The sequence below is a fragment of the Pinus tabuliformis genome, chromosome 3_1, assembly GCF_031772625.1.
Source record: "Pinus tabuliformis cultivar Carrire ecotype Pingquan chromosome 3_1, CPIR1, whole genome shotgun sequence".
NCBI classification, from domain to species: Eukaryota; Viridiplantae; Streptophyta; class Pinopsida; order Pinales; family Pinaceae; genus Pinus; species Pinus tabuliformis.
The window spans coordinates 752,831,036-752,903,124 of NC_142301.1; positions in this window are offsets into that span (position 1 = coordinate 752,831,036).

Consider the following 72,089-nt stretch of genomic DNA (forward strand, 5'->3'; position numbering starts at 1 on the left):
TAATTTTTCCAAAAAAACGTCGTTTAGGGCCTCAAAACAGCTACGGAAGTTCACGACCTGAAAAACTGCCAAAAATAGTAAATTGTGCTACAATTAAGGAAATAGATAAAACTGAATGGGGGGTATAGGTGAAATAGGCGGGTTGAGAGCGATATCCACCTGGATCATTCCTCCCCCCTTAGGAAGCAATGGTTCGCATTGCGTGCAGAGCCTCCATGAGGTGAGGAAATTTCTATTGAACTTGGTCCTTGGTGAACCACTTGCCCTACTGAAGGAGTTGGCTTGCTTTGACAACTTGATATACTTGTATCCTCTATTGTCAAGTATTCTTGATCTATGTATCCATGATCTGATCAACTATGGTTTGTTCCATGCATTTTGGGTTGAACTCTGTTCGTGTGAGTTGTTCTACAATGTCAGATTTGTCCAACAATGGTGGAAAGTATGATCGAAGGCGATCTACATTGAACACTGGGTGCAGTCTAGGGAATGGTGGGATTGAGCTCGAAGGAAATATCACTAATGGCCTTGTTGATGGTCCATGGCCCATATAGGAGTGGGCGAAGCTTGAGGTGCAATCCAACAAGGCGCTTCTTCTACAAATGAAGCCAAACTTTGTCGCCCACCTGGAACTTGTGCGGCATTTGATGTTGATCATGGCGTTTCTTGTAATTAGCGTTGGCTATTTCCAATATAGCATGGACATGTTGGTGGATGTGTTGAATGCGTTCATTGAAGTTGTTAGCCCTTTCAGATTCAAACTGCACGTGAGTTGAATCTACCTGATTGGCTACAAATGGTACGACCACATCAATGGGGCATAATGGCTAAAATCCTAGCCCTACCTGAAAGGGGTTGTGGTCTGTTGAGCTATGGAGAGCTCTATTGTAGATGTGTTGGACATAGGGGAGACTTGCATCCCATGTGTGTGGGTGCTTCGATTTGTACATGTGTAGAATGTGTACGATCATCCTGTTGACAACCTCTGTTTGGCCATCAGTTTTGGGATGGAAAGTTGTGGAATTAGTAAGTTTTGTATCTACAATCGACCAGAGAATTGACCAAAATTCACTCAGGAATCTCTTGTCTCGATCTGAGATAATGGACTGTGGTATCCCAAAGTATACCCACACTCGCTAAGAGAAGAACTTAGTAGTGGCCTTTGTTGTGACACTCTTCTTGTAGACCGCCATGGTGGCCATCTTAGAGAATCTATCGACGACCACGAAAACACAATCATTGTCGTGCTTAGTAGAAGGAAGGCCTGACATACAATCCATTGAGACAGATTCCCAAGGCCGACTAAGAGTAGGTAGATGAGTATACAGGCCTTTCTTCTTGATGGTTCGTTTGGAAATGGCACAGGCAGTGCAGGATCTAATGTACTTCCTAATATCCTGACGAAGTTTTGGCCAATAAAAATACTTCTACAATACCAAGACTATTTTCTCTACTCCTAAATGTCCAACGACCTGACTGGAGTGCGTCTCCCAAATCATCTTGGCATGCTCACTTGAATGAACACATATGTGTTCCAAGTGGCATAACAGTGCATCCTGAAGGTGAAAATTTGGAACTTTCTTCCCTTCTAGGAGTGTCTAGTATATGCTGCTGAATTCTAGATCACTCTTGTAAATATGTGGCCACCCCAATGTCTCTTCCCACAAGAGTCAAGCACAGTGATTAGCACCATGACTGGTGTTCGGCTATGGCAATCAACAACATTATTGTTGTTGCCCTTCTTATACTTAATGTTCAAATGGAATTGTTGCAGATAAGTGGAACATTTCTGATGGAGATCGTTCTACAACTTCCCTTGTGTCTATATGAACTGTAGAGGCCAATGGTTTATGTGGATGTCTATTTCCTTCCACATAATATAATGTTTCCAATGACGACATGCCTGCACAATGGAATACATTTATTTTTCGTAAGTGGGGTACTTTCGTACTATGTCTGAAATTGTCTCACTATGGTAAGCCATTGGATTCCCCTGTTGAGTAAGAACCACATCAATAGCATAGTCGTATGCATCTGTCTCAATCTAAAATGGTTGTTGCAGGTCTGGTAATGTGAGCACTAGTGCAAAACATAGGAATTCTTCAACTCGGAGAATGCTCGCTGTTGGGTTTTTTACCGAAAGAACTTTGTTTTCACTCTGCCCTTGGTGAGTTGACTTAAAGGCCAAGTGATATGAGATAACCCCAACACGAACCTACAGTAGAAATTGGAAAGACCCAAAAAGCTACGGAGCTCTGTTAGAGTGGTTGGGGCTGGCCAATCCTGAATGACTTGAATATTGGATGAGTCCACATGTACACCCTGCTCATCAATGATGTACCCTAGATATTGAACCTGAGTCAGGCCAAAGGTGACTTTCTCCAAGTTAGCACACAACATGTGTTGTCGAAGGGTTTGAAGGACCTGTCGAATATGGTGGAGGTGCTCTTCCCAACTCTCGCTAAAGATCAAGATGTCATCTAAATATACCACCATGAATGCATTGGTGAAGGGCTGCAAGATGTCGTCCATCAGTGTCATGAAGGTTGCAGGCACATTCATCAATTCAAACGGCATAACCAACCATTCGAAAAGGCTCTCCTTGGATTTGAAGGAATTTTTCCACACATCAGAGGGTTCGATATGCAACTGGTGATAACTTGACTTCAATTCAATCTTGCTAAAATATTTGGCCCCCTTGAGCTAGTCCAGAAGATCATCAATCCACAGGATTAGGTGCCTATTCCAGATAGTGATCTTGTTCAATGCCCGATAGTCAATACAAAGCCTCCAAGTCCCATCCTTCTTTTGTACCAATACAATCGAGCTCCCATAAGGTGATGCAATTGGGCTGATGTTCCATTTCTACAGTAGTTCTTGAATCTTCCTTTTGATCTCATCGTTCTCCAAAATAGAGCGTTGATAGATCAATCCATTGGGCAGCGGTGAGACGAGAGTCAGATCAATGGAGTGCTTCACCTGACAGTGCAGAGGTACCCCCATGGGTGAGGCAAAAATATCACTGTACTCCTCCATGACCTTGTCCATCTGTTGTTGTTGTGCCGAGGAGCCCTGCCCGGAAGCCGTGGCCACAACCTTATTCTTTCTAGGGGTGAATTGTTGGTAGGCTAAATTGCTTCATTTTTAACCCTTTTTCCCTTCAAAACCACAACCTTAGAGCTCTGTTTTTACCTTGCAAACCTCCCTATTCCTACACTAGTCCAAGAATCGTGTCTTTTCCTACAATAGCTTTATGTTTCATGTTTAAGGGTTATGGATGTGCTTAATTAATCATTCTCATAGATTTTATACCTTTAAATCTTTGTAAAAATTCTCTTCCTAAAATTATTTGATAGGAAATGAATTGATCATCTCGTTAGTATGGTTGAGTGCAGGTAGAATTCCTCCATCACTGGTGAATCTTCAACTATCGTGAAAACTCACCACTCCATGTGGACACCATGTTCTAGAATGATCAACTTGATTTGGGCCCAAAGCAGAAAGGAAAGTCAGGGATATGGTGGAGATTGGGTCGTTGGCTAAATATCTAGAATAGCGTTTTTTTATAACCGAAAGGCTTAGTACAAAATGTTTTTGTTATTTTGTTATAATCGAAAGGCTCAGATTGGAACACTTGATGTATTTTGTTACGGTCGCAGGCCTGAATGAATGTATAAAATATAGGATTCAAAGAGAAAATGGTAGCGAGCAATAGCTATAGCAAGGATATTTTAATTTGGTTCTTCTGTAATTTTGTTGGTATTGCCCTCATTTTGGGTTGGATTCGAACTCATGATGTATATTTGTTGATTATTAATAGAATGGAAATATGCCATGATTTCTCAATCTTGCATTGTAATTCTTTGTTGATGTGTTGATTAAAGAGTTGAATCTTTACGTTTCCTAAACAGGGAAACAAGCTGGTTGGATAGGATCCAGCCAACCCAGCTCGTTTTCCATCGTGTTCTTCTTTTTCGATTAAGGTGTGTCAATTTCTTTTAATGAAAAGTGTGAAGTAAATAGATGTTTCTTTTATTATTCTGAAAATATTAAATCTGATTTCATTACATTGTGACGAATCCATGGAATGCATGCTCGTTTGAGTTAATCTTATGATTTCCTTCTTTGAATTTAATCTCGTTTTCTGCGTGGATCGTGCAAGCACACATTCCTGCACTAGTGCATTTACTGTCCCGCAAATTGATTCCTCTGGTTCATTACAACAATAATATTTTATTTTTTTATATGATTGATGAGTCTTAATGCGATTCTAAAGAGCGTGATTTTCATTCTGAAGTGTTCTTGATATTTTGAATTAAACATACTTTTTATAATCAGAAACCGAACGTTGTTGTGACACACTGGTCTGTGCCTGCACTTCATGCTGTTTAGGAAAGATCAGACTTTATGCATAATTATTCTTGAAGGGAATCTTTCTGAGTTAAGAAGGCTATGAATGCATATCAGTTCGTGTGAATAACTATTACAGGATTGAAGCTTGTTGTCACAATTAAATGATATTTTAGATTGCATGTAGATTTTCCTTGATTAAATAAGAGTGCACTTTGACTTTGGAAATCAATTCTTGTTCTAGATATTAAGATTGGTTAAAGCATCTTTTGGTTTGAGGAATTTATTTTGAAGTTTTGTTCACCTTTGCAAGTTTTTTTCCTAGTTAACACATTCTTCATTTTCTTGAAAGAAGGATTGGAAAACTTGGTGCAGGAACCTCTGTCCCAATACAGGAATTGATCTCTTGCTACAAGAGCAGAGTGCTCTAGCCTTGAGGCTTAAAGCTCCTACATGAAGACATAAATCTTCAGTACATGTGTAAAATATACTTCCAACACCGAAGCTTTGTTCTAGTACTAGTGGTGGGCTCCAGTATTGTAGCAATGATGTTGCAACTCCTGAGACTCCCTTCTTTACTTTTATCAACCCAGTAGTTCGTAACAAACTTGGAAGCGAAGGTGTTATATGCACAAGTACTAGCTCTTACTGCAAGCTGTCACTTGATCAGCTGGCACAAGTTCGCTAGGAGCTTAAGCCAACTTCTATGAGTTCTTAGAAGAAGCTTTTAACTGTGATGGATGAAAGCTAACTCAAAAGAGGCTAGTCTACTTGCAAAAAGAAGCAGAAAGCTAAAAGGAAATGCAAACCCTAGTTTTACTGACTAACCCTACTGGTGCAATAAAAGGGATGAAAGTTGATGAAATGGATGCCATTGACTCTTGGAAAGGTAAAATGCATGTTTCTAAGCTACTTCTGAAGGAAAATATGGAAAAAGCATATTTTTGTATTTTTGAGTAATTTTGCAGAATTATTATGCATGTGCTTTAACTATTTTTTATTGCACAGGGGTTTATTGGCGAAAGGAAATGGAGTGGGCACTTGCAGGAGGTTGGGAAGGTGAGAAGAGGGCCTAAGGGGTCCCTAGCACCCTTCCAAAGAGTTTCACAGTGATCGGATCTCGAAAAACTGCTCACATGAACTTCTACAAGAAGTTTGTAGGGGTTTTATAGGATGTTCTACAGGAAGAGCCGAGAGAGGTTTTTAGAGCATTGATGGAGGAAAAATGGTGGGAAAGTGAAAATGGAGGATGGATGAGGATGTGAAGAGGTCTAGGACCTGGTAAAGGAAGCTAAGGAGTGATGAAGATGGTTGGATTTTTTCAAGGATGGAGGGAGCAATGTTGCACAAAAATGTGGAAATTAGGGCAAGCTGGAAAAGTGTGGTAGATGAAGGGAAGAAATCTGAGTTAGGGGGTTGGAGCAGGTTTTATGATGCAGTAAGGATAGTCATGGAGGTATTATAGATGCTCCACACACTATTTCTTATAACTGATCAAAGAATGACTAGATAAACAAGAAATCTATCTACTTTGACCTAATCTGACCTAAAAACCAGAAACATGATGAGCAGAAGTTTATAGACAGGAAATCATGCAAGATAACTATGGAAACTAAGCAAGAATAGATCTAAACATGCAATTACAACTGGTAAAAAAATTTCCCACTAAAAATCTAACACTAGCAATTGCATTAAGAGGCAAAAAGAGTGTTTTTGTGGCAGCAAGGATGCCTTGGTCTCAGCTCATGGTCCCAAGGAGGGAGAGGTGAGATCAGGGATTGCTTGATGGCCTTTTTGAAGATCCTTTCTGTTACCAAAATTTCAAATCAACCTGAAGCATGGAAAGCTATTTTAATCATCAAAAGCAACCTAAGTAACAAAGCAAGATCTTAACCTAAATAGCAGAAATTATTCTATGAATGCAAAGAAAACACATAAAAGTACACAAAGGAGGTACTGGCACTTGGGTTGGGCCCAACCCCAAGAGCTACAGCCTCCTAAGAAAAGCTCAGAGCTGGTGCAAAGTGAAATTCATCTCCATTACTCAAAAAATAACCATGTCACAAAAATGTTTACAACAAAAGCTCGAAAATGAGCTAAAAGGTAGAGCAGCACTAAAGTGCGAAATACAATTTTTCAAGAGATAAACTAGGCTTGAATCCTTCCTACTTATGCACCATGAGGACCTCCAAAAACCCTCCTTAACTTGAGGGGCTTGGCTGCTCAAAACTGCAAGTAATCAACCACTTCACAAAATCTGCTCGACTGCTCTTGGAAATCATCTTTGGTGGGTTGTTGAACTCCAAGCTGATGGTGGAGAACTCGAGGAAGGGGCCATTTAGTGCAGGAGACACCCTTCCTATTAATACTCAACCTTGTTCCCTCGTATTTGGCTGTCAACTAGCTCATAAATGCCTGACCTTGGTCCAAAAGATGTCCAAAAATCTGCAATAAGCACGTATTAGACTTTGTGGTCAAGTGACTATTCTCATTCATTCAATTAACATAAATATATTCAAAAGCATGCATAAAACTATGAAGAATGGTGGATTAATCAAGAATAATAGGCAAAATGAGCCTAATAAGTTACCCATTTTTGGGGCTCATCATCACCCCCCTGCTAAATGTGTTGCTCATCCTCTGAGCAACTAATCCAGCTCATCATCTTTGATTGCTTTGACTGCCTCTCTAACATCCCAGGCTTCCGAGATGATGTCCTCCTCTCAGTCATGAAACCCTGCTTTTTCCTCTACTTCCTCCCACTACCCGTGCTCCTCTTTTTCTTTGACTCCTTCCAACAGTCCTAAAAGCAAGGGAGGACTGAACTTTAGGCCGATCCAGTTGGCCTGCAGATTTTGCATTGACCGCTTATAGAGTGGTACTCTTGCTAAGACCTCCCTCATCCTTGTTGGGGAGTGGTATTCTCTTATTTTTAGACTGTGGGACAGTGTGTTCCATCTCCTTGTGCAAGCATGAATGCAGTTATCCCCTAACAGTATTTCCATGTCCTCAAAGTGAGCAATGGCTTGAGCTTGTCTTTCAATGTAATCTGGGAGAACCTGAGGGTTGTTGGCTAGTTGATGATGGACATATATTACAGCTGAGGGATCTTCTGGTTCTGCCCTGATCATGAGTGGCTCGCTTAGTTCCCTGTTCATAACATTCTGAACCTCTGCTGCCCTCTTTTCCTCATGGTTTAACCAAGAGGCCATGGCCATGAGTTTCACATCTCCTAATGCAGCATTGGGGTCCCACAGATTCATGTTTGGAAGGGCCAAGTTGTGTAAATAGAATTCTGATAACTTGGCCTTATCTTCTGTTGAGCTACTGTCACACAAATCCATGAACTGATGGTAATTCTGAAATGGAATGGTGCCCCTTTGGGCCAAGGTGTTAATTTGAAATTGCAACCATTGATCTTTAAGATATAAGGCATATGACTTAGCAGGTTGCCTACATTGGAGGGCTTCTACTACCCAGCTAGCCATGCAGGCCAGTTGGGCTTCTTTCTCTTGCACCTGTTGTTTTAAAAACTGTATTTCTTTTGCTGCCTATGACTCTTTTTCCTATAGCAGTTTTGTTAGCGTCTCAACCTCAGCCTGTAGCTTGTCCTCTCTTTGTTGTTCCTCGGATGTTTCCTTATCTGCTGGAGGCCCCTCTTGCTGCTGCTACCTCCTAAAATGGATGGCCTATCTTCCTTATGACCTCCCTGTAGCTGTAACTGTTGTTTCAACAACTCATTCTCCTCCTGTAATTTGACCCTTTGACTGCTTTCCACGTGCCTCACCATGGCCAACTCTTTTCTTGATTCTTTGAGTTGTTCTTCCAGGTGGCCTATGTCTGCCACACCCTTGGATTTGGCAATCCTCATCCAAGTGTGAGTCCTAACCCGTTCTTGTTCCAATGCGAAGAAGAGTGGTACCACAAACTTCTGTGGGATAATCTTCCCACTTTCTAATAGGTTGTAATATGAGCCCAAGCTAGGCTGAGGGCTTGGTTCTAGTATCTCCTCGGTCTTTTCCTCCCCCTGTGATTGTTTGGCTGCCTTCTCCTCCAATTTCTCAGTCTCTTTTAACTTAGCTAGAGTTTCCTATAGAGATGTCTCAGCTTCCTATAGAGCTACCTTTGAGTCCATCATCCTGATTCTCTCTCTCCGGGTGGAGGTTTTTGGGCTTCCTCTTTCATAAGTGATAGATATCTTTGAAGGAGACTCTTCTTTTGGTTTAATTGTTGTGTTCTCAATGATAATTGGTTCCTTTGATTGAGGCTGGGGTTTTCCCACTTTGATCCTTGTGCTTCTCCTTGCTTTAAAGTACATGGAGGTTTGCCTCTTTCTCTTTCCTTTTTGTTTTGTAGGTGTGCTTAAGGCAGCAAGCACAACTGCTGCCTCCCTTGCCAACATCTCATGTGATTTCTCCTCTTGTTGTTCTTTTTCTTTGCTTCCTGTAGAAAGCTCTGTGTCCACTGTTCCTGTATGTGTTGCTAATATCTCAGGGTCTGTCTTTCCCTTTTCTTTCTAGGTGCCTGCTTTGGTTGTGGCAATCTTCATTTGGGCTTTCTCGGCCCTTTCCTTTCTACTCTGAATCCTCTTTTCCCTTGATACTTTTGTTGTTGTTTCTTCCTCTGTTTTGGGCTCAACAGTCTTGTCAATTTCCCCTTTTTCTTTCTGTTCTTCCTATGCTTCCTTTGTTTTTCCCTTTTCTTGAATGCCCTGTGTTCCCTCATCATTGTTTTTCTTAATTTCTTTAGTGTGCTCCCCCTCCTCACTGCTGGATGGGGTGATGTTTTTGGCCAAAGTTCTAATGTTGTCATCCCTGGACATGTTTCTGAAGATTTCCCACGATATGGAGACAATGTAGCTGTGCAAAGCATCTTCCACCAATAGTTTGATGAGCCCATGATGGGCCAACTGATCTAGGATCTCTTCATTTAACTTTGTACCACATTCAATTAGTGACTGAAGAAGGAAATAGGGGATGCTTAGTTTCTTGGCTGGAGGCAAGTCAATCCCATGCCTTAGTTCACACAACCTTAGTTCACACAACAACCTGAAATGATATCCATAGATGATGTTAAACCTCCCTTCACATGTGATGTACTTCATAATTTGAAAACTAACTTCACTCTAGAGAGGAGGCAAGCTAGTTCTTCTAACCCTGTTTTTGTCTTCTACAGGATGCTCCTCAGGTAGAAACAATGATTTCTTAGCAATTTGGCCCAATGACCTCTCTTCTTTGATCCAAGGGAGCCTCAATGGTAGACCAGTAACTCCACTGATGAGCTCAGGGGTGAGTTCTAGGGTCAAACCCCTAAATCTAACTATGGCATGTGTCTTTGAATGTGGCTTCAGGGACATTAAAAACTCTTCAGTTATTTCCTCATCATGATCCTGAATTTGGTCAAAGAAGGATATCCAATTTTCTCGGGTGAAAAGGTCCACTACCTCAGGATGCTCCTGTAGTTTGCTAGAGTCCGAGGGTTCTTTCCTTATGAATCCTCCTGGCATGGTGAGAGTGCTCTTTTATGTTTTTAAAACCAGAAAAAGAAATGCGTAGGAAAACAACAGTCAATCACTAAAACAGGGGATAGTTGAACTCGGTTTCTTCTGAACCCAAGAAGGAATTTCTTGTGTGTTCAATATCAATTAGCAGTAATTCCCTTGTTTTAAGACTATTTCCACCCAGAATTCGACTATCTGTTTATGAAAAGAAGAATTTTGTTTTTCTAGTACAGAGCACAAGGACACAGATTCTCTTCTCAGCACATAGATAGGTATGTAAATTCAATTTATTTTTTCACAGTCACATAGGCTGGCCTCTACTGTTGCATATATCTTCCTTACAAGAGAATTTAAAAAAAAACATGGAGGAGATTTTCGATGCAGAGGCAAAATACACAGGCAAACTTTCACGTTTTTCTCAATGCACAGGTAGACTTTTACTCTCGTCTCTCAAACTGATGTCGTCCAATTCACCAACTTGTACAAAAAAATCATGCATAGAGGAATTTTTTCGAGCCTACCTCATTTGGAGCTCCAAATTCAATGAAAATCCGAGGTTTTCCTTCTCCGCAGAGCTGTTCTTCCTTTCTTGTAGAACCCTTCCTGTAGAAGGCCCCCAGTTCCCGTAGAATAGAATTGCTTATCCAGTAGAACTCGATAGCCGGAATATTTTCGAAAACAGGCAGAAAAATGGGTGGAGGATCACTGGTTAACTGTTTTTGGAAGTGGAGGATGTGTACTCCAGTCGAGGACGTCGTGAGTGCAGAATGAACAGAAGGTGGTGCATGTTCCAGTTGGGCATCTTTTAACTGCGACGTGATTCATGGTGAGAGGATGAGGTGGCCGGAACGGACCGTTGATTCGACATCACAGCCATAATGTTTCTATGTGTTTCTGACCGCCATCACCTCCCCTCTGCTGTTATCCACCGCCACCACTACCAGTTCCGACGATTTCTCCCTGAAAGGACACTCCACACGTGCTGGATACACATCTCATCGGCAATTTTGAATGTAACAAGGCTCGTTTGGATCCCACGAGGCTATGTAACTGGCCAAGGGTGGCCAATTGACTGGCCACTAATTCCACTCAATCTGAACCATTCTCATAGGCATGCAGCTTTTAAAATATGATTTATGCAATTGACGAATGAGTTTAGGCACTTACCTGTGTGGTCACGACCGTGTTATGCAGATTTTGGGTTTTGGAACCCATTCCTTCATTTGTTGTTGCTGCATGCACAGGTTTTGGAACCCATTCCTTCGGTTTTTGTTGTTGCATGCCCACCCCATGCTTGGCTTCGGCTGCTCCTGATATTCTTATGTTCAAGAAGAGCTCTTTGCACGTCTCTTTTGCCATCCTTTGCTGTCCCTGTAGGATGTCCTATAGCTGCTTCTTCTCCTGGAATGCAAGCTAGAATGAGCAGGGCTATACCATTGACGAGGGTTTCAGCTGATGAGGAGTCTAGATGGAGGGTGAAAGTTATGGTGAGTGAGAAACTACTGCTTGATTTGTCATTAAAAGTTTTTCTTTTTTACTAGCAGTACGAAGAAAACAGGGTTTTTTGTGTGTGACTGTGCAGGAACAAATAAAAGGATGAGTGCAATGGAGGTGTACAGAGATGGAAGAGGTGGACATATGGGCGATGGATGGAAACAGGGATGTTTATAGGCCTCATAGGCAGATCCCAACCTTCGGATTCTCTTTTGAGATCAATTTTGGCTTGTCTGTAGGTTCTACAGGATCTTCCTATAGAAGACATAAAACTTCCTGTAGAAGACACAGAACTTCCTGTTGGCATTATGATACATATGTTGTACTTGATGGCAACCCACTCATCTAAGATGATAAATTATAGTGCAGCAAAGTTCACGCACTTTCATGAAGATAAAAGTTTCTTTCATGTAGAGAAATGTTCACGCACTTTTATGCAGAGAAAAGTTTATTTCATGTAGAGAAAAGTTCACGCACTTTTATGCAGAGAAAAGTTTATTTCATGTAGAGAAAGGTTCACGCACTTTTATGCAGAGAAAATTTTATTTCATGTAGAGAAAATTTCACGCACTTTTATGCAGAGAAAAGTTTATTTCATGTAGAGAAAAGTTCATGAACTTTTATGCAGAGAAAAGTTTATTTCATGGAGAGAAAAGTTCACGCACTTTTATGCAGAGAAAAGTTTATTTCATGTAAAAAAAAGGTTTGATCTCACAAACTTTCATGGTTGGTTCATGGTATTAGTTAGACAGTTTTTGATTCTATGGTTTTGGCCCGTGGTATTGCATCCAAAAGTGTTGATCTCGCGCACTTTCATGGTTGGTTCATGGTATTAGTTCGACAATTTTTTATCCTATGGTTTTGGCCCGTGGTATTGCATCCAAAAGTGTTGATCTCACGCACTTTCATGGTTGGTTCATGGTATTAGTCCAACAGTTTTTTGATCCTATGGTTTTGGACCGTGGTATTGTGGAAGGCCTAAGACTATAAAAGAGGAAGGAGATCATTTGGCAAAGTATCATCGAATGAATTGAATATCTGATAAGTGCTAGATCTGAAATATTTGTGATTGGGTTATGGTGCAGATCTAGATCTGAATGAAGGAGGAACCTTAGCGCATAAAGAAGGATAAGTTCTTTTGATGGGTCATAATCTTTATGCTTGAATAATAGTATCTTTGCATGATTTTGATATGTTATATGAGGCGCATGCTTGATCTATAAATCTGACAATCTGGGTTAATTAGTGTCTGAATATTTGAAAGAAGGAATTATCCTTTATAGATATACACGCAGGTTTCAGGTTGTTGAAGTAGCGTATATCTTTAAATTATGATCTAGCTACCTCTGTCTATTGCTGCAGTATTCTAGGTTTAGAATTTGGTGTGTGGTTACTGTTACTGTGTTCTGGGTACAGCCGTCAGAGAAGTGTTTACTTGATTCAGTGCTAATTGGGAAAAGGAGATTGTTTGATGCAGATATACTTGATGATTGATTGATGTTCATGGATCCAGTCTGAAAATTTATGAAACGTGGTCCCTGGAAGAAAGAGAAGGTTGTAGCTTTCAGTAGGCCAGCACCTACGTACTAGTATCTTGGATAGTACAAGAGCTAAGAGGGTTGTAGCTCTCTGCAGGTTGTAGCCTGCGTACTGGTAAAGGACTGCACCAGTACAAAATCATTGTAAAAGGAGTTTCTTATTAAAAGAAGATAGAGACATATTGCAGCAGGTGGTTTTCACCCACATTGGGTTTCCACCTTATATCTGGTGTTCTTTTGTGTGACTATTTGCTTTTCTTGTTCCTTTTCATTATTTTATGATACTGACATACAAAGTAATGAGAATAAAGGAACCACAAACAGAAAGATGTGGGATAGCATTTTATGCAGAAGGACAAGAAAATCTATGGTACATTGACAGTGGATGTTCGAAACATATGACAGGTGATAAAGAAAAACTTGAATCATATTCTGCTTTAGAAAAGGGAAAGAAAGGTTCTTTTGGAAATGATACTCCTACAGCTATAAAAGGAAAAGGCACTACTCAATTAAAAGAAAAGGTCAAAGCTGGAAATGTTTTGTATGTTGATGGATTGAAGCATAATCTTCTAAGTGTCAGCCAGATGTGTGATCAAGGAACCGAGGTGATATTTAGATCAAACGGATGTCGTGTTTGTGATCTTGATACAGGTGAAACAGTGATCAAAGGTAGAAGAACTCCAAATAATCTATACATATTTGAAGAAGGACAACAACAATGCTATTTGAGCAAGGATGATGAACACTGGTTATGGCACCGGAGGTTGGGGCATCTAAGCTTTTCACAAATAAGGAAAGCATGCAAATATTAGGTTGTTCATGGTCTTCCAGATATCAAAATTCCAGACAACACCATATGCAAATCATGTTAGTTTGGAAAGCAAACCAGAACTAACTTTGCAGAGAAGGACGGATCAGCTAGCATGCCTCTTGAGCTAGTCCATACAGATGTATGTGGTCCATTTAGGAAAAGGACACCTCGAGGAGAAGAATACTTGATATTATTCATTGACGATTTCTCCAGGTTTGTTTGGTTAGGACTTATGAAGCACAAAGACGAAGCATTCGAGAAATTCAAATCCTTCAAAGCCTTGATTGAAAATGAATCAGGTTACAAAATTAAGTGCCTCAGGTCTAACAGAGGTGGGGAGTTTACCTCAAATGAATTTTTTGATTTCTATGAAGAACATGGGATAAGAAGGGAATTCTCTACAGCTAGAACTCCTCAGCAAAATGGAGTGGTGGAAAGGATGAACAGAACAGTCCAACAAATGGCCCGTGCTATGCTTGATGAGTCTGGAACTCCCGCAACTTTCTGGGGTGAAGCTGCATATGATGCGGTTGTTATTCTCAACAAAACAAATGTCCGAGTGAACAGCACTCAAACTCCTCATGAGCTCTGGTATGGTGAGACTCCTTCGGTAAAGCACTTCAAAATCTTTGGGAGCAAATGCTATATTAAGAATACTGATGAGCAACTTGGCAAACTTGAACCTAGAGCAGATGAAGGCATTCTTCTTGGTTATTCTCCACACAGCAAAGCATATAAGTGCTACAATTAAAGACTTGGAAGAATTGTTGACAGCATTGATGTAGTGGTTGATGAAAAGGGATACATTCCTAGGCAAGTAAATCATGAAAATATCGAAGAATATGAAGACTACCCTCAAAGACAGAATGATGAAGAAGAAGAACCTCAAGAAGCACCAGAGGAACAGATAAGGATAGAAGAGAAGACTCCATCCCGGTACGTTCAGAAGAATCATCCAGAATCTCAAATTTTGGGGCAGAAAGAAGCAGGTGTACAAACAAGAAGAACAATTGCAGAAGCTTCAAGCTATTTGGTATTACTCTCCTCCACTGAACCACAAAATGTAAAAGAGGCATGCAAAGATGAATGTTGGGTCAAAGCAATGGATGAAGAACTTGAGCAGATCGAAAAGAACAACACTTGGTAGTTGGTTCCTAGACCAAAGGATAAGAATGTTATAGGGACAAAATGGGTCTTCAAAAATAAGTTGAATGAAAATGGGGAAGTAATTAGAAACAAGGCAAGACTTGTTTGTAAAGGGTATGCGCAGCAAGAAGGAATAGATTTTGAGGAAACTTTTGCTCCTGTTGCAAGACTTGAGGCCATCCGAATGTTCCTTGCTCTCTCAAGCTTTCAAAAGTTCAAAGTATTTCAAATGGACGTGAAATCAGCCTTTCTGAATGGAGACTTAGAAGAAGAAGTATACATTGAGCAGCCAGATGGTTTCATTCTTGGAAATGATTCAAATCTTGTATGCAGACTGAAAAAGGCTCTCTATGGCCTTAAACAAGCTCCAAGGGCTTGGTACTATTGTTTGGACAAATATCTTCATCAACAAGGTTTTTCAAAAGGATCAGCAGATAGCAATCTTTATATAAAAATTGAAAATGACAAATTGCTAATACTTGTTGTGTATGTAGATGACATTATCTTTGGCAGCAATGAAGAATCTATGAGTCAAAGCTTTGCCTTGGTGATGCAGAAAGAATTCGAAATGTCCTTGCTTGGAGAATTGACATATTTTCTTGGCCTACAAATCCAACAAAAGGAAGGAGGGATCTTCTTGTCTCAAACCAAGTATCTCAAGCAGATTTTGAAGAAATATGGCATGGAAGATGCAAAACCAGTATGTACACCCATGGTCACAGGATGTAGCCTCAGTGAAAATGATGAATCAGCAGCAGTACATCAACCAACCTACAGATCTATGATTGGAAGTCTACTTTATTTGACAGGTACCCGACCAGACATCATGCATGGAGTGGGAATAGTTGGAAGATTTCAGGAAAATCCAAAGGAAACTCATCTTCAGGCAGTAAAGAGAATCTTCAAATATCTTCAAGGGACTCAAAATTATGGCTTATGGTATCCTAGAGATACAGATCTCACACTTCATGCTTATACTGATGCAGATTGGGCCAGAAGCGTGGATGACAGGAAGAGCACAAGTGGTGGTGCATTCTTTATGGGTTCCAGATTAGTATCTTGGTTCAGCAAGAAATAGAGTTCGATTTCCTTGTCTACAGCTGAAGCAAAATATGTTGCTACTGCATCTTGCTGCACTCAACTCCTTTGGATGATGCAGACCTTGCAGGATTTTCAAATCACTTGTACACCACCCATCTCCATCTTATGTGATAATACAAGTGCAATCAGCATTTCAAAGAATCCAGTCATGCATTCAAAAACCAAGCACATACCAATCAAGTATCACTTTCTCCGAGAACAAGTGCTTGAACAAAAGGTCAAGTTGGAGTATGTTCCTTCTAAGGAATAGGTTGCTGATATACTCACCAAACCATTGCCTAGGGAGACCTTTGAATACCTCAGGAAAAAGTTGGGGGTTGTTGATGCATCATCTTGTTGTTGAATCTCTTCTGATTGTTGGTTGTACGCAAGGTTCATCTGAAGTATATGCGTACATGTGCTGGGTTGCGGATTGGTCAAAGATCGAATGGCACAGGTTCAGGGGGAGCATATCATGCATGGTTGGCATTATGGAGGAAGTACAGAAGGAGATCATGGATGCTGGTCAGAATATTGCTGCAATACGTCTCTATCTCTCTTTCATGGTTATTTATGGTGTTTGATGGATTATGGTTCTTCTTTGCAGATCTGGTTTATAGTCAGGGGGAGCATGTTCTTAGGGGGAGCATAACCCTTTGCCCTTGATGTCAAAGGGGGAGAGTGATTGGTTGTTGTTGCCATCAAGTCCAAAGGGGGAGATTGTTGGCATTATGATACATATGTTGTACTTGATGGCAACCCACTCATCTAAGATGATAAATTATAGTGCAGCAAAGTTCACGCACTTTCATGAAGATAAAAGTTTCTTTCATGTAGAGAAACGTTCACGCACTTTTATGCAGAGAAAAGTTTATTTCATGTAGAGAAAAGTTCACGCACTTTTATGCAGAGAAAAGTTTATTTCATGTAGAGAAAGGTTCACGCACTTTTATGCAAAGAAAAGTTTATTTCATGTAGAGAAAAGTTCACGCACTTTTATGAAGAGAAAAGTTTATTTCATGGAGAGAAAAGTTCACGCACTTTTATGCAGAAAGGTTTATTTCATGTAGAAAAAAGGTTTGATCTCACGGACTTTCATGGTTGGTTCATGGTATTAGTTCGACAGTTTTTGATCCTATGGTTTTGGCCCGTGGTATTGCATCCAAAAGTGTTGATCTCACGCACTTTCATGGTTAGTTCATGGTATTAGTTCGACAGTTTTTGATCCTATGGTTTTGGCCCGTGGTATTGCATCGAAAAGTGTTGATCTCACGCACTTTCATGGTTGGTTCATGGTATTAGTCCAACAGTTTTTTGATCCTATGGTTTTGGACCGTGGTATTGTGGAAGGCCTAAGACTATAAAAGAGGAAGGAGATCATTTGGCAAAGTATCATCGAATGAATTGAATATCTAATAAGTGCTAGATCTGAAGTATTTGTGATTGCGTTATGGTGCAGATCTGGATCTGAATGAAGGAGGAACCTGAACGCATAAAGAAGGATAAGTTCTTTTGATGGGTCATAATCTTTATGCTTGAATAATAGTATCTTTGCATGATTTTGATCTGTTATATGAGGCGCATGCTTGATCTATAAATATGACAATCTGGGTTAATTAGTGTCTGAATATTTGAAAGAAGGAATTATCCTTTATAGATCTGCACGCAGGTTTCAAGTTGTTGAAGTAGCGTATATCTTTAAATTATGATCTAGCTCCATCTGTCTATTGCTGCAGTATTCTGGGTTCAGAATTTGGTGTGTGGTTACTGTTACTGTGTTCTGGGTACAGCCGTTAGAGAAGTGTTTACTTGATTCAGTGCTAATTGGGAAAAGGAGATTGTTTGATGCAGATATACTTGATGATTGATTGATGTTCATGGATCCAGTCTGAAAATTTATGAAACGTAGTCCCTGGAAGAAAGAGAAGGTTGTAGCCTTCAGTAGGCCAGCACCTACGTACTAGTATCTTGGCTAGTACAAGAGCTAAGAGGGTTGTAGCTCTCTGCAGGTTGTAGCCTGCGTACTGGTAAAGGACTACACCAGTACAAAATCATTGTAAAAGGAGTTTCTTATTAAAAGAAGATAGAGACATATTGCAGCAGGTGGTTTTCACCCACATTGGGTTTCCACCTTATATCTGGTGTTCTTTTGTGTAACTATTTGCTTTTCTTGTTCCTGCTCATTATTTTATGATACTGACATACAAAGTAATGATCAATATTTGAAGAATTATTCAAAAGTATAAATAAGGAAGATATATTGAAAAGAATTTGATAATACTGATTCACCCCCCCTCTCAGTATTATTTCCAACACTTCCTTTAGAAGGTGAAATCTTAACCCGAATGATATCAAATCTTAGGAAAGGGTAGTGGTCATGGAGGAATTAATTGTGAGGGATGCTTGCAGCCTGGTGCTAACCTCTGTCTTTGTTTTGTGCGATCTTCCTAACCTGCAATATCTTTCCTGCAACCTGCAATTATTCAACAGAGATTAGGTTTATTTTCTGTTTTTTCTTCTTCTTCTTTTTGAGACAACCGGGGCAGCTCCAGGAGGTTTTCACCCTCACTATTTACCCTGGGCGCCTCCAAGAGGTTTTCACCCAAGGATATTTTTATTCTTTCCTGTCTTTTCATTTTTTTTATTTTTTTATTTTTTTTATGCTCAAGGTGTGGGTGGAGTGGAGACAGGGGCCTGCTCCACTACTAGCACTGATTTATCCAGAGTTTCTATGAACTCCTGCTTAGAAAGGGGCTTCCTGTAGATTTTCAATCGATGCCCATTGACGAGCATGGGGATGGCATCTTCATCAATGGTCCTGATAAGGACTGAACCATTGTCGTTGCATTTCTCCACTGTATATGGTCCCAGCCATCTTGTCCTCAGCTTCCCTTTGAAATCCTTGTATCTCGAGTCATATAACAGCGCCTAATCTCCTGGCTAAAATTGCTTTTCGTTAAGGTGTCGGTCACGCCATATCTTCCTTTGGAGTTGGACCACCTCTGAGTGAAGGAGGGCTTGCATTCTCTATTCATCTAGTCCATTTAGCTGAAGTAATCTTTCCTGTTGTACATGGTTGAGATTTAGGTACAGCTGAGCTACCAACCTCAATGTGTTGTATTCAAATTCGATGGACAACAAAGCCTTCTTCCTGTAGACCATCTCATAAGGTGTGAAACCTGTTGTGGTTTTCCAAGTAGTGTTGTAGGCCCAGGTGGCCTCAACCAAGTGATCTGCCCAATCTTTTCTGCTACTGCTCACCACTTTAGTCAAAATCTCTTCCAAAGCTCTGTTAGTGACTTCCACCTGCCCATTTGCTTGCGGATGATAAGGGGTGGAAGTTCTGTGCTTAATCTTGTGATGAGCGAGCAGGTCTTTAATCAGGTTAGAGGTAAATTGACTTCCTTGATCTATGACTAATTCTCTTGGGTAGCCAAACTTGTAGAAGATATTTTCCCTCAAAAACTCAGCCACTTTTTCTTCTGTTGTTGCCTCAATTGCCTTTGTTTCTACCCACTTTTTCAGGTAGTCTGTGCACACAATGATGTAAGACTTTTGTTTTGAAGGAGGGTTGATAGGACCCACAAATTCCATGCCCCACTTCTCAAATGGCTCGAAAGTCACTTGAGGTTGGAGGGGCATTTCATCCCTTGCAGTTGATTTCCCCATCCTTTGACATTGGTCACATTGACTAATGTATCTTCTGACATCTTGATGAAGAGTGGGCCAATAGTAGCCTGCCTGTAGAATTTTGAAGGCGGTCCTTTTTGCTGCAAAGTGGCCTCCACAGGATCCATCATGACAGGTTAGGAGGATGTCAAAAACTTCCTCCTCCCTGACACAACGCCTCAAAATCTTATCGAGGCCAAGTTTAGACAGGTTGCCCCCAATCCAAGTGAATGGGACACTTTTCCTCACGATCTTGCTCTTCTCTTTTGAGGTTAGGTGTGGCGGGAACTGTGTTGAAACCAAGTAATTTGCTATATCAGCAAACCATGGAGAGAGTACTGAAATAGAAAATAGGTGTTCATCTGGCATTTGATCATCCACCATTTCTTTTTCACCTGCAGACAAATCTAGTCTAAACAGAAAATCAACAACAACATTTTCCTTACCTGGCTTGTCAACAATGGTCAAGTCAAATTGCTGTAATAAAAGTAACCATCTAATGATACGAGCATTTACATCAGGTTTATTCATAAAATACCTAATCACAGCATGATCAATGTGTATGAATGTTTGATAACCAGTGATGTAGTGTCTGAACTTGTTTAGGGAATGGACCACAGCTAGGAGCTCTTTCTCGGTTACAGTATAGTTTAACTCTACCTTAGACAGGTTTTTGCTGCAACATATATGGCATATGGTAGCTTCTCTTCAACTTTTCCTAAGGCTGCTCCTATGGCTTTGTTTGAGGCATCTATGTGAATGTGGAAAGGTAGGGCCCAGTTTGGACCTCTCAAGATTGGGGTAGTTACCAACTTATCTTTCAACACATCCAGAGCCTCTTGACAGTTGTCAGTCCATATAAACTCAACATCTTTCCTCAGAAGACCAAATAATGGAGAGGCTAGCTTACTGAAATCTTTAATGAATCTTCTATAATATACTACTAAGCCTAGAAAACTCCGAATGTATCTTACCTTTTGAGGAGGTGGAACCCTTTGGATGATGGCAATCTTGTTGGGATCCACCTGTAATCCTTGCTGAGAAATTGTATGACCTAGCACAATCCCTTCAGTCATCAGGAATTCACATTTTTTAGGACTGAGGGACATGTTCATTTCAATACACTTGGTTAAAACTCTTCCCAGGTTAGTCAATGCTTCTTGGAAGTTGGACCCATAAGGAGTAAAGTCATCCATATAGATTTCCATCGAATCATGAACCAGCTCAATAAATATGCTCAGTACTGCTCGTTGGAAAGTGGCAGGAGCATTGCATAACCCAAAGGGAAGGACCCGATAGGCGAAGGTACCCCATGGACAAGTGAAAGTGGTCTTATCTTGGTCTTTCGGGCTGATTTGGATCTGATTATACCCGCTAAACCCATCTAGGAAAGAAAATAACTTCTTCCCTGCCAGTCCATCTAACACTTGATCTATGAAAGGCAAAGGGAAATGGTCCTTCTTGGTGGCTTTGTTAAGTTCTCTATAATCTACACAGATTCTCCACTTCCCGTTTTTCTTGGGCACAAGCACCAGAGGAGAAATCCACTCACTGTTAGAGATGGGGTAGATGAATCCTGCATCCAACAACTTTTGCAATTCCTCTTTGACGATGTCCTTAAGGGTTGGATTCATTCTCCTCTGAGGCTGCCTGACTAGTTTACAATCCTCTTTAATGTAAATGTGATGGGTACAGATTGAAGGGTGGAATCCTTTCATCTCCTTATAGCTCCAAGCGAAACCATCCAAATGGTGGTTCAATAAGCTACACAGCTCCTTCTCCTGAGAGGGGGATAGGGATGAGTTTATCTTTAAGGTTCTTTCAGGGCCAAATTCTACGTTCTTAACTCGAGGAGAGGTCGGATCAGCCACATAGAGATCCACTAAAGCACTGGCTTAGGTGTCTTCTACCAACTTTTCTAATGGCAACACACTGGGAGGTGGATTCTGAATCAAATTCTCAATAAGGTCATCCTTGGCTTGAGGACCTCCCCTGGTAACTTCCATTGTGCACACTGGTGCAGACTAGACTTCATCCTCATCTTCCTCCTCCAGCGAGAGAGGTAAGTCATGTTCTAGCAGAGGTTGGGCAGGAGGATATAGGACTATCTGTTTGGACATTGGCCCATTCTTAATGGTCATGCTCCTAGCTCGATAACTAATGTAAGCATCTGTAATAACTAACCAAGGCCTTCCCAAAATGAGGGGGTATATAGTGAGTTCTTCCTTTGGCTAAAGGACCAAGAAGTCTGCAGGATACTCCCAAGAATCAACAGAGACCATGACATCTTCCACAATCCCTTCGGGAGTCACGGTGGAGCGGTCTGCTAACTGCAGGACTGTCAAGGTTTTTCTTAGGGAACTCTGAAGGTTGAGTTTAAGCATAGTGTCCCTGGTCATCACATTAATGGCAGCCCCTAGATCAATCAGGGTGTGGGGGATTATGGTGCCATTGATGTGTACATCAACTACAGGACTCCCAAGGTCCAAATATTTTGGACAGATTACTTGTCCCAACATGAGATCGAACAGTTGTCCTATGACATTGATAGTTGGGGCATCTCTCTTGTGCCTGCCTGGGTGCCTGAAACACTTCTCTTTGATCAATTTGTTGTAGATTGGTACATCTTTTATGGACTGGAGAAGTGGTATTTTTACACACAACTGTTTAAGTTCTCCCAGAAGTTCAGTCTCCTCTGGGTTTGGTTGCGTGGTTACAGTTAGTCTCTCAGGAAAGTGTGGACTGGTTTTGGGTTCACTTTCCTGTTTCTCTTCTTCATCCTCCTGAGGAGGAGGTTGGCGATCTGGGAGGACCTTCCTAGATCGTAGGTTGATCTCCTAAATCTCCACAGCATAGGTAGGGCATGTTATCTCTACAGTATATACCTGCTGGGCCTGTCTATTGTTGGGGTTCAGGTTCAGTTGAGCAGGCATCTGGGGTTGTCTTGGAGGAGCAGGAGGTAATGGTTGTGGTTGAGTAGGTGGTGGAGGCAAAATAGAGAGAGGAGAGTTGTATTGGGGCCTCCACCCCCGTTGAGGTGCATTCCACTGAGGTTGTGGCTAAACATGAGAATGAAACGAATGAGTGGCAAGTTGAGTATGGTATTGAGATGGATATGACCAAGGAGGGGGTGCAGACCAGGAAGGATGAGCAGGGGGACCCCAAGAAGGTATGTGAGTGGATTGGTTGGGGTTGTAATAAGTTTGGCATGTCCCTTGCATCCCCTGCTGGTAAGGTATGGATCCATGCGGCCTCCTTTGGTTGAGGAAGTAGAGTGGTTCAGTGGCTCCTTCAACCCCTTGGTACATAGCTTTAAGTCCGGGTAGGGTTGGGCACTGGTGAGTAGGGTGGTCTTCCTCACAAACGAAACATACCTCTACTGAGTGCAATGGACACTCGTTCTTAGGATGTTTTCTTGTACATCTAGGACAAAACATGGCCAAAGCCCTCTCAGCTTCCTCTTTCTTCTATTGGATTCGGAAAGTATCCAGCTGCATGGCAATGATCTGTCTCATCTCACTGTTAAGGTCTTCCATTTGATTTGTAAACTCATGTTTGGAGAAGGTGGCACTAGCTGAAATTTGATTCCCCCTACCCCTTTTCCGGGCTTCCCTAGAATGGTTTCTAAACACAGTATTTATGTCATCATAAGGTAGTTGGTAGATGTCTCCTCCAACCAGCAAATGGAGTGTATCTAGAAGATCTTCAGGGACTCCTCGGAGCAGAACCCGCTTCAAAGATTCGGGGTCAAGTGTGCACCTGGCCCTTTTATAACTGAGTTGGAACCTTTCTTCATAGTCCTCTAAAGATTCATCACTTCCCATGGTCATCCGAAAGATCTCTCCGTTCGTTTCCTTTGACCTACAGTAGTCCCGGTATTTGTTGTTAAAGGCTTGCTGCATTTGAGCCCAAGTTGTGATACTGTTTCTAGGTAACCCCATGAACCAGCGTAGTGCTACATCCTTGAGGGTAGAGGGAAAGAGTTTCAACTTTTGCTCGTCTTCTGCATAGTCATAAGTTCGACAAAGGACAGCAAACTCAAACAAGAAGGTATCAGGGTCTTCAGTGGTCAATCCATGGAAGTGAGGTAAGGCTGAGGGACTTATGTTTTTCATTTTTGTGTACCCATTGGTCTCGTGGATGGGAAAGGCACCTTATGTTCTCTCCTCGTCTCCTATACTGTTTCTGTGTTTGGCCATGGTCTCGGGAGGAATGTTTTCTTGCTCTTCTTATGTTATAGGATCTTCGTATATCTCTGGAGGTTCACCTATAGGTTCTTATAGATCACTGCCACCGAAGAAGAGAGAAGGGTGACTCAGTGATGTGGTGGGGGTTTTGGGTAAGAATTTTCCTGTATTGTCTCTGTTCCTACGAGGCATGAAATGAAATATTTTTGGTTGATTTTTGGTTTTTTTCTCTGCTTGTACCTGCAAAACTGAAATTGATTTAACAACAAATTGCAACTAACTAAAATAAACCTTGCTGAAAAGAAAATGAAAAATTGAAATGAAAGCGGGAAATGACTAATCTATGTTGCTGAAATGAAATTGAAAAATTGAAATGCTAAGCTATGCTTGCATAATTGAAATGCTAATCTACGCTTGCGGAATTGAAATTGTAGAATGGAAATGCTAATCTACGCTTGCAAAATTGAAATGCTAGTCTAGGAAAGCAGGAAATGTCTAATATACTCTTGCAGAATTGAAATGCTAGTCTAGAAAAGCAGGAAATGTCTAATCTACTCTTGCGGAAATGAAATTGCAGAATTGAAATGAAACAACTACTCTACTCTTGCTAAAATAAACTACTTAGCAGAAGGTTGTAGTAGAAGATAGAAGAAAAGTAGCAATCACAAATACTCTGACGCTTCCCCGGTAATGACACCAAAAAGATGGTGGGCTCCAGTATTGCAGCAATGATGCTACAACTCCTGGGACTCCCTTCTTTACTTTTATCAACCCAGTAATTCGTAACAAACTTGGAAGCGACGATGCTATATGCACAAGTACTAGCTCTTACTGCAGGCTATCACTTGATCAGTTGGCACAAGTTTGCTAGGAGATTAAGCCAACTTCTATGAGTTCTTAGAAGAAGCTTTTAATTGTGATGGATGAAATCTAACTCAAAAGGGGCTAGTCTACTTGCAGAAAGAAGCAGAAAGCTAAAAGGAAATGCAAACCCTAACAAACCCTAGTTTTACTGACTAACCCTACTGGTGCAAGAAAAGGGATGAAAGTTACTGAAATGGATGCCATTTACTCTTGGAAAAGTAAATTGCATGTTTCTAAGCTAATTCTGAAGGAAAATATGGAAAAAAAATCTTTTTGTATTTTTGAGTAATTTTGCAGAATTATTATGCATGTGCTTTAACTATTTTTGACTGTGTAGGGGTTTATTGGCGAAAGGAAATGGAGTGGGCACTTGCAGGAGGTTGGGAAGGTGATAAGAGGGCCTAAGGGGTCCCTAGCACCCTTCCAGAGAATTTCACAGTGATAAGATCTCGAAAAACTGCTCACATGAACTTCTACAGGAAGTTTGCAGGGGTTTTGCAGGATGTTCTACAGGAAGAGCCGAGAGAGGGTTTTAGAGGGTTGATGGAGGAAAAACGGTGGAAAGTGAAAATGGAGGACAGATGAGGATGTGAAGAGGTTTAGGACCTGGTAAAGGAAGCTAAGAAGTGATGAAGATGGTTGGATTTGTTCAAGGATGGAGGGAGCAATGTTGCACAAAAATGTGGAAATTAGGGCAAGCTGCAAAAGTGTGGCAGATGAAGGGAAGAAATCTGAGTTAGGGGGTTGGAGCAGGTGGTATGATGGAGGAAGGATAGTCAGGGAGGTATTATAGATGCTTTGCACACTATTTCTCAGAACTTATCGAAGAAAGACTAGAAAAACCAGAAATCTATCTAATTTGACCTAATCTGACCTAAAAACCAGAAACATGATGAGAAGAAGTTTATAGATAGGAAATCATGCAAGATAACTATGGAAACTAAGCAAGAATAGATCTAAACATGCAAGTACAACTGGTATCAATTTTTCCCACTAAAAATCTAACACTAGCAATTGCATTGAGAGGCAAAAATAGTGTTTTTGTGGCGGCAAAGATGCCTTGGTCTCAACTCATGGTCTCAAGGAGGGAGAGGTGAGATCAGGGATTGCTTGATGGCATTTTTGAAGATCCTTTCTGTTACCAAACTGTCAAATCAACCTGAAGCATGGAAAGCTATTTTAATCATCAAAAGCAACCTAAGTAACAAAGCAAGATCTTAACCTAAATAGCAGAAATTATTCTATGAATGCAAAGAAAACACATAAAAGCACACAAAGGAGGTATTGTCACTTGGGTTGGGCCCAACCCCAAGATCTACAACCTCCTAAGAAAAGCTCAGAGCTGGTGCAAAGTGAAATTCATCTCCATTACTCAAAAAATAACCATGTCACAAAAACATTTATAGCAAAAGCTCGAAAATAAGTTGAAAGGCAGAGCAGCACTAAAGTGTGAAATAAAACTGTTCAAGTGCTAAACTACCAAGGCTTGAAGCCTTCCTACTTATGCACCACGAGGACCTCCAACAGCCCTCCTTAACTTGAGGGGCTTGGTTGCTCAAAACTGCAATTAATCAACCACTTCACAAAATCTGCTCGGCTGCTCTTGGAAATCATCTTTGGTGGGTTGTTGAACTCCGAGCTGATGGTGGACAACTCGAGGAAGGGGCCATTTAGTGCAGGAGACACCCTTCCTATTAATCCTCAGCCTTGTTCCCTCGTATTTGGCTGTCAACTGGCTCATAAATGCTTGACCTTGGTCCAAAAGATGTCCAAAAATCTGCAATAAGCACGTATTAGACTTTGTGGTCAAGTGACTATTCTCATTCATTCTTTTAACATAAATATATTCAAAAGCATGCATAAAACTATGAAGAATGGTGGATTAATCGAGAATAATAGGCAAAATGAGCCTAATAAGTTACCCATTTTTGGGGCTCATCAACTAGTGCAAGCACATTGCAGAATTACAAGAATAATAGCTTAGTGCAGGGAGAAAGATCTATAAGGAGTCAGATATATTCAAGGGTCCAATTATTGACCTGGCACACAACTATATTGAAGATAAACATAGATTTACATTTTCATTAGTCAAATATTGTTTGCCAGAAGTTTGAGAGTTCCTTTCATTTATTTTCCTGCAAAAGTACTTTCTTTCATATTCCAGCACTAGAATATCTTTGGTGTAAATTGTTGGAAGATATTTTTTTTTATTATACAAGATTACAATTATGTAAGTAGGAATAGAGTTTGGAAAAGTTCATATCATTTATGGCATTTCTTGTGCTTCGTATCTAAGTTTACGAAACCCCCGAATTGACAATTAAGTGTTGAAAGAATCTTCCTGATCGCAATTCCTACACCCAACATTTTGGCACCTTTGTCGGGGAGGTGTTTTGAAATTGGTAAGAAATTTTCATTTTCTGCAATAGGGGTAAGTCTGCTATTATTTTTTCTGTAGAATGCTTTTGTTGTTTTGAGGATTTTATGAGTGCTGATTTTTTTTCATTGCAACAATTAATAGATTCTTTTTCTTTATAAGGATTTGAATTTTGTTTTTTGGATTTGATTTTTTTTAAATGACATCCTAAGAAAGGTAGATGTCCAAAGCCCAATAAGGGCCGACAAAATACTGAAATATTTGAAAACTCTTCTCATATTGGACCTTCTTTTGCAGGTAGAAAGTCCAAGCAAACTTAGACTCATCACGTCGGAACAATCCACTTGGATTCTGGACACAGTGATTTAGGTGTGACACAACCTGAAAAGGGGAAAAGGAGGCTAAAGGTGATCAGAGATTTCAATTCAACATTACTCAACCTTCACCTTCTAGGAGTGGTCCGATTGGAGGCACAACAATGGTTGATCATGAAGACCATGCAGAGGGGACTAACGAGAACCCGGTAAATGAATAGCAGTCCACTTTTGGATTCCCAACAGTGAACTCAAAAGAGAATTTACAAATGAAGAATATTTCACATTCATCTCTTCCACACTTTCATGGTAAGTTGCATGAAGACCCAGATTCATTTCTTTTCAAATTTGATATATTGTGTTGGAGTTATGATTATTCTTCTGATGCCTAGAAATTAAATTTGTTTCCTGCAACTCTCAAGGATTCAGCCTTGTGCTAGTTCATGGGACTAGGAGGAAACATTGTAAGTTCTTGGGACTAAATGAAGAGAGTATTTTTAAATAAATATCAATAATATTGTAAAACTAGAGAAATGCAGGACGAGATCTTCACTATTGTACAAGGTGATGATGGGACTTTGGAGGATTACTTAGAGAGACTTTTGTATATAATCCAAAGGTCCAAACACAAATTTAATTTAAGTACTATTTGAACCTTGTTCCTACGAGGACTTACTGAGGATTCTAGACTTACTCTGAATTTGTTAGGACAAGGAGGCATTGCTCATAAGAATTTTGAACAAATTTGTGACTTGTGCAGGAAGTTCTCCAGAAATCAAGCTAGATCCACTAGAGGAGGTCGAAGCAAAACTACCAAACTGGGATCTATATATGCTATGATCATTGGCTTAGAGAATAAAATGGACAACATGAAAATTGAAATAATGAATATTGTTAGCAAAGAAATAGACTCTTTGAAATTTCAGCAAAAATTAGAAAAAAAAAAAAAAACAAGAGTCATTGTCTATTTTTTGTCCAAAGTGTAAGAAAAAACATCCTTTAAGAGAATGTCCTATTGATATGAAAGGTGATAATAAATGTGTGATTTGTGTAGAGAACCATGCCACCGAGGAGTGCCCCTCCATACCTGGATTAAAAGTTGTACTTGAAGGAGAGCATTCCAAACCTGAGCCATTACATGCCATGGGAGTACGAAGAAATTGGCCACAAGTAAGTGCAAGTATGGCTCTTGAACCACATTTTTATGGCTATGATACACCTCCATATTCCTATTATAATAATAATAACCACTCTCAACATTGGCAACATGGGAATCATTTTCATCATGGGCAGTCCTCTCAACCTTGGAAATAAGGATGGAGAGGGCCAAACCATTCATATAATTCCTATCCTGCTCAAATCCCATCATATCCTCGTTCCTATGAACTAAACCATATGTCACAAGCATCTTTCCCCTCTCTACCTCAGCAAAGTCAACTGTTGCCACCATTGCCTTTGCCACCACCATTCAAACCACCTCAACTACTTGCTCAACTGGTACCGAATCCTAATAATAGGGCAGTACAACTAATTCATTTGGTTGGATCGTCCCCTCTTCTTACCTATCGAGCCCTGCCATTCGGGATAAATGAGCTTCAATTGAGATCAGGAAGGGTGGTTAAACCAAAAAAAAAAACATTCCACAGTGATTATTGAGGAGAAAAATGAGGAGGTAACTCCTGATCATTTGAAAAACAATATCATCCTTCAGCCCATTGTTGTACCTTCAGATTCACCATCTTCTTCAAACCAGTCCCCCTATCTAGAGTGGTTGGTCATGGAGAAGAGCGACCCCGAGCCCACTATGGCTTCTAATTAAGGAATCTTTGTATAAAGGCCCCTTTACTTCAAGCTATCTGAGAAATTCCCATCTGTACAAAGATCATTTAGGAATTATGTCTTAAAAAGCCAAGGAGGAAGAGAGTAGAACCTCAGACTATTCAGTTTGTTGGTAGAGCAGCTGAGGTGACGACAAGATGCGTATCGATGGAGAAATTTACAAATCCTAGAAATCCAGTTGTTTTTGTCCAGATAGGTGATATCCTTCTCTCTAATGTATTAATAGACCTGGGGGTAGCCATCAATGTGATGACTAGGAAAACCATGGAACAGCTTGGGTTGGGCCATATTCGTCCTACACCCACCGTGCTTGAACTTGTAGACAAATATAAAATCAAGTTCGATGGAGTATTGGACGATGTGGTTGTATCTATAGATTCATGGGAATACCCCATGGATTTCATTGTGCTTCAGCCAAAGAATACAATGGGAGGACACCCTTTGATTCTAGGATGACCATCGCTTTCCATGGATGATGCTTATATTGGATGTCGCTCTGGTGATATGTACATTTCACATGGAGACTCTATGAAAAAGGTCGCCTTATACCCACCTACTAGATCTATTCGGGAAATCAAGGATACTTTATGGTCAGATTATGAAAGTAGTGATGAGGATACCCGCCCTATTTCTTCGATTCAGCATCATACCAAGTCTGCTCGGGATGGTGAATTACGAGATTTCTTGAACAATCTAGACACTATGCCTAGTTTTGATACACTTCATCGGATTTTTAATCTAGATTTTCAAGAAAACTCTGATTCTCAACTTTCCTTATCCCATACTGTAGCATACTCTTCCTGTACTCTTGAGCCTGAGACCACTCTTGTTGAAATTAGTCCAAGCAAATCCTTACACATTAGTTCAGACCTAGATTCATCTCAGCAAGAGCAGTTTATTACCTTTTTGCGAGATCATTTGGATGTATTCGCTTGGAGTTATAAAGACATGAAAGGCATTCCTCCTTAGACTTATACTCATTATATCTATATCCAGGAGGGAGCTCGACCTATCCGACAACCCCAAAGACGAAGGAATCCTGCACTAAGAGATATTATTAAAGAAGACTTACAAAAACTCTTAGATGTTAATTTCATCTACCCCATTTCTAACAGCCAGTGGGTCTCTCCATTAGTGATAGTCCCTAAGAAAGATGGGAGATGGCGTATTTGCATTAACTATCGAGAATTAAACAAAGCCACTCTTAAGGATTGCTTTCCCCTTCCTTTCATCAATTAGGTGCTAGATACCCTTGCTGGTAAAAAGTAATTTTCATTTTTAGATGGCTTCAATGTGTATAACCAAATCCATATCCCACCCTCACATCAAGACAAAACTACCTATACATGCCCTTGGGGTACATTTTCCTACTGAGTGCTTCCTTTCGGGTTGTGTAATGCACCCACTACCTTTCAAAGGGTTGTGTTGGCTATTTTTGCTAATCTTGAATGTGTTGAGATTTGTATGGGTGATTTTTGTGTGTTTGGTAACTCATTTGATGAAGCTCTTAAAAATTTAGAAAAAGTTATTTTACATTGGCAAGAGGCCCATCTTGCTTTGAGTGATAAAAAATGTAGATTAATGTGCAAAGAAGGAGTGGTTCTTGGTCATTTGGTTTCTGACAAAGGTATCCATGTAGACCCCACTAAAATTGAATTCATTATTCGTCTGCCTGCACCCAAAATCCAAAGGGAAGTGAGAGTTTTCCTCGGACATGCTCGTTATTATCAGAGATTCATTGAAATTTTTTCCAAGATTGCTACCCCCATTTTTTTATTACTAGCTAAGGATAGTGAATTCACCTAGTCCACAACTTGCCAATAGTCGTTTGAAACATTGAAGGAAAAATTAGTACAGGCACCAGTTTTGAGAGGACCAAACTGGTCCTTGCCATTTCATATTTTCTCCGATGCTTCAGACACTACCATTGGCGCAGTCTTAGGACAAGAGGAGAATAAACAATCCTATGTTATTTACTACATTAGTAAAAATTTGTCACTTGCCGAATTTAACTATACAGTGACTGAGAAAGAATTTTTAACCGTTATTTCTGCTATTAATAAATTTAGACATTACATTACATGATATGAAGTTTATGTGCATACTGATAATTATGCTATAAGATATTTAATGAATAAACCTTTAACTAGTGGTAGAGTGACTAGGTGGTTACTTCTATTACAAGAATTCAATGTTACAATTATTGATAGACCAGGAAAGTCTAATGTTGTAGCTGATTACCTTTCCAGATTAAACAATCTTGGTGAAGCAATTCCTGTTGATGATGATTTCCCTGACGAGCATCTTTTTGCTATGTCAGCAAAATCTCCATGGTTTGTTGACATATCCAACTATTTAGTCACCGAAAAGACACCACCTCACTTATCCACTCGTGAAAAACATAATATTATTCAGAAAAGTGCTTCATATTCTTGGATACAGGGAGACCTCTTTTACACTGGACCAGATTTTGTTATTCATAGATGTGTAAGGGAGAAAGAAATATTTGATATTTTAAAATCTGCCCATGATGAACCTTGCAGTGGCCACTTCGCTGACAAACAGACTGCATATAAAATTTTACACACTGGCTATTTTTGGCCTTCTTTGTTTAAGGATTCCAAACAATATGTTAGGCATTGTGATAGTTGTCAACGAATGGGTCAGCCTGTTCAAGTCAATGAAATGCCTTTATGTCCTCAAGTCATGATTAAGCCCTTTGAAAAATGGGCTATTGTTTTTGTAGGACCCATAAATCCCACATCTTTAAATAAAAAGAATATCTTGGTTTGTACTGATTTTGTTACTAAATGGGTAGAGGCTAAAGTTTTTTATTTTTCCACTGAAAAAGTTGTTTTTGATTTTTTGTTTAATGAAATTTTTACTAGATTTGGTGTTCCTAGAGAAATTGTTTCTTACAATGGACCGCAGTTCATTTCTAACTTGGTACAGGAAGTCATGAACTAATATAAGACTCAGCATAGGAAATCTACACCATACCACCTTCAAGCAAATGGCCAGGTGGAATCCACAAATAAGGTGATTGAATCCATCCTCACCAAAACAATAAACACGCATAGGAAGTATTGGGCTAGTCGATTGCCTGAAGCCTTATGGGCTTATCAAACCACTTGGAGGAACAACACGGGACATACACCATATGATCTGGTGTACAGAAAACAAGTCCTTTTTCCGATTGAATTTTAGATAAATACTTTCAAGACTGCAGTTCAGTTGGGTCTAGATCTCTCCGAAAAACAACAGCAACATCTATTCCAACAAAACGAGTTGGATGAATTTCGAAGGGATTTTGTTCAACAAAATATTTTGGTGCAGCAACAACGTAGGAAGTGGCATGACAATTTTATCAAGAAGAAACAATTCCAACCAGGTGATTGGGCACTTCTCTATGACTCTAGATTTAAACATTTTAAAGGGAATTTCCATACTCGTTGGATGGGACCGTATGAGGTGATTCAAGTCTTCAACAATGGGGTTGTAGAAGTCAAAACCATCGATGGGCAAGATTCAGTTTTCCTTGTGAATGGGCATATGCTTAAAGTATTATTTCAGCCCATCAGAAAGGAAGACTTCATGCAATAGCAGTCTGAACTTCAGTTGGTCGGTGGCTATGCCAACCTATTATCATTTTATTTCTTCTCTCTTGAAATAAAATTCAAGGAAAATCCAGAAAAATAAAATAAAATAAATAAATAAATAGATATATATATATATATATATATATATATATATATATATATATATATATTTATGATAATTAAAAAGAAAAAGAAAAAGAAAAAGAATTTTTTTCCTGTGATTGTGAAAATCAATTCTACTTACATGATTACAGAAGGATCAACCTGAAAACCAGCTTGCTAGCAGGAAGATCAATTATAATAAAATGTGAATGTAGCTTGACCTTTAGATGTGTTAACTGTCACCAAGAAGAAGTTGGTTTAAGTACAGGAGCAAGGCCCTTATCCAAGTTTGGGATAGCTGGCATAGAAATTTTTATTTAGGCAACACTCAATTCCCGCTACATTTATTTTATGGATCAACACTATGCAGGCAGATATCAAGTGAAAGTTTGCCTTTCTTCTATTCCCATTTTTGAAAAAAATCCCCTTGTTTTCTTCTTTTATCCCAAAATTTTACCATCCCTTTCTTCAAAGAATTTTCCCTATCCTATTTCATATTTCCCTCTTTTCCCTTGAATTTTTTCCCCCAAAATCCCTTTTTCGATTTATTTCTCTTGGTGGTTTCGCTCTTCAATTCCCTGTCGTAATTTCCTTCCCATTCTCAAAATGTGCCCTTTTTTCCCACTTCTTTTTTCCCTCATGGATTGATTGCAGGATCTAATGTGAACTCACAAATCAGATCAAAAGGCATATGTTAACACCAAAGAATGGAAAATAAAACCTCCTTTGTATATTTTGCAAATCTTTTAATCCAGTCTATGAATTGTATTCTATCAGAATTTTCTTTTGGTTCCTATTACGCTACAAATATCCCTGGTGCAAGAATGTGTGTTCAAGTGCAAGCAAATTCAGTGTAGGCATGGGTAGTGCAAGAATGTCTAAGTTCAAGCATGGTTGGTGCAGGGATGGTTGGTGCAAGCACATTCAGTATAGGCAGGTTCAATACAAGAATCCTCATTGCTGAGCGTGCCCAATTCAAAAGAAAAACACATGTTCCAGTGCAGGAACACCTGGTGCAAAAATATGTGTTGTAGCTTATCTTTTGTTTCATGAACCTTTGTACAAGAAGAATAACTGTACCACCTATAGATCATGGCATTCAATTGATATTATGATTAACGCTTTGTTTCAGCATTTACTAAATTAGGAAGAAATCGTTTAAGTACAAGGATATTTTAGGTTATGCAATATTATCTTTTCAATGAGTACTAAGTACACCTTATGTGAAATCATGGAGTAAATGCAGAATGGTACGATTCTCTTGAAATCCAATACTTACATTCCCTTGGAAAACTCATCACCAGATAATAATGGCCTCACTCCATATCCGATCTTGTATGATCATTATTTGAAATTATTTTCTAAACCACCGTCTCTTCCAATCATCATCACCTGCCTATACTTGCACCAATTTGCATTCACATCCATATAATTTTAATAATGAAGCAGATCTTTCAGGAAATGGATGATATAACGGCCGATGTATAGCTCAATCAAAATTTGAGTTCTTTTTGTTGTAATGTCTTTTAGAACTTGAGACAGAGAGTGGGTGAATTTGAACAGACATGGCGCCTGTAAGGATTGAGCCACAATCCATAAAAGAGATGGAACATATAACTGAGTACAAGAATAGTCTTGCAATGTTGCAGGAATCTAGGTTCCTCCCATTCCTGCAGAAGTTCGATGGGTTTGACTCAGCTATGGCAATAAAATTTGTCTGGACCTTCGATGGAAGCTGAGCCAAGGTTGGTTCATTAGAATTTGCAGTTACAGAAGAATCCATATCTCAGGCTACAGGATTGCCAGCAGTGGCGGAGAAATGGTTCAAGAAGGAGATGTTAGAAAAGAAATTGTGGCGCCGATTTGTGGTCAACCTAAAGCAGAAAGTGGACTAGAAGAACAGCCTCTAGCGGAACGCTATGATCGGGAAGTAGAAAGATCTCATGTATGTGTTGCAGAAGTTCCTTACTTGTGAGGGCCACTACTCACTAAATTTCCTCTATCACATACGCCTACTCTTGCACTTTGAGTACGATAAGATCATCAATTTCCCATATTATTTGCTCAAAAGTTTATAAAAGATGGCGAAAGTGGTTTAGAAAGGAAAATCCAATCAGGCCGCATACAAATTATATCACCACGATTTGATCACAATCTTAGTTAAGAAAGAGTTGGAAGATAAAAATGTGACTTGGGAGGAATTCTTGAAGGAGTTTCAGGGGCGGAGCATAGAGAAGTCGACTCAAAAGAAGAGTGCATAAAAGCTGAAGTCGGCTCAGAAGAGGAGTACAGGCAAGAATGAGAAATCAGAAACGATGACCCTGCGTCCTACCAAGACCAAGAGGTTGTCCAGGTGAAGAAATGCCTCCTCAAGGGTGGGCCATGTTCAGTCAACCTGTCTGATACTATTGGATGACTCGCCGCCTGCTTTGCCGGGTAAATATAATCTTTAAGTTCTCATTGAGGCAGCGGCTCATACAGTGGTTGATGGTGACTATGTAGAGAAGGAATACAACACACCCCTGTCAATCCTCTTTGGTAGAATGAAGAAAAGAAAAGTGATGTTAAGTACAAGAAAGGACCCGACAGAGGGTCGGATGGATGACAGGGCACAGGGTACTGAAACCCTCAATAATTTTGAAGAGCAGGGTACTGAAATCCTTGGTGCAATGGATGAGCAGGGTGTTGAAACCCTAAATAATTTTGAAGAGAAGGGTATTGAAACCCTTGGTGCGATGGACGAGAAAGGTACTGAAACCCTTAATGATTTTGAAGAACAGGGTACTGAAGCCCCTGGTGAGATGGATGAACAGGGTATTAAAGCCCTTAATAACTCTGAGGAGCAAGGTACTGAATCCCCTGATAAATTCAATGAACAGGGTACTAAAACCCCTGATAAAGTAGAAATGCAGGGCACTGAGACCCTTAGTAACATTGAGATTCCAGGTGTTGAAACCCTTGATGATATTACAATGCAGGAATTGAAAGGTGGCCAGGATAACTTTGACCTTAATGATGATGGCACATGTCTAGAATTGACTGCCGAAAAGTCTGCGACCGAAAAATTGAGAGTGGAGAAATACACCCTCTGTCTGAACAGTCGGATAGAAGAATGCAAGCAACATGTTTATGGATTGGAGGTGTTAAACCAAGCCATGAAAGAGCATAGTATAGTGCAGAAACAAGAAAGCACAGAGTTGGTAGGAGAGGTTAAGGAACATAAAAGACAAGTTAAGATATGGAAATATCAGGCTTCGAAGTGTTATGAACGTCTTAAGAAGGTGACCAAGAAACTTAAAAAGGCTCAAAGTAGGAAGGCAAATACAATGAAAGTAGGGATCAATATACAAGTTCAGAATTGAAGGGAGGCCCTTCTGTTTTTGTTTTTTTCCAGCAGATAAAGGTTGTGTGAGGACCCACAACAGCTTAAGGAGGGGAAGATGTTGCTAGGCTAAATTGCTTCATTTTTTAACCCTTTTTCCCCTCAAAACCATAACCTTAGACCTCTGTTTTAGCCTTTCAAACCTCCCTATTCCTACACTAATCCAAGAATCGTGTCTTTTCCTGCACTAGCTTTATGTTTCATGTTTAAGGGTTATGAATGTGATTAATTAATCATTTTCATATATTTTATACCTTTAAATCTTTGAAACTAATAATTCTCTTCCTAAAAGTATTTGATAGGCAATGAATTGATCATCTGGTTAGTATGGTTGAGTGCAGGTAAGATACCTGCACTGCTGGAAAATCTTCAACTGTCGTGACAGCTCACTACTCCATGTGGACACCGTGTTCTAGAACAATCAGCTTGAGTTGGGCTCGGAGCAGAGAGGAAATTCAGGGATATGGTGGAGATTGGGTCGTTGACTGAATACCTAGAATAGCGTTTTGTTATACCCAAAAGGCTTAGTACAAATTGTTATTGTTATTTTGTTATAGCCGAAAGGCTTAGATTGGAACGCTTGATGTAATTTGGTTACGACCACAGGCCTGAATGAATGTATAAAATATAGGATTCATATAGAAAATGGTAGTGAGCGATAGTTATAGCAAGGATACTGTGATTTCATTATTCTATAATTTTGTTGGTATCGCCCTCGTTCTGGGTTGGATTCAAACTCATGATGTATATTTGTTGATTATTAATAGAAAGGAACTACACCATGATTTCTCAATCTTGCATTGTAATTCTATGTTGATGTGTTTATTAAAGAGTTGAACCTTTACATTTCCTAAACAGGGAAACGAGCTGGTTGGCTAGGGCCCAACCAACCCAACTCATTTTCCCTCGTGTTCTTCTTTTTTGATTAAGGTGTGTTCATTTCTTTTAATAAAAAGTGTGAAGTAAATAGATGTTTCTTTTATTCTTCTTGAAAGGTTAAATTTGATTTCATTACAGTGTGACGGATCCATGGTATGCATGCTCGTTTGAGTTAATCTTATGATTTCCTTCTTTGAAGTTTAATCTCGTTTTCTGCCTGGATCGTGCAAGCACGCATTCATGCACTAGTGCATTTACAGTCCCATAGATTGATTCCTCTGTTTCATTACAACAATAGTCTTTTTTTTATATGATTGATGAATCTTAATGTGATTCTAATGAGTGGGATTTTCATCCCAAAGTGTTCCTGATATTTTGAATTAACATACTTTTGATAATCATAAACCTAACATTCTTATGACACACTGGTCTGTGTCGACACTCCATGTTGTTTAGGAAAGATCAGACTTTATGCGAAATTACTCTTGAAGGGAATCATTCTGAGTTAAGAAGGTTATGAACGCAGATCAGTTCTGTGAATAGCTATTACAATATTGAAGCCTACTGTCATAATTAAATGATCTGCAGAGGTCCTTGATTAAAGAAGAGTGCACTTTGAATTTGGAAATTAATTCTTGTTCTAGATATTAAGATTGCTTGAAACATCTTTTGGTTTGAGGAATTTATTTTGAAGTTTTGTTCACATTTGCAAGTTCTTTTTTCCTACCTAACACATTCTTTATTTTCTCAAAAGAAGGATTGGAAAACTTGGTGCAGGAACCTCTGTCCTGGTACAGGAATCGATCTCCTAGTACAGGAGAAGAGTGTTATAGCCTTGAGGCTTAGAGCTCCTACATAAAGACATGAATCTTTAGTACAGGTGTAAAATATACTTCCAACACCTAAGCTTTGCTCTGGTACTAGTCCAAACACATTGCAAAAGTACAGGAATAATAGCTTAGTGCAAGGAGAAAGATCTATAAGGAGTCAATTATATTCAAGGGTAACACAACTATACTGAAGATAAACATATATTTACATTTTCATTAGTCAAATATTTTTTGCAAGAAGTTTGAGAGTTCCTTTCATTTATTTTCAGGAAAAAGTACTTTATTTCATATTCCAGCACTAACATATCTTTGGTGTAAATTGCCAGGTGATCTTTTCTTTTTTATTCTGCAAGATTACGATTAAGGAAGTAGAAATAGAGTTTGCAAAAGTTCATATCATTTCTGGCATTTCCTGTGATTCATCTCTAAGTTTATGAAACCCCCAGGTTGACAATTAAGTGTTGAAGGAGTCTGTCTGACCGTAATTCCTGCACCCAACACGAATGATAAGGAAAACAAATCTCTTGGTCTAGGAAAAGATCTTATGACAATGATTTGCAGTGATCAAAGAGATGGTGGTAAGCAGGGCTAGCTCTAGTATCATGTACAATTTATTAGCCAAAGTAATAATCAAAGAGAAAGGTCTAGACTCATATACAGCATGTTGCTTCCACAAGTATGGTTGTCCTAACAATATATCAGAAACTTCAAGAGGAGCAACATCAAACAGTACCTCACCCATGAAGGGCTTGATGCTATAGGGAAGGTGACACTAGCCACCAGTGACTGCTTGGCCCAACACTCACCTGTATTGTGACTGGAGCTCTTATGGAAATCACACCATTTTCCCATGTCCTTCTTTGTCTTTGTGGTGTTGTTCTTTGCTTGCGGCTTTGACGGGCTGTCCTGGGTAGCCCTGGCTTGCCTTGGTCCCTTGTTTTGTGGTTTGGGGGTGCCTTTTCCTTGATTTGGATTCATAGATTCAAAGTCTCGCTTCTTCTATTTAAGCTTCTGCTCAATCTTTATAGCGTATCGAGACACCTTGCCAAGAGAGGAAATGTCCAAGAATTCCACCTCATCCTAGATGTATTTGTGTAGACAACCGTGGTACTTTAGCACAAAATGCCACTCACTATCCTTGATACCCAACTTCGGGCGAAGGGTATGGAAATTTTTTATGAACTCTGGCACATATTGGTCCCTTCCCTACCATAGCATGGTCCACTTTATGTATTTATCTTCATAGCTCCCAATAGGGTAATATTGTTCCTTGATGGTGTCTTGGAAAGAATTCCAAGTGGGTGCAACTGAAAACAGTGATGGCTCACTCTCGTCCTTTTGTTCAGAATAGGTTTCCCACCAATCCTTGATGTGTGGGGCAGCTTTGAGAAGTGAAAATGTAATATTTTCCTGATTGGAAAAGTCATGAACATTTAACCATTTATCTATGGCATCTACATCTATCAGGCCTTCAAATATGGGAATATCAAAGTTAACTTGTACCCTAAAAGGAGTGGCACCTCCAAAGTGGCTATTGGACGAAGATGTATCACTTGTGGGTAGTCGTCGAAGGATCTGGGCAAAGCTATCCATCATCACGTCCCTCTGTCGCTTAAGGGATTCCTCAAGCAACATTTTGAAAGGATCTCCTACCCCCTCATCTTTCTTTTCTTCTGCCATGGGAGGTCGTCAGGTTTTGCAAGGCTGATCCTGCAATGGTTCAATCAGGTCGATCCCTAACTCCTTATACCCTGAACTCGTTGGGGACATGCAAAGAAAAACAGAGAAAGATTAGACTACTTTGATACTACTGATCTGAACTTAAACAAGAATTCTTACAGATATAATCATAGACACATAGATGCAGCAGAACACTTCATTTCATTAATAGAAAAATCTGGAACTATGCTTACAAGCAGAATGGAAATAAGATAGCTCAGGCATTGGTAGCTTATCTCTGAGAAGAGATGTGGCGGCTACATTCCTCTGAACTGAGCTACAATGAGGCTCCATGGCCTTTTTTATTATTGAACAATAAAAGAAAACCCTAAACAACCAAAACCCTAACCCGAGGAGATGTAACACCAAGAGTTTATGGGCCCTGTTGGGGTTAGTTGTGTAGCCAGCTTCCCATGGTCGTAACTTGGTTATATTATCTTTGTTTGACACGTATGATACCTCGTTGGAAATATCTCTCTAAGGACTACAACTGTTGACGCAATTGTCATAATAATTACCAAAGAAATTTTGCCAAAAAAAAACGTCATTTAGGGCCTCAAAACAACTCTGGAAGTTTAGGACCCCAAAAAATGCCAAAAATAGTAAATTCTACTACAATTAACGAAACAAATGAAATTAACTGGGGGGTCTAGGTGAAATAGGTGGGTGGCCACCAATATCCACCTGGATCATGCTTTGAACTGATATGTACTTGAGTACAAGTGGGTGCTAGTTGTAGTATTATGGCTCATGATTTTTAGTTGATTATGACATGGATGTTAGTCTTGGTAAAGGCTCATTTCAAATTCATAGACATGATGCCTTGATTTTTGGAACATGTGATTGCCATGTGTGAACATTTGGATGGAAACATAGTTGGTATTAGCATGACTAAGTAATAGTTTCTTTGTTTATATAACTAACAGTTGGGTGATATGATAGTGCATAATAAGATTCAATTGCAGCAAGGTACAAGGTAAAAGAAAGGAGTTGGGTGAGAATTACTTTGGCTATTTTTGGAAACCACAATTCCAAACGAATGAGTGCTTTACATACAGGAAGTCTTCTTAACCTTGATTTTTTCTAACATTATGTGGATATGTGTTATATTCATGAACATGTATTTGATAGGTATAACAATTGGTTTCCTAGTTATAGTTGGATTTGTCCAGGAACTGGAGTCCATTGAGAGTTGATATATGTGTGTGTTCAATTACAAGTAAGCATGCTTGGGTACACCGAGGTAAGATAACCAGTATATTGCATATCTATTTATGCACTGACAATTATGTTTTATGGCAGTATGATGCAGGGGGTTGCATGGGAAAAGAGACTCCCATGAAATCTTGAAGAAGGCTCAAGTTGAGAATTCCCTTGGAAGCATTGGGAACCCATGGGAAATTGAGTCATTGTGTTTGTTGCTAGTTTTGTGCTTTTGGTATTTTATGATTTATTTTTTCTTGGTTTGTAGTTTTGTTTGTGGTGACATATTGCTATTGGTTTTCCATGGTTTTCATCTTGTTTGTTTTTTATTCTTGCCTTTTGTGCTTTGAGGGTCTTGGGAATTGGTTGGGAAGGAGGAAGTTAATTGAGCTTGGCAAGAGTTGAAAGAAACCCAACAGGTGATATAAAGCTCAGATGAAGTTCGGTGTGTGTATAAGGGAAGTTGAAGGAAAGAGTATGACAACTAGTTGGATTGGTTGGCTCCATTGATGTAAATGGACAGTGGTAGGATAATCATGAGAAAAGTAATCAGGAAAGGTAAATTAAATGGATTTGAGGCGTCAAATGCCTTGGCTAAGTTGAGAGTTGTTGTTCTCAATGTTGTGCATAGATAAAGGGATTTCTCTTAACCTTGACCTTATGATATCTGGTAATTATGTTGTGATCATGATTGTTTTATGCTAATGTTTATATGTATGTATGTATGTCATTATCTGACAGGGTCTTCAGAAATCATGATTGTTTTATGCTAATGTTTATATGTTTGTATGTATGGATGTGTATCATTGTTTGACAAGGTTGTCAGGGATCATGCTTGTGGAGGAATGATTGCTTATGTAGGTGAATGGCATGAAGAGGTTCTTGGTCTCAAGTGGGAAGAGTAGCCTTGACAAATCTATGAGGACAATATCATGTGGATATGAATTAACAATAAGTGATTATACTATGTCTATGTTATGGCAGGTAATGGTGAGGGATACATCAACAGAATGAAAGTAGTGTGATCTATGACATGTCGGGATAAGCATGGATGGTGGAAAGACACTATAAGCAATGTTTCAAGGTAGAGAGAATGTAGTCTCTGGAGGTGCAGTACTATTATTGTGTATATGTTGTACTTGTGATATTGTATACATCTGGTGTTGTGTACATGTCATGTTGTTGTGTACATGTGGTGTTGTGTACACGTTGAGCAGGTGGCACTATGTACATGTGGTATTGTGTAAATGATGTACATGTTGTGTTGTGCACATGTGGTACTATGTCATTGTGTTATGGGGATTGTGTAGCCACTGTATTGTGACATGTGTATTCATTGTGTTGTATTTTGTGTATGTATATGTATTGTGTTGTGTTTTACAATAGGTGTAGGTGTATGTGCTGTGATGTATACTGTGTGTATGTGTATGTGATTGAAGAGGAGAGAAGGAACTAGGTGCTTGTCGAGTATGGTGACCAATCTGGTGTGTGTAAGGAGAGGAGAAGGACAAAGGTAGAAGCAAATGATCGATTAAAGGATAAGTATCAGTAGTTTATTTCATTTTTATTATGGATGTGATCTATGACTCTGATTTATGATGGTTACATGTGATCTATGATTCTATTTTATGATGATTTCATGTGATTCATGATTTTGATTTATGATTGTTGCACTTTGAGCTAACCTGATGTGATATGTTTATACATTATGGTTTGATCAAACAACTAGTTTGAATTGTTGTGACAAGAAGTAGACATAATTGCAGGTCTACCTTATTGACGGGCCTGTGATGAGGTATGGTGTGAATTTATTTCAATTCATTTTGAGTCTAATGGAAATTATGTTCTTGGTATAGGAAATCATGGAAAATACCTAGGCTGGGTGGTTGAAACTGACTGCAAGAATTAGCATAGTCAGTAAAAGGAATTGGAACATGTAGCAGTATGTTGGTAAAGAACTTTAGGAGTAGGGACATTATGGGTCACTAGTACCCAATAGTGTCCATTTATTTCCATGAGCATGCTATGACTAGTATGATGGTTTTGAGGCAGGGATATTCCTTGGTTTTTGGACCTTCTGATGCAAGGAAACTTTGCCAAGGGAGGGGTTGCCTGAGGGAATGTGTAGCAGAGAAAGGGATGCCATGGAACTTGGAAGGTGTGTGAATGAATGGAAGGGGGTCATTAGATTGCTCGAGGGACTGTGTAGTAGAGAAGGGAAGGTTGGGGATGAATTTGTTTTGGTCATTAGCATTTCCATATGGAATCAGAATCATATTGGGAGTGCGCCCTGGAACAATGAGACGGTAGTTTTTCACTGAGAGGAAAAGTGGCGTAGGATTGTAGCATTGAATGTTAGATGTAGGTTTGACTTTGATAGTGGATTCTAGGCTTCTTGGGAAGGAGGTGAATCCTGGTACTACTTTTGAGGGTGGAGGTGTGAGCCTCTGGATTCCCTTGTTCATTGATATGGGCATCGTATCCTTTTATTTGTTGGCTGAGAAAATGTGCATATGTATATATGTGTATATTATTGTAAATACTATATCGAGCTGGATTTATAAAGATCCATACATATTTTTGTAGCTCGTCTTTCACTATGTTCAAAATGAAAAAGAAAAACCCATGTATCACAAAAACACAAAAAAATATCATAAAAGAAAAATAAAAAATATTTGGATGGTGGCTTATTTTCAATAAATGGGATTAATGTCAGGTTGAAGATTGTGCAGGCTTAAATAAAATTTTATGTTGTTAGTGGGACCTAGCAACGAAAAGAAAAGGTTAACGATTGGGCAAGATTAAAGCGTGATGTTATCAATGTCATTGGGCCACTAAAGAAACTCGACAACACAAACAACACAGAGGTTATCGACATTGGTGCCCCCGCAGATGGTTTGGTGGTAAAAAAACTTTCTATGATCAATGGTCATGATCATCTATGGCACCACCAGCTAATGTGACCGCTTACCACCGCAGGTGCTCCCGTGTGTGGTAAGTGGATTTCATTGAATTCTACGTCAAGCAAGCATTTTTTAACATGCGAGCAAGATTAATACAATGTCACCCCTCCCTATCACCCAACACCCCACATCATCATCCCCACGTCACTAGTACGATATCATGTCGTACAACTATCCCTTCAACATTAATTTCATTTTCCCCTTGCTTTTCCTTGTTTACCCATAAAATCCTTTTTTTACACTCATAATATGTTTATATGTTGTTGGTGTTGGAGTGTACCAAAGTACACCTACATCCACTAGCCTATCAATTTCAAAGTCTAATGTTAGCTTAAGGTTACCAAGTATTTATCCGTCATGTACACTTGTTCAATTGTTCAAAAATATCGAAGAAAGCCTCTATGATGGGTTTAGCAACCAACATTCCTCTTATGGACATTGAAAGGGCATTGTTGACCATGTATGCACACTATACCTTATGGAACTGTGTGAGAACATTCTCGTTGGTCGAATATATTCCCCTGTATATTCTAGAATTGTAAAGTAAGGATTATTTCTGCAATTGACCCTCATGCCTTTTTCTTCCTAGAATTTATCACTTGGATGACTTCTTCTCTTTATCTCGAGAAATATTTTGTGGTGAATTCAATGTGGGAGAATATTTTCCAATTTTTTGCATTATTGATTCAGAAGGGCCTTGATTTTCCACACCCTAAGCATTATACTTATTTTTCTTAAGAAACCCTAGTATCTGGTTTCCAAAACTTGTCTAGAGGAGATTATTCCAAATTGTCTTTCCATCTTATGCAACTTGGACACATTTTATCTCTGGAACTAACTGTGTTTCCCCTAGATAGTTTTGTTGAAGATGTTTAACCCATTTTGCAAGCAATTGTTAGGGTTTTGGGGAAATAAAATACTTCTACTATTGATCCGGCAGTTATAGGAATGTTTGATTTGTTCATGCAACCTAAATTGACTCTTGATATACCAACCTTTTTGGAGGGTTTAGTGAATTGTCAATTGTCAGACCTAAATCTTACTGGTTGCTTCAGATTCCCATCTTTGTTGGTTTACCTATTTGTCTTTGTTCATGTAGAAAGATTCATGCATTTGGGATTGAGCATAATGGATTCTCATTAAAGAAAACATTCAGTGGTGAATTGGACCGAAACTGTATGAAGTCACCCTAACTATGAGGGTTTTCCATATTTCATTTCTTTTTTTATGTCAGTTGTATATTTTATCATAAACAACTCTATTTCACCATGCCTCTTTCCAAAATCCCAGTACCTTTTACAGCTCAGCAATGATGTCAAAGTAGGAGACTGATTTCAGTTGGAAGATTATGATCAAATTAGATTGTATGGAGCAAAGGTTTCCCCTTGTAGATTCCATTTTTTGTACCAATAAGACTATTTGCATTGGAATTCATTAGACAAAGTTTCAATGTAGATCAAATTCATTTTTTACCAACAAAGAAGGGGTATTTGTTCAAGTTGCCCAAAATTGTTGGGCCTTTTATTATAAATAATAGACAGGCTATGGAGGAAGTTGATAAAAGGATTCAAGACATGTACTTTCAGCAAGGAGACAAATGGTCCTATGATCCTCATCAAATTGTTTCAAGAAGAAGGGTTGAGAATTATTATGCTCCATACATTCATGAAACGAGGCCTGAGATAGAAAAACTGGCTAATGGTGGTCAATTTGAAGCGCGGAATGGGATGGAGGTTGACACTCCCAACCATACAGAGAAAGGATTTGAGAGAGGAATTGAAGAGGTCATTGATCTATATGAAGAAATCAGCCACAGTTCCAAGAAGTCAAAATTACATGGAAAGGGAAAGGAATATGAGCCTGTGGTAGAAAGTTCCTCTTCTTCAATTGGTTTTCAATTACAATTAGGAGAAGTGAGATGCATGCCTTCTTCTCTTATTCTTGAAGGAGCTGAACATGCCTCTATTATTTCCTTAAAGAATTCATAAGAACAGGTTGAAGAGAAGAATAAAAATATTATGGAGAATGTGGATTCTCAGCTTCAAAACCAATCAGTATCATAGTATCATACCATATTACTGTCAACCATGGATTTAGAATTAAATCAACTCAAACTTTTTTTCTCATCCTTCTACTTTGAGAGTTTCTTCTAAAATAGGATTCAAAACTGCAAACTTAACTGTGGATGCAAAGGATATTCCATTTCCTAACAAAATCAATCTACATAGGAAAAAAAGTGAACTTATTGATAGTGATTTAAGAAAGGAATCATAGACAGAAAATACAGAAGAATCTTTATTGGGGAAGGTAATAAATCAATTAAAATTAAAAAAATCCAATTCTAGAGCTTTGCATATCCAGAATGAAGAACTGAAGAAGTTAATTTTCAAGCTTGGAGTAAACCCAAAAGATAAAAATGTGGTTCAAAAATCTTTTACAGGGAGCGAAATCAGAGATTCAAGTATTGAGGAAGAAGTAGCCTGCATTTGAAAATGTTATTTTTCTAGAAGTGGCTCAAGTTGAAAAAGAGAAGGAACTCATAACTCATCAATTACTTGAAATGAATAAGGAAGTGGCCACTTTGAGAGAACTGAATGCAAGATTGCAACATCAAATAAATACTCATGTGTGCACAATTGTTGTGCAACCAAATTCCGAAGGCCTTGCTGATAAACTTACCAGGGTCGTGACAAAATTAAAGATTTTAGACGATGAAATGAAGAAAATCCATAAGAGTTAGGATGACACTAAAGAACATTTGAAGATTAAAGAGAAACAACTGAATATGCCAAAGGAAAGTGCATAATAGCATCATAAGAACTATCAAACAACAAGTGATGATATCAAAGAACTCAAGGAGAATCTAAAAGGAAATATGTCTCTGATATAGGGCAGAGAGATAATTTGGAATGACATCATTCAGCAGGTGAAAGTAATATAAGATTATATGTTGATTATGGCAAAGGAGAAAACCATTATCAGAGACTTAGTAGTGATCGTTGCTTTTAGTAAAAAAAATCCCAACGAAGTTCCTAGTTAAGAAAGAAAATGATTGATTTTCTTAATTATAAATCATCTCAAGAATTAAGAACTATGGAGATTGAAGATAGGGCTACTCTTATTTTGGAAATAAATAAAATAGTACAAAATAATATTTATAGAAAAAATACAGAGGCAAAGTTGAGAGAGATCAAGGAATCTGTTTTGAAATTCAATACATACTTTGACAAAAGGTTCAGGGTAGAATTTCCTCATGTTGGAATCAACAAGATAATATGCTCCCCTGGGAGACATATGAGACACCATTGGTTGAGGCAAAAAGTAAAATTGATTCTTCACATGAGAAAACATCACTATTGAAGGGCTCTACCATTGCGAATTATTGTGGAAAGATTTGTAGTTTCTATTGTTGATCAAAACCCTCTTCACAAAGAAACCAACCTACAACCGAATTACCAATTTCATAATTGCTCATGCTAGGTTTATCAAGTTCCCAAGTTCAGATTTATCAATATGGAAAAAGTGCAGAGCATTGATGTCACCAAGTGAAGCAGTTGAACTTGGACCTTCTACAAGCGAGCCTCCTCAAAAATAACAAGTCACCCAATGAAAATCAACCACATAGTTTCTTTCATGGAATATCTCAAAAGATATTATATATTGTAATTTTGACTCAATATATTATAAGTTTTAAATTTTAAGTCCTCAGGAGGATCGAATAGGGCTTAGAGTAGTTTTTAAAATAGTTTGAGGAGGTTATGTAATTTAATAGTTTTTATAACTGTCATCTTTGTAATGTCACTACAAAAAGACTTGGGAGAACCATTTTTGTGGTTCCGAATTTTGACTTCAGAGAGAGGAAAAGTTGTTGTGTCATGTTTTATCTTTTCTTGAGTTTAGTAAAAGCTTCCTGGATGATTCCAAACTAATTGTTGGATAAGATATGTGTTTCTTGCTATTGTAAGTCATTTATTGTTTCATCTTCTTTTTGAAAAATGTTATGAAGTTGTTGGTTATTTTTATAATACGGATTGAATTTTCTCACAGTACCTATAAATTTTAATCAAATAACCTTAAAATTGTGCTCCATTTTTCCACACATACATACATTCTCTAAGTCTCTCATGCATTCTACGAAGGTTTAAATCAAAGATTCTTTAGTTGCAACCTTTTGTTCATAACCTTCCATTTTTCTATTTCTCACCCTACTACAAATTTTAATCTATATTCATAGTCAGTGAGCCCATCCTGAGAAGTATTTCTATTTCAAGAAGTTTTCCTCTGCATTACCAGTGAAAATCATCTCTAAATATTCATAATGGGACATCAAGCAATATTCATTATCTTTTTTTATAGATGTCCTAGACACTGACCTCTTCTTAGCCATAGGTTGTCTCACAGACAATATGATTATTTGTTGGTCGAAGAAATGTGTATGAGTGTATATGCAGTTATTGTTGTAAATACCGTAATGATATGTGTTATAAATACCCAATAAGTGGTATGGGTATCATATCATTATGGTTGTCATGTTGTTAATGTTTCTCATGTTGGTTTGGTTCTCAGTAGGATGATCATTGTAAATACTACATCGAGCTAAGTTATAAAGCTCCATTGGTAGTATGTTTTTCTTTTCAACGGTCTTGTTGGTTATATGTGTCATTGAATATCGAAGATGGTGTTCCCCCAAGAAGAAGGGTTTTGTAACATCCCTAGTCAAAAATCCATGGAATAAAGTTAATAAAGACAAAATAATAACCAAGGTCATGGGACACGTATTGTAAGCTGAACGTTGGGAAAAAACATAGTGATGGGGATCACTTGTAATTAATTTATAGTTATGGAAATGACAAAGGAAATGGAAAAGGCTTTGGAAAGGCATGAGACATTTATTGGCATTTTATTTATGAAAATAATGAAAAATAGAGAAAAGGGAGGTGAAAGGTCACAGGTTGCATGTGAGGAGGAAAATGACGGAAAATAATGAAAATTTGAAGAAAATAGAGACCTCACTAATAAAAAGACTTCCAAGGACTAGTTGGTAGCTTTTTGTGAGTTCAGTTTTGGAGCTATCATTTTCTACTCTTCGAGGAGTGTGGCATACTTGGGAAAAGGAGCAAGAAGGAAAACGAAGAGTAGGAAATCGCAAGAGGATATCAAGATCAACATATACAAAAACAATTTCTTGTAGGTATCGAGTTGCATGTATGATTTTGTTGCTATTTTTGGCATGCATGGCACATGCATGTGGTTTCTTGGTTATGATCTATCATTGGCATGGAAGACTTCCTTGATTGACAGTGGTTTTGCCTAGCCTTGCCATTTCCTAGATAGCCATGGTGTTGTGGGTTTCTTTCCTCTTTTTTTCTGGTTTGTTCTCATGTTCCTTATGGCTATGGGTTGAGTTACTAGTTCTTGGAGCCTTGGTTTGACAAACGTTCTAGAAGCCCAGTAATAGCTTGGGTTGAGTTACTAGTCCTAGAAGCTGTGGTTGGATAAACACTCTGGAGCCCTTGGTGTGTTTAGTTACTAGTCCTAGAAGCCCTGGTTAGACAAATGCTTTTGAGATTGACAATAGTTGTGGGTTGAGTTACTAGTCTTAGAAGCCTTGGTATGAAGAAACACTCTTAATCCCTAGAAATATTGGGTAGAGACCGATCTGGTGATGGTTAGTGATGTATGACCATGAGGTGGAATCACTAGTTGAGGGTTGAGGTGGTTTTGCCTCTAGAAGCCCTGGTTTGGTTTTGCTTGGTTTATTCCATGGGATCCCAAATTCATGCTTGGAATATGGCATGAGGGTGGCTGGTTGAAAGAAATATTTGATTCAACTTAGTCTATGGTTGGGTGATACATTGAAGTCCCTAACTTGGTTGGAATTTTCATATATTAATAAGAGGTATTTTCTATTGTGATCTATGAGCATATGTATTGATTATGATGGTGACATTATGGTTGAGTTTCCATGGTTTATATGTTGGTTATTGATGATTTATATGTTGGTTATATGATGTATATTATTTATGGATCTTGACATGCTTGATGAATATGTGATTGGTTAACAAATGCATGACCTAATATATGTTATTCCAACTAATATGAGAGGGCATTAGACCTTCTTCATGATTTTCAGATAAGTATGAGACCCCTATGTTGATATGTGTATTTATGACCTGTAGATTTCATGTTCATGATATGTTTGATGGAATGCCTATCATGGATATGCCTTGTTAGGTCAAGTTCTTTTCTAAGATTTGTATGCAAATATTTTTCCTTGTGTCATTTATGGTTCTAGAAAGTTTTATTAAATTCTGGGCAGAGGTTTAGTTCCTAGCCTAAAAAAGTGGCTTAAATCCCGCGGTCGCGGGCACAGAACTGTGTGAACAAGATTGTAGTTGTGCCCTTTTACGCATCATGCATACTTCTAGAGGCTTTCAGTCGAAATCAGTCAATTTTGTGCCAGCGTCTGGGAGATCAAGGCACTAAAAAAAGAGGTTTAACTCAGGGTTTGGGCCCTAGAAGGGTGATTTAGCCCTTGGGGGTCTTGTAGCACCTGATAGGGAAGTCATTAAGGCATTTGGTTTGTTTATTCCACGTCCTTAATGTGATCTAGGAGGTTGAATCATATCATAGTAACTCTTCGTCACATGTTTACCTTGGTATGCCGATAACTTGGGTAAACGTGGGAGGAGGGTGTTACAAATAAAAACACAAAATAAAATAATGTAGGGCAAGGCATCATCCCCCATACAATAAGTTTGTTTTTGATAAGCCAGAACAATGTTTGGAACCTACAGGATGTGATGGTTGTAGGCTCACTAGTATGGTCATTACTCTTTTCCTTTATGTTGACAATATCATTCTTTTAGCCAAGATCCATGACAATCTCGACAAGCAACTTAGAATCCTCCAAGATTACTGCTTCAAGATGGGCATGATTGGAAATACCGACAAGATTAAAGTCATGATAATTAAATACAAAAGGATCAACTATGATAATTTCATTTATGATAATAACTACTTGGAGAATGTTTCTTCATGCAAATATCTGGGAATCAACATTCATCATAAGCCCAATTGGAATTATAGCATTGATAAAAGGATAGTTGGAGGCCATAAAGCTTATTAGGGTTTGAAAGCATTTGTAAGTCGACATATCTTTGTATATGGTGTAAAAAAAGGTTCCTCTTTGAGACTCTCATCACCCTTGTTATTTTAAATGAATGTGATGTTTGGGGTTGTATTATATTTGCAGAATTGTGGAAGAAGATTGAATTGATCCAAAAGAAATTTATAAGTTACAACTTTAATATCCTACCCTGTCCTACCCTATCCTCTTGATTGAAGCTAGCCTTTCCCCCATTAAAAGCATGGATATGACTAGGTATCTCATGTATAAGAAGACGTTATACAACATGAAAGCCAAGAAGTTTCCTAAAATTGCTTCTAGCTCTAGCTAAAACCCTCACCTCCAACTCAAGCAATGCTAGCATAAGCGTTCCTAGTATTGGCTAGACCAATGGGGGGTAATGGAGTAGATCATATTGAAGAATAAGGATAATATTAAAAATATTATTACTTCTAAATTTAAGGATAAGTTGTGGATGATAAGGAGTTAGAGGGAAAAAGGAAGCTAAGGTATTATAAGGAGGTTGAAGATAAAAAGCACTTTCTGTTGGATTTTCCAACTCTTAATCACATTCGTTCTAATTTTCAAAAAAGTTGCCACACTACCAATCGTCCTGACTTTTTAAGCCAACAAAACTATGGTTATCTAGGAATGATTCTATCCCTTGTTTTCGATCATAGAAATAAAATGTTAAAGAATATAAATTAATCTCTTACTTTCTTCAGGTTCGATAGACCATATTGGCCTTAGTGGATGTTAATCATCATTATCATTATTGTTTTTTTAAAGAAATTTCCCTTTAGATTTTTTAATATAATTTCCTTAAAGTCTCGGCGGAGCAACTCAATTGGTGATTGAAGTAATGTGAAATCTATGAAAACTAAATCGATCCAATGTTCAAATCCCCTCAGTTGTGACCTAGTTTACGGAGAGGAAGACAAGCCATAGACACTACAGGTTTAGGAATAGTTATGTGTTAGGTAGGTTGTTGGATTCCTCTGGGATATATGTGTGTGTGTGTGTGTGTGTGTTTGTGTGTGTGTGAGCTACCAAGTTCGTTTAGGTTACTAATATACATACATACATACATACATACATACATATATACATACATACATACATACATACACACATATATATATATATTAAAGTTAGTTTTTTTTTTTAATCTTTAATTATCTATTTTTGGTTAGGTTGAGGGGTGGGGTAAAGTTACTTTCCATTGATAAGTAGAAATATTAGATAAATTACAAGTGGGTGTTCATTGTTGGCTTGTCATTTAGGAAATAAACAAGTGAAAGAATAATAACACATTAGCACCATGGAGTTTCATAATAAAAAAGATATAAATCCCGCTAGATATTTTACAAGTTATCCTCTGCCTAAGAGAACTTGCTTGAAGAAAAACAATTGTCATAGAGATCAAGGTTGGAACTAATAAAAACTTCTAGAAAAAGTATAAATAACAAACTAAGGGGAAGGCAAGGTTTTCACCTCAACAAACTCGGTTACTACCTTGATTTTGGTATCTTGGGCTGACCCAGGACCTAGGATTTCATCCATGCAAGTAAATTGTCCCTCCATGTCCATCAATTAAAGTTGAATATAGTGAGACCTTACCAAGAATTTGTTTTTGGTGCTAATGTAAATCAACTGTATGTAACTACTAATTATGTTTTCATTTTTTGTTCCCAATGCTCGACATTCGAGTAGGGAGTCCCTCCATCACCTCTATCTCTCAATGTTGCTAGTGTTTGAGCCTCATGTCATCCTCCATGTCTATTAGCTCTTGCTACAGTTCTAGTGGAGTTTGGTCATGGTATATTTGAGTAAAAGACGACCTGAAAATGAGTTTGTGCACCACTCAAAGAGCCATGACCAACACCACTCCACTTGCATCTCTCACATTGCAACGTCATGGTAGTAGATGGCAGAAAAAGAGTGTTGGAGAGAGATACCAATCACTAAGGGGCTAAGGAAATGCAACCATGAAAATACTTTGAGACCCTTGGTGAAAACCGGTGAGCCCATTATCTATTTTCCAAGGCCTAAGCTCCATGCAGAAATCAATGGTGACAACATAGAGAATGAACATAAATCCTTGGTAGGAAAGGTTGTAAAGGAAGTACTATTGCTAAGAAAATCCATTGCAATAATGGGAAAAAATAAAGCAAGTAACAGAGCAAGCGGGAGGATCAAATTTGGAAGAGCAACAAGCAATTCAAAGTGATTAAGATGACTAATGATTGTGCCTCCCTGTTCTATAGAGTAATGGGATGGGGTTGGAGTTCAATATGATTCATATCACGTGGAGAAGAAATTAATTATTTTAATTATTTATTTATCCATGTCTTCCATGGGTATTGCATGTGGAAATGGCAACCAGAACCATTTCCACCTCTATCAATTCTTTGGTCATCCCCTTCAAGGAATTTTGAATTTTCTTTTAAAAAAATAAAATTCTCCTTTTTAATTGAATTTTTTTTTTTTTTTTTTTTTTGTGTTATGCTACCTTTTTAAATAAAAGGTGTGTTTTCTATGATCTTGTTTACACTAGTGATGATTTTCTATATAATAGCTAAAAAAGTGTTTCAATTTAAACCTTAAGAAAAAAATGCTCTTATTGAGGCTACTCTACTCTCTTTTCTTCAGTAAGGAAATAATGCAAGTACAAAGGAAAAGGGACATTGTATGGAGTTACCTAAGGCTTATAGAATTTAAGGCTACTACATAACACTAACCCCCTTTGTGAGGCTACTCTTCTCTCTTTTCTTTAGTATGGAAAAAAATGCAATTACAAAGGAAAATACGCACTCTATGGAGTTACCTAAGAGTTATGGCATGTCAAGCTACTATATAACACTAAGCCCCTCTGTTATGGTCTATAAAAACCGCTCCCAATTTTTCTACCCTACTATAGAAGATATAATATCATAAAATGGAACCCTTACTCCTCCTAGTGGCCTAGTTTTAACAAAGCCCAAGAGCCAACTAGTGGTTAGGTTTGTCTCCTTCAACTCTCAACTAGAGTTACAACTTCAACACTTCTATATTATTCTCCATAATACACATGTTGCTAGCCCATTTTGTATGAGTAACAATGGTTGATATGGTATCCTCTCAAACCACAATGGTCAAATTGGAAGGTCAACTTCTGGAAACATGAACTTTGCATACAATCTTCGATTGATGTATTTCTTACATTATTGGATGGGTACATGAGTGTAGAACAATTTCGCGGGTTCTGGTGTTGACACAAGAAAATTTTGACCCTAAATAATGTCATTTAATATCTTGAAATGGCCTTGAAAGTCTTTGAACCTCAATTCTCCAAGCTAGGGCTCGTTGGTAAAAATTACCCTGCAAATTGGTTCCTCAAATTTTTCCACTCTAAAACCATTGAAATATATGAAAAGCAATACAACGATCCAATAAATATCAAATAACTACAAATTATGATGTCATATATGCATTCCCTCAACCCCTTTTAATGTTGATCCTTCCAACATCCAAGCATCCAATGTCAAAAATATAAAATTGTTTGGAACAATAATCTCAGTCTAGCATATTCATATATCTACTCTTTTAAATTCACCTTTTAAAAATCATTTTCTTGTAGACAACATATTTCAATATGGTGGTAAAATGCTATCATATACATATGGATATACCTATATGAACAATGTGTAAAAAAATTATAGACTAAATAACTATTATATAACTCAAAAGGTTACTAATATTTATAGTTATTTTTCACAATATACTTGCTTCATAAAGAATGGCTTGCATAATTGATGCTTCTTACACTGTAAACACTTGAGTATGTATGTATTCCTCTCAATTCCATATAACACATTGATTTTGTAAAATGTGATAATTTGGTTGATTCTTTCTTTCATTCAAAATACAAGTATAGTTAGTTGATCACTGATTCAAAATATATATTTGTATTGAATACAACATAAAACATTTTTCCAAAATGATTTGTAAAACAACTTATTAAAAATTATTTTGATGCATCCTAATGACCTTCTCTAGGCTTGGATTATTCCATAAAACTTATTTTGCTTGGCTAAGAGCTCGTCTTCCTCGGACGTAAGGAAATAGGTTAATGGCCCAAGACCTAGAGGCATCCAGCATGAGTGAAATCTTGCCCCCTTACGGAACACCAATAGGTATTCTAGGTGGCATGGTTTTCCTTGAATAAAGGTGATGAGTTAGCTTGAATTAGATATTGTTGTCCTCTGTAATAGCCCTGGTCAAAAATCAATGTAATAAAAGTTAGTAAAGGCAAAATAATAACCATGGTCATGGGACACATATTCCAAGTTGAATGTTGGGAAAAAGCATAGTGATGGGGATCACTAGTGATTGATTAATGACTAAGGATATTGGCAAAGGCAATGGCAAAGGCTTTCGAAAGGAAAAATGGCATTTTGGAACATTTATTTATGAAAATAATGGAAATTAGGAGAAAAGGGAGGTGAAAGGTCACAGGTTTCATGTGAGGAGGAAAATGAGGGAAAATAATCGAAAATGAAGAAAATAGAGGCCTCATTAATAAAAAGGCTTATGAGGACCAATTCATGGAATTTTGTTAGTTCAGTTTTAGAGCTCTCTCTCTATTCTCTCTCTCTCATACTCTTCGACACTTAGAGTTTTCTTGGAGAACTCTTGGAGGAGTGTGGCATACTTGGAGTTTTGGAGCAAGAAGGGAATGGAAGAGCAGGAAAGCACAAGAGGATATTGGGATCAGCAGCTACAATGGGTTTTGCATTCAGGTACCGAGTTTCATGTATGTTTTCCTCACTAGTTTTTACATGCATGGCATATGCATGTGGTTTCTTCGTTATTATCTATCATTGGCATGGAGGATTTCCTGGATTGAAAATGGATTTGCCTAGCCTTTCCATTTCCCGGATAGCCATGGTGTTATGGGTTCATTTCTTTTTTTTGGTTGGTTCTCATGTTTCCTTTAGCTTAGGTTGAGTTACTGGAGCCTTGGTTGGACAAACTCTGGAGCCCTGTAAAAGCTTTGGATGAGTTACTAGTCTTGGAGCGTTGGTTGGAAAAACGATCTAGAGCCCTCGGTGGGTTTAGTTACTAGTCCGGGAGCCTCGGTTGGAACAAATGATCTGGAACCCTATGAGGCTTGGGTAGATACCAATTTGGTGATGGTCTGTGATGTCTGACCGTGTGGTGGAATCACTATTTGATGGGTTGAGATGGTTTTGCCTCTAGAAGCCTTGGATGGTTTTGATTGATGTGTTTTACGAGATGCCACATTCATGCTTGGAATATGGAACAGAGGTGAATGGCTGAAGAGAGATTTAGCTTAGCCATGTCTATGGTCGGATGGTTCGTCAAAGTCTCGAACCTGGTTGGCCTTTGCATCATTAATATGAGGTTATTTATCCTTGTTATTTCATGAGTATTATACTAGCTCATACTTGGACTATATGGATGTGGTTTCCTTGGTAGCTCTATTGTTATTATGCTGGTTATGAACATGTATTATGAAAGTGGCTATGTATGGCTCTCATCATGTTTTTACTTGTAAATGAATGAACAAAATAACTATGGCCTAATAGATGAAATTGCAGCTAATATGTTGAGGCATCAATGCTTCTTAGCGATTCTAATATAAGTATGACACCCTTATGCTCAATTATGTTGCTAATACCTATAGCTTTCATATTTGTGACATGTTTGACAAAATCCCTGTGATGGCTAGTAGGGGTCCAGTCTAGTCCTTGTCAATGTTTTTGCAAATGTATCATTATTTCGTTGTGTAAATTCATTTATGAAGTTTTCATTGAGTTCTGGGTAGTGACCTGGGCTCTGGTCCTGAAAATGTGGCACAAATCCTAGAGTCACAAGCACAACACTTGGTAAAAAAGTCCCCGGAAGCTCGCTTGCCCTTGTTGTAGAAGTGTCTGGAGCCTCTCGGACACATGTTGGTCCATATCAAGGGAGCATATAGGGGTTTGATGCATTAAAACTTCAGTTGGTCTCAGGGGCTGGTTACCTGAGTGGTTGGGATGGCTCCTGGGAGTTTTGTTGATGATGTGGAAGGTTTGTGTGATATGTTCTGTTGATTCCACTTCCTTAACTAACACATAGGGAGTCGAATCATCTCATAGTAACTTCTCATCAAATGTCTATATCATTGGCCAATTACTTGGGTAGATGTAGGAGAAGGGGGTTACAAAGTGGTATCAAAGCATGTTGGTCATGCATTCATGTCGGTTGCATATGTGTTTCTTGTGTTGAAAGACCATGTGCTTGTTGCATTTGCATGGTATGGGCTATGGTTGCAGTGAGGTCGTCATGGGAAGTTGATGGTGTTGTTGTGGAGTGTGTCGTCATGAGTGTATGGTTGATTATGCATTATTTATGCACGTTAGTATTCATATGTGTTCGAGTGTACAGTGATGTGGTGGTTGTCTTCATGCATGAGGTCATGGTTTGTGTAGTTGATATGGTCATTCATTGATGACTGCACTCTAGCTAAAATGATGGTTATATGCTTATATGCTTACGTATTATATTTATATATGTTTTCATGATTATGTTATACATGTATTACGTTGATTGGTTGATCTCGCAGACAAGGTATCCTCCCCAAATTATTCTAAGGTACATTGGTTTATTATGATTTGGTTTAACTTACATGATATACCTTGCAGGAAGAATATCAAAGATGACCGGAAAGATGGTAGAATACAATTCCTGAGACTCTCCCTATGGATTAGATGAGCAACATGGTGTTGGGCACTCTTCTGATTTGGCAGACACACTGAGAAGCTTAAAGGTAGAAATAAGGAGTTGTAAGGAAGATAATGACATAATCATACAGGCACAGGAGAAACAAGCAGAGGTAAATACAATGATACTTCAGAGTTTTTCAAAATTGCAGCAACAAGGACCCCTTCAGATCAGCCATGAGCAGGAGGACACAACTAATGGGGCATATGGCAATAGGTCTCCTAGTGGGTATAGGTCAGATATAGATGACACAATCAGAGATAGTAGGTTCTTGGACACTCTGGGTAGGCGAGGTGATAGACACAATTACTATTATAGTTCTGGTCTTGATAGGCATTATGGTCGACATCCTTATCATCCTTATAGGGGATATTTTTCGGATGAGTTTAAGAAAGAAAATCCACCTACATTTGATGGAGAGATGAAGAAGTCACAGGATGCAGAAGTATGGTTTCTCAGAATGATGAAGCTCTTTAGGTTTCATGACTATTCAGAGAACATGAAAGCTAGAATAGCTACATTCAGTCTCAAAGGTAAAGCAAATATCTAGTGGGAATATGTAAAGAACATCATATATATTCATGAGGAGGATTTGACTTGGAGTGATTTCGAGAGGTTATTCTAGAAGAAGTATCTATTGGAGAGATACTTTAATGATAGGGAAAAATAAGTCTATGAGTTGAAGATCGGATCAATAACATATGAGGAGTACACTAACATATTCTTAGAGCTATTGAGGTATGTGCCTTACCTCAAGGAGGACAAGGCCAAGATTTAGAGATTCATCAGTGGGTTGTCAATAGAATTCAAAGGCATGATTGAATTTGATGAACCTATATCATTGGAGGAGGCCATATAGAAGCTAAAGCATTGTTATGAGGAATCTAAATGCAAATCTCAAACTAAGCTGGACTGGAAAGGTAATGCAAAGAACAAATGAAAATGGAACAAGAAGTGAGCAAGACCTCAGGGTATAGGTAATAAAGAGAATGCAATGTCATATAACAAGTTCAATACATCTAACAGAGGACAGGGACTTCGATCTGAGGTGTGGAATAAGGAGCCCATGCAGTGCTGGACTTGTGGAGGAGAGCATCGTAGGAGAGATTTTCCACAACATTAGGGTGGTAGATCTACAGTGCTCAGGAGGCACAAAAAGTGGGATATGTTGGGTAGAGTATTTAGGAAAATCACTGGGCATTTATTATCGAGATGGACGACAAGCTTTGTGATCAATTTGTTTCTATTTTCATTGAACCTAGATCTAATTATAGTTATGTTAATCCTGAGCTGGTGAATAAGTGTGGTTTGAATAACGAAGTGCATGCAGAGTATTGGTTAGTGAAATTGGCTACAGGTACAAAGAAGTGAGTTCATCATTGGGTAAGAGCTCATACATTTGATTTGAATGGTATGCCTACCTCAACACATTTGAATGTATTACTATTGGTATCATGTGGTATGTTTTTGGCCATGGATTGGTTGACCTTAATAGACACAAGGTGGACTTTTATGACAAATCCATTGAGTGCTTGGATGACAATGGGGAACAAAGAGTCTTGTGGGGTAATCAGAAAGCAACATCAATTAGAATGGTGATAGCTATGTAGGACAAGAGTAGTCGCAGGAAAGGGTGTGTGTTATTTGCAGTGCACATTTATAGTGACATATGTAAGGAAGTTGAGGATGAAGATGTTTTGAGAAGGTAACCAGTTCTCTAGCAGTTTCAGGATCTATTTCCTGCAGATATTTCAGAGTTGCCACCTCACAAGGAAGTAAACTTTTCTATTGAGTTGGTGCAAGGGGAAGCTTTGGCATCAAAGAAACCTTACAAGATGAGTACACTTGAGTTGGTAGAGTTGAAGTTGCAGTTGAAGGAAATGCTTGACAAGGGGTATATTAGGCCAAGTGTATCACCATGGGGCACAATTATACTATTTGTCAAGAAGAAGGATGGTACTCTTATGTTGTGCATTGATTATAGACACTTGAACAAAGTGACCATCAAGAATATGTATTTGCTACTAATGATTGATGACTTGTTCAATCAGTTGAAGGGAGAAACAGTGTTCTCGAAGATTGATTTGAGATCTAGATATCGTCAGGTACGCATTAAAGAAGAGGAAATATACAAGACAACTTTTTGGACCAGGTATGGGAATTATGAGTTTGTTGTAGTTCCATTTGGGTTAACTAATGCTCTAGCCACCTTTATGTGCTTGATGAATATTGTGTTGTGTCTATATTTGGACAAGTTTGTTATCATGTTCATTGATGATATATTGTAATATTCTAAAAATGAAGAAGAGCATGTCTAGCATTTAGTAACAATGTTGATATTGTTGAGAGAGCATCAGTTGTATACTAAGCTCAGCAAGTGTAGTTTCTTTCAGACTGAGGTACATTACATGGGACATGTGGTTTCCAAGGATGGCATAGTGGTGGACCAAGAAAAGGTAAGAGTTATCATGGAGTGGGAAGCTCTCAAGAATGTGGATGAGGTGAGATCTTTCATGGGGTTAAAATGTTATTATAGGAGGTTCATCAAGAAATTCTCACAAATTTCTTATCCTATCACATCATTGCAGAGGAAAGGTAAGAAGTTTGAATGGACAGAAGAGTGTGCGGCCAGTTTTGAGAAGCTCAAGCAATTGTTGACACATGCACTAGTGTTAAAGATTGCAGATCTGGACAAAGAGTTTGTAGTATGTAAAAATGCTTGCAAGAGAGGAATTGGTGGAGTCCTTATACAAGATGGACAAGTGGTATGCTATGAGTCATGGAAGCTGAATGAGCACAAGCAGAACTACCTCACACATGGGCTTGAGTTAGCATTAATCATACATGCATTGAAGATGCGGAGGCATTATCATCTTGGTAGGAGGTTTCTATTGATGAGTGATCACATTGGTTTGTGGTATCTATTTGACTAGCCGAAACTGAAAGGAAGGTAGGTTCAGTGGTTGGCCATGATTGATGAGTTCGACTTTGAGATCAGATATAAAAAAAGGTAAAGAGAACAAATTGGCAGAGTCTCTTAGAAGGCGGATACAGGAAAATCACATAGCAACTATGAGCTCCTATGGAACATATTTATAGGATAGGATATTGTAGGCAGGTCCATAGGATGACAAGTATATGGATATTATGGACAGGTTGTAGCAGAGTACAGGTAAAATTATAGGTAGTGTGCAGGTATAGGTACATATGTAGGTGGATAGGATGTGGACTATCATCTCATGGTAGATGGATTGGTTAGATTTAGGGACAATATGTATGTGCCAGATACAATGAGCTCAAGAAGGTGATAATGAGGGAGTTTCATGTGAAACCATATTCAGGTCACCCGGGTTATCAAAAGACATTGACAACAGCGAAGAAATTATATTATTGTCATCCTAACTTAAAAAGGAACACAAAAAATTACATATATTATTGTACTTAGCATTGGCTTTGTCCAATATATCATGGACCTACTGATGGATGTATTGAATGCACTCAATGAAGCTGTTAGCCCTATCGACTTCAGACTAGACGTGAGTCAAATCTGTCTGAGTAGATGCAAATGGTATGGCCACATTGATGGGATATAATGGCTGAAATCCTAGCCCTACCTGAAAGGCGTTCTGGCCCGTTGAGATATGGAGAGCTTTGTTGTAGCTATGACAGACATAGGGGAGGTTGTCATCCTATGTGCGTGGATGATTCGAATTGTACATGCACGGAAGTTGTATGATCATCCTGTTGATGACCTTTGTTTGGCCATCAGTTTGGGGATGGAAAGTCATGGACATAGTAATTTTGGTATCCAACATCGACCAAAGACTTGACCAAAATGCACTCAGGAATCAATTGTCCCGGTCTGAGACAATGGACTATGAGATCCCAAAGTGTACCCACACTCGCTCAAATAAGAGTTTTGCAATGTACTCTACTCTAATACTCTTCTTGCAAGGCACCATAATGGCCATCTTAGAGAATCTTTCGACGGCCATGAAAACACAATCATTGTCATGCTTTGAAGAAGGAAGGCCTGACATGTAATCCATCGAGATGGATTCCCAAGGTCGACTAGGAGTAGGAAGAGGAGTATATAGGCGTTGCTTCTTGATGGTTGGTTTTGAAATGACACAGGCAGTGCAGGATTTAATGTACCTCCCAAAATTCTGACAAATGTTTAGCCAATAAAAATAATTATGTAGTATTGCCACTGTTTTCTCTACCCCGAAATGCCCAGTGACCTGACTCTAGTGTGCCTCCCAAATCATCTTGGCATGCTCACTTGAAGGAATATAGATGTGTCCCAAGTGGCATAACATTGCATCCTGGAGGTGAAAATTTGGAACTTTCTTACCTCCCAAGAGTGTCTGGTATGTGCTGTTAAATTTTAGATCGCTCTTGTAAAGATGAGGCCACCCCGAAGTCTTGTGCCCACAGGAGTCGAGTGCAGTGATCAGTGCCATCAATGGTGGTCGGCTAAGGAAATCTATAACATTATTGGTTCTTCCCTTCTTTTACTTAATGTTCAAAATGAATTATTATAAGTATGTATACCATTTCTGATGGCGATTGTTTTGTAACTTCCCTTGTGTCTGTATGAACTGTAGGGGTCAGTGGTCTATGTGGATGACCATTTCCTTCCCCATAATGTAAAGCATCCATTGACAGTAGGCCTACATAATGGAATACATTTCTTTGTCATAAGAGGTATACTTTCGGACTATCTCTGAAAGTGTCTCACCATGGTAAGCCAATGAATGACCCTACTGAGTAACAACTGCACTAATAGCATAGTTGGAGGCGTTTGTCTCAATCTCAAATGGTTTTTGTAGGTCTGGTAATGTGAGCACTAGTGGAAAGCAGAGGTGATTATTCTACTCGAAAAATGCCTTTTGTTTGGTTTCAAAGAAAAAAAACTTTTCTTTCACTATGCCCTTGGTGATTTGAATTAAAGGCCAAGTGATATGAGAGAACCCCAACATGAACCTGTGGTAGAAATTGGAAAGACCCAAAAAGCTGCGGAGCTCTATTAGAGCGGTTGGGGCAGGCCAATCTTGAATGAATTGTATCTTGGTTGGGTCCATATGCACACCCTACTCATCAATAATGTACCCCAAATATTGAACTTGGGTCATACCAAAAGTTCATTTCTCCAAATTAGCACACATCTTGTGTTGTCACAAGGTTTGAAGGACCTGTCGAATATGGTGGAGGTGCTCTTCCCAACTCTAGCTGAAGATCAAGATGTCATCTAAATACACCACCTCGAATGCATTGGTGAAGGGTCTCAAGATGTCATCCATCAATCTCATGAAGGTTGCGGGGGCATTGTCAACATGAAAGGCATGACTAACCATTCGAAAATGCCCTCCTTGGATTTGAAGGAAGACTTCCACACATCGAAGGGTTCGATAGGCACCTGATTATAACCAGACTTCAAGTCAATCTTGCTGAAATAATTGGCCCCCTTGAGCTGGTCCAGAAGGTTTCCAATCCATGGGATTAGGTACCTATTCCAGACAATGATCTTGTTCAGCACGTAATAGTCAATACAGAATCTGCAGATCTCATCCTTCTTTTGTAACAATACAATCGAGCTCCCACAGCTCCTGATCTGCCTCTTGATCTCATCATTCTCCAGAGCAAAGCATCGATATTGCACCCGAGGTCAGATTAATGGAGTGCTTGACATGACAATGCAGAGGTATTGTTGTAGGTGAATCGAAAATGTCCCTGTACTCCTCCATGGTCTTGTCCATCTGCTACTTCTATGTGGAGGAGACTTGTCTAGAAGTTGTGGCCACAACCTTCTTCTTTCCCTGAGGATGAATCATAAGGAAAACAAATTTCTTATTCTAGGAAATAATCTTACTACATTACTTTGCAGTGATCAAAGAGATCGTAGTAGACAGGGCTACCTCCTGTATCCTGTACAACTTATTGCCCAAAGTAATAATCACAAAGCAAGGTCTAAACTCATATACAACATGCCACTTCCACAAGTATGGTTTTCCTAATAACACATCACAAACTTCAAGAGAAGCAACATCACAGAGTACCTCATCTGTGAAGGGCTTGATGTTGTAGGGAAGGCGACACTTATGATTGACACGAAGATCTCGCCCTTGATGAATCCACCCGATGGTGTATGGATGTGGATGTGTTGTCATCGGTAGGCCCATTTTCTTCATGACCTATGTTAAAATGAGGTTCTTTTGGATCCTACTGTCGACAATGAACTGCAATAGAGAACCCTTCACCCACATTTGTGAGTGGAAGGGGCATTCCCCCTCCTATGGATCTTCAGGCTCATTCTTCTGGATCTTGGTGGTGGCTACGGTGGCACTAGGCTCCACGTCAATGATCTTCTTCCCTTTGTGATTCCACTTGTCCAGTTCAGACTTAGAGTTGGAACATGTGTCTGATTCAGAAGTCTTCAGCACGGCCACGAGTGATTGCTTGGCTCGACACTCACTTTTGTTGTGAGTAGAGCTCTTATGGAACTCACACCATTTATGCATGTCCTTCTTCATCTTCAAGGTGTTTTTATTTTCTTGCAGCTTTAGCGGGTTGTCCTAGGTCGCCCCGCCTTGGATTTGGCCTTTTCTCTATGGTTTGGGGGTGCCTTTTCCTTGCTTCAGATTCGCAAAATCAAAGTTTCACTTCTTCTATTTAAAATTTTGCTCAATCTTGACAACATATTAGTATGTCATGTTGAGCGAGGAGATGTCCAGGAACTCCATCTTGTCCTGAAGGTACTTATGTAGACAACCGCAATACTTGAGTACCAAATGTAGCTCAGAATCCATGATACCCAGTTTTATGCAAACGGTATGGGAAACATTTGTGAACTACGAAACATCTTGGTCCCTTCCCTACCATAGTGTGGTCCACTTTATGTATTTATATTCATAGCTCTTAACAGCATAATATTGTTCCTTGATGGCGTCTCGAAAAGAATCCCAAGTGAACGCAGCTAAAAATAGTGAGGATTCCCTCTTGTCCTTTTTTTCACAGTAGGTTTCCCACCAGTCCTTGACGTGTGCGGCGGCTTTGAGAAGTGCAAAAGTAATATTTTCCTGAATGGAAAAGTCATGAACTGAAAAATATCCTTCCAACAGATTCAACCATGTATCTAGGGTGTCTACATCTATCTAACCCTCAGATATGGGAATGTCAAAGTTAACTTGTACCTTGAAAGGAGTGGTGGCTCCAGAGTGGTTGTTGGCTGAAGATGCGTCGCCTATGGGTAGTCATCGAAGGATCTAGGAAAAGTTATCCATCATCGTGTTCATATGTCGCTTGAGGGCTTCTTCGAGCAATATTTTTATAGGATCTCTTGCCCCCTCGTCTTTCTTTTCTTTCACCATAGGAGGTCATCGGGGTTTGCGAGGTTGGTCTTGCAAAGGTTCAACCAGACCGAGCCCTAACTCCTTATACCCTGACCTTGTTGGGGACGTGCAAAGAAAAACATAGAAAGAGTAGACCACTTTGATACCATTGATCCAAACTTAAATAGGAATGCAACAAATTACAGATATAACCATAAATACAAAGATGTAGCAGAAATAACACTTCATTTCATTACTATCAGAATACTTAAATATGCTTATAAACAGAATGGAAATAAACTAGCTCTGGTGATGGTAGCTTATCTCTAAGAAGATATGCGGCGGCTACATGCCTTTGAATTGTGTTACAATGAGGCTCAAGGGCCTATTTATTATTGAAAAATAAGAGAAAACCCTAAACAACCAAAACCTTAACCCTAGGAGATGTAACACCAAGAGTTTGTGGGCCCTTTTGTGGTTAGTTGGGCAGACAAATTCCTAGGGTCGTAACTTGGTCATATTATCTTCGTTTGGCACGTACGATACCTTGTTGGAAATTTCTATCTGAGTACTACACGAATTGCGACAAGTCCCTGCCTACTACTTTTGGCCTGCAGCGGACCTCAAAAAAACACCGTTTAGGGGGTCAAAACTGCTCCAAAAGTTCAGGACCCAAAAAATTGCTAAAAGTAGTAAATGCTGAAATAAACAAGGAAAAAAATGACACCGTCTAGAGGTCTAGGTGGAATAGGTGGGTGGACACCAATATCCACCTAGATCATATTGGCTGAATTTGAAGAGATACATAGCAGAGTTTGTGGCTAGGTGCTTGGATTGTCAGCAAGTTGAGGCAAAGTGTAATAATCTAGATGGACTACTACTGAGTCAATTTCGATTCTAGAGTGGAAATGGGAGGTCATTTCCATGGGATTTATCATAGGTTTTCCGAGGACAGTGAGACAGCATGATTCTATCGTGGTAGTGATGGACAGGTTTACAAAGGTAGCGCACTTCATTCTAGTGAAGTCTACATTCTCAACGAGTGATGTAGCATAGGTCTTCATTGGGGACATGGTCAGATTGCATGGAGTTCTGAAGAAGATTGTGTCAAACAGGGATGTGAAGTTCACCTCCAAGTTTTGGAAGGATTTATTTGCAGGTTTAGGAATATAGTTGGCCTTCAGTACAACTTATCATCTGCAAACATATGGAAAGACAGAGACGGTCAACAAGATATTCGAGGACATGTTGAGGATGTATGTGATGCATTAGCTACAAAAGTGGGAAGAGTACCTTCCACTAGTAGGGTTCGCTTACAACAATGGGTACCAGGAGTCACTAAGGATGAGTTGTTTGAGGCATTGTATGGGCAGAGTTGTAATACTCCGATCAGTTGGAGTGATCCAGTTAATAGGTGTTGATTGGATCGGACATGTTGGTAGATATGGAGCAGGAAATGCGGGTAATCAAGAAGAATTTGAAAGTAGCATAGGATAGGTAGAAGAGCTATGAAGATCAGAATAGGTTGTTTAAGGAGTTCCAGGTTTGGGAACAGGTGTACTAGCACAACAAGTCGAATAATATCTCCTTGTGGATTGGATCATGTGCCAAGATGGCACCTTGGTTTTGTGGACCTTTCAGGATTATTGAGAGGATTGGACTAGTAGCCTTTCAACTTATGTTTCCTTTGACAATGAAATTACATGATGTTTTCCATGTGTCATTGCTTTAGAAGTATGTTAAGGATGTTGATCATGTGATTGAATGGTATGTATTGCAGGTGGAGCCAGAAAGAGATTTCCAGCTGGAACCACAGCGCATTTTGTAGAGAAAGATGCTCATGCTCCAGAATCAAGATATAGTAGAGATATTTCACTTCCTCCTTTGATTTCTTCTTGTCAGGTTCTTCCACTTATTCGGTGACATGGGATTCATTCATTTCTTTACTTTTCTTTAAGTTTCAGACAATCTCTCTTGAAATTCCATATTCTTGATAGCCATAACATTGGATTTTTGACATATCGATCCTCTTATCTTTTTGAGGACCAAAATTCCAACAACAAAAAAATCTCCTAGCTAGAACCTGATCGTTGGGTCCTACATTTCTTCTTTCCTTCAACCTAGTTTCTTCTATCTTACTCAATGACCAGGGTTCGCTGAATGGGGTGGATTCCTTCTTTCCATAGATGCTTGATATGAAGTTTCCCCATTCATCAGGTAGTGCATTGAGCACCATGGTGGTCATTTCTTTATCGGACATTATTTCCACCAACTCTTACAATTGATCTCATATTTCTGACACCCTCATAAGATATGAGCCTATTCCTTCTTCTTTTGATGCCTTCATTTTGTATAACTCAGTTCTCGAAGATATTACATCTCCTGCAGTGCATATGGATAATAATTCTACCATCTTGTCATATATGTCTTTTGACTTTTCTAATTTTGCTACATACGCGATGAGAGAATCCTTGATTGATTCTATAAGGATTATTTGAGCCCTTTTTTCCCCTTTCATATAATTTGCTAGAGGTTCATCGTCTTATTTTGGTGGTTTGACAATTGAACCCTTAATATGTCCAATGACTTCATTTACTTTGAGGATCAAATATGTCCTCTTTTTCCATGTAAGGAATTTTGATGACCCAACCAATTTGTTTTTCTCCTTGCAAAATGAAGTCATTTTGATAGATTCATAAATAGATATGAAGATACTTACTTGTCAAGTGAAGATGCTCCTTTGATGGTGATATCTTCAACTTGATGCCTTTCTTTATGATTTTAATAATAGAAGATTTCTTCTTGATGAAGATGTCTTCATTCAAATATTATTTGATAGTGATCTCTAACTCAAGGAGAGGGAGATCACCTTGACTCCTTGATGATGGAAGAGCTTCTTCCTGCTTCCCTTGGATGTAGAAACTTTAATATGCTTCAATGTGTAGTCCTTCTCCAAGTGGATGTAGGGCTCTCGAGGTATTCTTTTCCTTTTCATGGAGATTGTAAGCTCCCCAATAATTATTTAATTGTAGAACCCTTCTTTGATATTGGGTTTTTAGGTCTCTTTAGTTACTTCATTTAATATGATGAGAGCGTTATTCCTTTGATGATTTCCTTATGCTCGACCCTTATGTATCATTTCTTGATATTTTGATGTCCTCTTTGATCCCTTTTGATGGTACTTCTTCAAGATATCTTTCTTGATAGTTTGATGTCCTCTTTGTTCCCTTTTGATGGCACTTCTTCAAGTTGTCTCTCCTTGACTTGCACCTTATCTCTAAAACCATGTTGAGAAATATATGGGAAACAAATTAGGTGATTTCTCTTACTTTTATAGTTGTTTGTGAAGTATTTTACTTAATTAGATTCTTCTTTCACTTGATTATGTTTAGTGTTCTTATCATAAAACAATTACCAAACCATAAAGAATAATAAGACAATAGGACACGATATATAGGTGACCATCTAGGGTAAAAACCTCTCCACTTGAGAGGAAAACCCACAAGAATTCTTCTCTTCTTATAGAACATAAATTGATAAAGTCCAAGACCTATGACCCTTGACCAAGACCCCTCCAAGACCAAGTCAAGCCTTTCCTCCTTGATGAGTTGTCCTTCTTGCAAATTCGACCTCAACGACATCTACAATTTTGATTCCTGACAAATTCTTCTACAACTTCGACCCCCCAACATACTCTTCTACAACTTCGACTTCCATCAATTTCTTTTGTGGTAACCCTAGGTGGCACATGTGAAAGAATGATAGTGATTTTTCCTTTCTCCTTCACTTGAGATGAATCCTTCTCCTTATCAACTTAGCTTGCAAGGGAGACTTCCTTTGACCCAAAACTCAGTGATGTAATTTAGTACTTGCTACTACGGAAGTATGCCCTAATACACTTCACACATTTGAAAAAAATGGCCCTAAAAATAGTCCCAAAAACTTGATTTCTTCTACTGACTTTCACCTCTTCTTCCTCACTCCTTCTAGGTCTCTTTCTTATCTTGAGCGAACTTATTTGTTTTTGGATGGATGATCTCTTGAGTGAGGTTGAGTGCTCCTATATATAGTCCTCCTTGAGTCCTCAAATAGGATGACTTGTCCTTCTAGATAGGTTGACTTGCAATTTTGAAGGCTGATTTGATCTTTGCACTATGACGAGGTTTTGGAGGGTCTTTTGACTCTAATTTGACTCAAATAAATTTTCTCTACAATATGTAACATACCCAAAAGGATCTTCTATACATGACAATGACTCTTATGACTTTATGAAAAACCTAGAAGCACTCAATGGGTGCTTGACCTATAAATCAAATAAACTTGAGCATGAAATCCATGCCTCAAGTATAAAAATGATAATTTAATTTTTCTCTTTTTCATCAAATACATAAAATCATGATTACAAATGTCATTATGAAGACCGAACCTAGTTATATATTTCAACACAACCCAACACCATCATAGTGGAAGAACCCCTACATCCAAGATGTTAGTGTAATACCATGCATTTCATGCATTCATTCTTTCACATCATTATGTAACTTGCAATTTACATAGAGTAAACATAAAAATTCATGTAATAAAAAAAAAAATAATAATAAAAAATCATATTGTTGTAGTAAGAAGGATCCCATGTTGGTTATTGCATGAACATAACCGTTACATCCACATATTGTTCCAACACCTTTTACACAGTGACAACAACACTTTGGTCAATCACATAGAAAATGAAATTATAAACCAAGCTATCAATAAACAACATTTCAGACCAACAATGTAACTAGGTATATATATATATATATATATATATATATATATATATATATATATCCACCCTTAAAAACTTAACTTTTTGGTTCCAACCAAATCAGGGCTTTCAAAACTAACAATAAAATCAAATAAATCAAGGATACATCCATAAATCCTCCAAGAATTTTCTAGGATTAATTCCTCCACCCCAACCCTTATGGATTTCCTGAGAAACATCATATCCACTCTCATGGCCTACAAGGACTTGAGAGGAAATTAATTCATTGCCTAGTGATTTATTTTTTATCCCTTTCCATTTGAAACCTAATTATTTCTTTTTGTTGTTCATCCCTCTCCCCATGCTTCTTGTGATCTCTTCTTTTCCAGATCTGCCCTCTTCTTTGTCCTTCACGTTTTGCTCCCTCTTGCTACTCCAAATCCTCCTAAACAATTTGACTTCCACCCCTTTTCTTGTGTTGTCCCTTGACTTTTCAAATTCTTTTTTGAGCTCTCGCATTTCCAACAATTTTATTTTCTCCTTCTCTTGCCTCTTTCTGGTGGTAACTCCTACTAGCATGATGTTTTCAACTAATGTGAAATGTACCACTTGTCAAGTATTTCCCAAGGCTGTTTAAATGTGGTTTTTGATTATTCAATGCAGTGAGTGGCCAACGCTTTTTACCAGTTGGTGTCTTGTCATTATTCATTTTAAATTCTTGTACATTAATATTATTCTAGACATTAAATTGTAGCAAGAAAAGGCTTCGTTTGACTTGTGCCTTAGGCAAATGGAGAAATTCGAATTTCCACATCAACATGATGACTTGAGTTGTAGTTAGCAGGAGTGGCATGGCCAAGTCACTTAGTTAAATCATTCAATTCGAGATTTTGGGAAAGAAGTAAAGTTGTGCATGGGTTGATTTCTAAGATCTAACAATCTAGTGGATTTATAGTTAGTGAAACTCAATTATTTGTGCTCTAGTCATCAATGGTGTCAATAGGAGTTCAGTTCAGTAGTTGTAATTGTTGTTAACTCATTGATCTCTCAATTAACTACTGAATTTACTAAAAATATCCCTAGTCATGCATGCAATTCAAAATGCCTATTTGAGTGGAGGAAAAAAGCATTAATTTAATCATTATTGTATACTAGTGAGTCTACAGTGTTTTCATGTCGCAAGTGAAGTTTTTCTCTTGGGAATTGCACAAGAAAATAAGAATTTTTCCTATTATTTAGGACTTAATTTCTTGAGGAATTTTGCAAAGAAATAGGTGAAGCAGGAGGCCTAGATTTGGCTAAGTATTTACCAGAGCAGACTAAGGAGAAATAGATCAATATTGCAGTGCAGGTTAATCTTTAAGGATTGAAATTGTTATTGTAACAGATCAATTTTCTCATATAATATAATACAAATAGAGGAGGGGTTTTTCCCAATGTTGGGTGTAGAGCCTGGTTATCTTCTTTATTCAAAGGTATCGCCACATTGGACCCCCAGTTCATAATGGGGTGCAAAGTCGCTCGTTATTTGCACTACAAGGGGGGTCCGGGGGGGAAGCCCTCACTATATATGAGGGAATTGTATTGCACCTATTTAGATGTGTATTCTGAGTGAGAAAGAGAGAGGAGATTGTGTGAGAGAGAAGAGGGAATTATAGTGGATCTGTTGTAGGTTGTATCTCTTCATTTTGCTAGATAATATAAAACGAAGGATTGGCTATTTCTCCATGGATGTAGCCCAAATTGGGTGAACCACATATATTTTTTTCTCTCTTGTTTTATGTGTTTTCTGTGTTTATATTTCTACAACATTTTATGTGTTCCATTTCTTTGTAATATATAATTTTCTAACACCAAATTGGGGTTCCCTAGTAAAAATATTGTGTTCATTGTGATTGAATGATTGCATGTGTTTCTATTGTATGCTTTCCTTCCATGGATTAAGTAGAAGAAATTTGTGTCCATTATTTTTAGTATGAATTCATTAGTAGTTGAAAATTTTGAGATATTTCTACATGGCATCAGAGCTATTGAAAACTACATAGAAACTAGGTTCCTAATCAATATCTCAAGAAATTTTGAATAACATAGTTTTGTGGTGAAGATCTTCTTCAGTGCAGAAACAATGTCTTTCAATGGATTGAGGCTTGAGTATGCATTGGAGGGCACCTCGAATTTTTGTGCCTAGAAAGATAGGATGGAAGTTGTGTTGGATGACAATGGAGTATTGGAGTACACAAAATGATATTCCAAAACCAGCAACATCAG